General features: G+C 48.7%; 4 protein-coding genes and 1 long non-coding RNA gene across 9 annotated transcripts in view; 2 read left to right on the plus strand and 3 right to left on the minus strand.

Annotated features, from left to right (window-relative positions):
• Positions 1 to 125, minus strand: part of DRC2 (dynein regulatory complex subunit 2) — a 7,453-nt gene extending 7,328 nt beyond the window's left edge. Inside the window, exon 1 of the mRNA XM_006202926.2 lies at positions 1 to 125. This exon is cut by the window's left edge and continues 204 nt beyond it. The gene's annotated coding sequence lies outside the window, so the exon portion shown is untranslated.
• Positions 126 to 21,551: 21,426 nt separating this feature from the next.
• On the plus strand, positions 21,552 to 28,213 carry RND1 (Rho family GTPase 1). Its single transcript, XM_006202924.3, has 5 exons — positions 21,552 to 21,791; positions 22,547 to 22,634; positions 25,298 to 25,407; positions 26,285 to 26,419; positions 27,112 to 28,213. The coding sequence occupies exons 1-5, from the start codon at positions 21,672 to 21,674 to the stop codon at positions 27,355 to 27,357; spliced, it is 699 nt and encodes a 232-aa protein (XP_006202986.1). The 5' UTR covers positions 21,552 to 21,671; the 3' UTR covers positions 27,358 to 28,213.
• LOC140700134 (uncharacterized) lies at positions 26,416 to 31,374 on the minus strand. 2 transcript variants are annotated; one of them, XR_012078377.1, is made up of 3 exons: positions 30,486 to 31,374; positions 27,048 to 27,317; positions 26,416 to 26,673 (listed from the first exon to the last, which is right to left on the minus strand). It is a non-coding gene; the product is annotated as an uncharacterized lncRNA (long non-coding RNA). The 2 variants fall into 2 exon arrangements; XR_012078376.1 differs by lacking the exon at positions 26,416 to 26,673 and having other exon boundaries at positions 26,883 to 27,317.
• On the plus strand, positions 31,128 to 44,613 carry DDX23 (DEAD-box helicase 23). Its single transcript, XM_006202923.4, has 17 exons — positions 31,128 to 31,252; positions 34,550 to 34,758; positions 35,527 to 35,637; positions 37,164 to 37,257; positions 37,372 to 37,437; positions 37,992 to 38,130; positions 38,436 to 38,569; positions 38,685 to 38,797; positions 39,052 to 39,195; positions 39,291 to 39,516; positions 39,824 to 39,969; positions 40,332 to 40,509; positions 41,251 to 41,493; positions 41,931 to 42,082; positions 42,304 to 42,412; positions 43,170 to 43,344; positions 43,710 to 44,613. The coding sequence occupies exons 2-17, from the start codon at positions 34,550 to 34,552 to the stop codon at positions 43,931 to 43,933; spliced, it is 2,463 nt and encodes an 820-aa protein (XP_006202985.1). The 5' UTR covers positions 31,128 to 31,252; the 3' UTR covers positions 43,934 to 44,613.
• Positions 44,614 to 45,521: 908 nt separating this feature from the next.
• Positions 45,522 to 59,144, minus strand: CACNB3 (calcium voltage-gated channel auxiliary subunit beta 3). Of its 4 annotated transcripts, XM_072972876.1 has the most exons (16): positions 57,840 to 58,050; positions 55,984 to 56,128; positions 54,461 to 55,621; positions 52,758 to 52,888; positions 50,646 to 50,768; positions 50,303 to 50,425; positions 49,709 to 49,824; positions 49,370 to 49,434; positions 49,151 to 49,170; positions 48,872 to 48,952; positions 48,611 to 48,669; positions 48,334 to 48,443; positions 47,907 to 48,058; positions 47,615 to 47,710; positions 47,341 to 47,490; positions 45,522 to 46,873 (listed from the first exon to the last, which is right to left on the minus strand). In XM_072972876.1, exons 10-16 carry the CDS (start codon positions 48,914 to 48,916, stop codon positions 46,559 to 46,561), a joined length of 927 nt encoding a protein of 308 aa, XP_072828977.1. In that variant the 5' UTR covers positions 48,917 to 48,952; positions 49,151 to 49,170; positions 49,370 to 49,434; positions 49,709 to 49,824; positions 50,303 to 50,425; positions 50,646 to 50,768; positions 52,758 to 52,888; positions 54,461 to 55,621; positions 55,984 to 56,128; positions 57,840 to 58,050; the 3' UTR covers positions 45,522 to 46,558. The 4 variants fall into 4 exon arrangements, with proteins under 4 accessions (XP_072828977.1, XP_072828976.1, XP_006202983.1 ...); XM_072972875.1 differs by lacking the exon at positions 52,758 to 52,888; XM_006202921.4 differs by lacking the exons at positions 52,758 to 52,888; positions 54,461 to 55,621; positions 55,984 to 56,128; positions 57,840 to 58,050 and adding an exon at positions 59,047 to 59,144.
• Positions 59,145 to 68,829: the final 9,685 nt, after the last annotated feature.

Raw genomic sequence — 68,829 nt, forward strand, 5'->3', positions numbered from 1 at the left:
AAATGTCTCTAGAAGGGAGCCTTCTGGAACTGCCCCTGGAGGGTGATGGACCCTTGTATCCCAGTCCTCAGGCAGGAGGGAGCGTGGGATAGCGGTGAGGCGGGTCTACCAAAGCAAAAGGCGCATCTCCGTCTCCTAGCAACGGGAATCTCACTAAGATGCCACTGTTGGAGCTACGAGGAGAGGCCCTGGCTTGGAGCGCCCTCTGCCGGCTGGAGGACCGCAATCTGTTTTTGAGAAAGGGTCGTTTTCCCTCAAAATCTCTAGCCTCCTCACTGAACGTTTTGAAAAGCTTTTTTGGATTGTTTTTCATAGAATGGCCATATTTAAAAATATAGATAATAAGAAATTTTGGAGAGATATGGAGAAACAGGAACACTTATACGTTGGTCGTGAGAATTAAAAATGATACAGCCACTTTGGAAAACAGTTTGGCAGTTTCTTAAAATGTTAAATATAAATTTACCAAGTGATCCAGCAATTCCACTTTTAGATATCAATCTAAGAGAAATGAGAGCGTATCCAAAGGCTCGCAGAAGAATGTTTTTAGCAGTATTACTTATAATAGCCCAATTGGAAACAACAAGTTTATCCAACAAGTGAATGGTAGACAAAATATGCTCTTTCCATGCAGCGGAATACTATTTAACAGTAAAAAGGAACAGATTATGCATGCATGCTACAACATGAATAAAATACAAAAACTTGTTCAAAGAAGCCAGATATAAGAGACCACATTTTGTAAGGTTCCATTTGCATGAAATACCCAGAAAAGGCAAAGCTAAAGATGGAAAGTAGGCTACAAATTACTTGAGGTGGGGAGGGGAGATTAATATTAAATGCACATGAGAGATCATATTGGGTTGATGAAAATGTCCTAAACTGATTTATGTTAGACAACTTGATGAACAGAATAAAAGGGCTGAGTAAGAGGAAACTCCTCCTGCCTGCCTGACTGCTTGAGTTGAGACAATGGTTTTTTCTGGTCTTTGGACTCAGACCAAACATCAGATGGATGGAGATTTTATATATATATATAATATATATTTTATATATGTAATATATATATATATATAATATATATAAATATATATATATAATATATATATATATGTTCTGTTTCTCTGGAGAACTCCAACACAGGCATTATATCTCACATTTAAAACAACTTCATTGAGGCATATTTTGCATATCATAATTCACCATTTTCAAGTGTATAATTCAATGATTTTTTTTTTTGCCTGAGGACTATTGATGCATTTGCTTAAGCAGAACAAAGGAGTACACAATAAGCATGAAACAAAGAGAGATACTCCCACACAAGGTGATAAGCCCAGCGCATGGGCTATTTACTTCTTGGTAAGAAAGTGTTCCAGGCCCAAGGTCCATTCTTATGGGGCTGAATGGGGGCTGAAAGATTGAGAACATGAGACTGCCTTTCCTAGCAAAAGGTGATCCAGATGCCTGCGAACTGAATGATGACATAAAGCTAAACAGTTGATACACTACTGAGACAGAACCAGGAAGGTGTATTGCTGGCTTCACCAGCTGAAAGCAAACTGCTTTTGGTACGGATGGAGAAAAAGACACTTGCCAGCTCACTAGCTACATACCAAGCACCAAGGAATGTGTTGATCTGGTCAAGCAATGAAACCACATCTGGCAATTGGAGTCACTACCTGGTTAAACTTACAATAATCTGCCCTCATTCTCCAAGATCCATCTGTCTTCAGCACAGGCCAAATAGGTGAGTTGAAAGGTGATGAGGTGGAAACCACGACTCCTGCACCTTTCAAGAACTTGATGATACTAATCTGTATAATCTCTCCAGGAATTTGGTATTTCTCTTGGTTTACAATTTTCCTAGGTAGAGGCAGTAGGCAGTTCTAGTGGCTTCCACTTGGTCTTTCCCACCATAATAGCCCTCAACCCACAGGTCAGGGAACCCATGTGGGTATTCTGGCATCTGCTGAGTGTATTCCAATTATGCATTGCAGAATTGGGAAAACAACCATAGGATGGGTTCAGGGATTCACTGGCCCAGGGTGAGATAGACCTGACTGATCATCTTATGATCTCTAGGAGCCCCTACTGTGACTAGTGGACCACAGTGAAAATTTAGGTCTCCTGGGTTTAGTGTCATTTCAGAGCCAGTGTCCTGTAGTCCCTGAAAAGTTTGACTATTTCCTTTTCCCCAATGCACAGTGACTCTGGTAAAAGGCCATGGATCCTTTTGGGGAGGGCTAGGAGAAAGATGAACAGTCCAAATTTTTGGCAGTGTACTGAGGTCCTTCCTCAAGAAGACCCAAACTCTTCTTCATTCAAAGGGCTCTGGGTCTGTTAAGTGGCTCAACTCTAGGAACTGACTGAGGGGCTATGACTCTCTGCTTTTATGATTCAAGTTAGAATTTTGATCATCTGACCTAGACCTTCTCTGCTTATACAGATCAAGTAAGAATTTAGTAGGCTTCCTATCTAGTTCACTTCTAGGAACACCATGATCGACATCAATCTATGTAATGGGTCTTTGTCAGTCAGACGTCTGATTTCTGCTTTGAATATGCTCTCCATTATGGTAGCCACTCCCACCCGGCCTTTGGTGGTTGAGTGCTGCCACTTGACCCCTGCAGCCCTAGGACCTAATTTCTCCCTTTCATGTATTTTTCCCAATTCAGTGGCTTACCTTTTCACCAAAAAAAAAAATTCATATACCATAATATTCTTCCTTTCCCTTTTCATCTCTTTAAAGTTTTGCTTGTTTTTAATCAACAGAATATTTTAAAAATTTAACATAGTCAAATATACCATTCTTTTCCTTTAGGCTTGCTGTTTCTGTTTTGTATACTGTGTAAGAAGTCGTTCCCTATCCTAAGGTCATGCAGATAGGTTCCTATCTTATTTTCTAAAGGCTTTATTGTTCTACCTTTTACATTTATATCTATAATTCACCTGGAGTTGATTTTTATCTATTGTGCTTTTACATATACCTTGGAAACATTTCCTCACTGCTCCGCACATCCCCTTTGTCATAAATCAAGTGTCCATATATGTGTGGGTTTCTGTTTTGGTTCCTTATTCTATTCCATTGGCCTCTTCCTATATCCTGTACCAATGCCATACTGTCCTAATTATTATAGCTTTATTATAAGTCTTGATATTGGCTGGACCAAGAACTCACATATTATTCTTCTTGAAGAGTCTTGGTTATTCTTGACCCTTTGAGTTTCTGTATAAATTTATAAATCAGCTTGTCAGTTTCCATTAAAAAACCCTGTTAGGATTTTTTTTCCCTGTTAGGATTTTATGGGGCAAATCTCTAGATAAGTTTGGGGAGAAGTGCCGTCTTTACAGTATTGGGTCTCTCAATTCATGGACATGATATAGCCCTCTATTTTGCTCTTCTTTAATTTCTCTTAATATTGTCATATAGTTTTCCTATTAGAGGTCCTGAATATGTTTTATTAGAATTATTTTTAGATATTTGATTTTTTAAATTCAAATGTAAATGGTACCTTTTAGAACTTACTTTTATTGTTTGTTGCTGATACATTGATTTACACGAAATATCGATTTTTGAAGATTGATCTTATATTCGGCAATATTGCTAAACTCATTTCTTAACTCATAATTTATGTGTAGATTTCTCAGGATTTTCTATCTCACATTTATATCATCTGTAAATACTGACAAATTTTTTTCTTCTTTTTCTCAAATTGTTTATTCCTTTTTCTTGCTTTCCTGTACTGCACATTATTCTAGTTCAAACTTTCAGAATAATGTTAAACAATACTGAATAGAAAAATGGTAGGATACCATATGATCCAGCAATCCCACTCCTGGGCATATATCTGGAGGAAAATATAATTTGAAAAGACACATGCACCACAGTGTTTACAGGAGAACTATTTACAATAGCCAAGACATGGAAACAAACTAAATGTCCATTGACAGATGACTGGATAAAGAAGATGTGGTATATATATACAAGGAATACTACTCAGCCACAAAAAATAAAATAATGCCCTTTGCAGCAATATGCATGGACCTGGAGATTGTCATTCTAAGTTAAGTAAATCAGAAAGAGAAAGAAAAATACCATATGATATCACTTATATCACTTATATCTTAAAAAAAAGGTCACAAATGAACTTATCTACAAAACAGAAACAGACTTATAGACATGGAGAACAAATTTATGGTTACCAGGGGGCAAAGGTCATAGGAAGGGATAAACTGAGAATTCAAAATTTGCACCTTCTGGGGAGTGATGGAAATGTTAGCTATCTTTTTTTTTTTTTGAAATGTTAGCTATCTTGATTGTGATGGTGGTTTCATTGGTGTATACATCTATCAAAATTCATCAAATTGTACATCTGAAACATGTGTAGTTTACTGTACAAGAATCATACCACAATAAATGTGTAAAAAAATTTTTTTAATTAAAAAAACAATGGGGACTTTTTTTTGGATCTCAAAGGGAAAGTTTTCAACATTTCACCGCTAAGTATGATATTTGCTTCTAGGGATTTCAAAGTTATTCTTTATCAAATTAAGAAAGTTTTCATTTATTCCTTAGTTAATTAGGTTTGATTGTTTTAAGTCATAAATGGATGTTGAATTTTACCACTTTCCTGCGTTTATCGCTCTGCACTGCCCCCTTTGTCATAAATCAAGCATCCATGTATGTGGACAAAACCATTCAATTTTTCTTGTATGTTGAGTTCATATAGTAAATTACATTGATTTTCAAATGTTAAAATTACTTTCTATTTTTGGAATAAGGTGAACAGAGTCATAATATATTATCCTTTTTATATACAGCTTAATGTTACTTGTTTCTATCTTGCTTAGAAATTTGCATCTGTGATCATGACCTTAATTTCCCTTTTTTATAATGTTTTTATAAAGTTTGGTATCAAGGTTATGCTTGCCTAATAGAATGAATTGGGAAGAGTTTTTCTTTCTATTATTTAGAAGAATTTTTGTCCAGCTGGCTTTATTTCTTCCTTAAATGTTTGGTAGAATTCACTGGTGCCATATCTGAGCCTAGCATTTGATTTGTGGGACTTTTTAAAATGAGAACTTTATTGAGATATAATTCACATACCATACATTCATCCACTTAAAATGTACAGTTCAGTGGTGTTTAGTACATTCACAGAGTTGTGCAACCATCACCACAATCAATTTTAGAATACTTTGCCACTCCAAAAAGAAACCCCAAACCGTTAGCAGTCCCTCCCTTTTTGTGGCAATGTTTTAAATTATAGACTCAATTAAGAGTTTTCTAGGGGGAGAGGGTATATAGCTCAGTGGTAGAAGTGCATGCCTAGCATGCATGAGGTCCTGGGTTCACTTCCCAGTACCTCCATTAAAAAAATAATAAATAAACCTAATAAAAAAAAGTTTTCTGCTTCCTTCATGGTCAAACCCAATGCCCACACTTCAGGATTAGCTTTTCTCAGAGACTCCAGCTCCAGGATCAATGTCAGCAAACAACAAGGCACTGACTGTCTGTGGCACTGTGCAGGGACACAGAAAGGAGATGAGTGAAGAGGGCAATGAACCCAGGCTCTACATAACTCTGTGTTTTAGCACCAGGTTAGAGCTGAGACTTTGAGCGTGTTTACATTCTGAATCTGCATCTTTGTCTACCAAATAGGGAGCGTAATCGCTTCTCTATTTTTCAGGACTAGGGTGGGACAAATGAGAGAATGTGTGTAAAAGCACTTTGGAAATCGTAAAGTATTCAAGTATTATCGAAGGGATGGCGATTTAGCTAAGGAGACATATACTAAATATAGAAACATAAGAGTGTGCAACAATACATTTTTGAGCACTCAGTGTGTGCTAAGCTCTATATTAAGGGCTGTGTATGCATTACCTCATTGGATTCTTACAATTACCCTCTGAAGTGCTGCTCTTATTTTTATTTTAGAGATGAGAAAAGCTATGCTTAGAGGGATTGAGTAACTCACTCAAGGTTATATGGCTACAAAGGACAGCTTGTGGAGAGGAGCTGCTCAGTTTGGACTTACCAGTAGCCCTTGAGAAAACTGCTTTTATGGTCTCTCAACGAAGCTTGACAGGGGAGAAGTTATTCCAGTATCGCTTATAAAGCAATCCCTCCCCAACCCTGACGTCTCTCTCCCTCTCTCCATAATTTTCTGTGAACGTTTTCTCTTTGCCCTTCTTATGCACCCCACCCTGAAATTCAGATTCTTCTCATAGCTTCACAAATCAGTTCTGGGATGGATGCAGAGGCTCTTGTTTCCATGGTGATGCGGGGAGGCTGGTACACCACACGCCAAGTGTAGGCGATGCAGAGAATTGGCTCAGGATCCAAAGGTGTCGGCAGTAGCCAAGCTCCAGGAAAAGAGATCGATGAGAAAGCCAAGTTTGAGTGACTGGACCTCCCTAGAGCTCCAGAAGGACTTCCACCCCCACCACACCCCCTGCCCTCCCCACACTCCTAATTTGGGAGTAGACCGTAGGAGCCCTGGGAAGGGAAGCGGTGGAGGCTTCAAAGCAGAGGCTACCGCCCCTGACTTGTTTGAAGACAAAGCCTAATCTCGTTGGGAAAGTCTACCCAGTTGGGGGGCCGCCCCCTCCCCTAGCCCCTCTGCCTCGCCTCACTCTCCTCTTCCTCGCTCTGACCTCATTCTTTGAGCCCTGGCCGGGTCGCTGAAGGGGAGCCGGGCGGCCAGCAGGGGGCAGAGTCTCCCTCCGTCAGAGCTCCTGTAGGAATCCTTCCTCTGCTCCTGCTACCCCTGTTCTCACCAGGATTATTTTCAGTTGACAGGCTGCAAAGGCGCAGTAGGTGGATTTCGGGACAGGGGAGGGGTTCTGGCAGGGGTTGTGAGCATGTGAAACTTTGGTCTTAGGCTATGAGCCCCACTGGAGAGAGGGGTATTTAGGGCCAAAGAGTCAGGGCACCTCAAATTTACCGACAAAGGTTTCTTCTGAGGTTTTTCTTGATAGGTTGAAAACATTAAAAATGCCCTAACCCTGAGGAGTGGCTTAGTCATCCATTCAGTAACTGTTTATTGAGTATCAACAATTATATTCACAGATGGATGCATCCAGTCAGAGGTGAGTGTTTACGGAATGCCTACACAGTGGTTCTTAACCTTTTTTTGGCGGGGGGGAGGCGTTGCATACCCCTCGAGATTATGATAAAAAAAAAGAGACCCTCTCCTAGAAAGAATGCACTACAGATCTACAAACATTTTTGTATGATTTTGGGACCCTCCTGAACTCCTGGGGGCTTCTCTGTAGACCCCAAGACTTAAATTCCTGGTCTATTATGGGCCCTGTGCTGGACACTGAGGGTATGATACAAATTAGATAAACATGGTCCCTACCCTGTCTGAGCTTGACGGGCTAGTGGGAGACACAGATGACAAAAGGAATTTTCACATATTGAAGTATGGGGAGGTCATTCTGGCTTATACATGTGTTAGCTTGAATTTTATGCTAACTAGAACAGCCTGTTTGGGGCCTTTACATTGCACATCTGCTTTAATTATTAAAGAAAAGGGCATTCTGACCAGAAGTAAAGAATGTCTGTGTTAAAAATAAAGATGAAATGCCTCCTTTCCTGGGACACCAATGCTGGTTCTCCTTTGATAAGACTCCCTCCCCAGGTGCCAAGGCCATATTGACTGACTGTGTATGTGCTGATCTTTTTTTCTTCTTTCTTTTTGAAAACTTGAAGGAACATATCCCTGACTTGTTTGATGTTCTTTGTTCTGACAAGACATAAAACGGTGCTGAAAACCATGCTTTCCCAGAGCAGTTCCCCAGAGTTATCTGAGAAGCTGTCTTCCAGGCTATAGTCCTCAGTTTGGCTCAGATAAAACTCTTCTATTCCTATAAAGATTGTTTATTGATTATTTTCATCAACACAGATAAGTGAAGAAATACTTAAAATACAGTTGGGAAATTCAGGTGCTGGGAGACCCACCTGGACCTAGACCAGGGCTCTTATGGAAGGCTTCCTGGAGGAAGTGTGACAGGTAAGCTGAGAGCCGAAGAAGGAGCAGGAGCTGGTCAATAAGACCACTTGGGGCAGGGAGAGAGCATATGGAAAGGCCCCGAGGAGAGAGAACAGCAAACCTGAGAGGCTGACAGCAGGCCTGTGCGGCTGGCTCAGAGATGCCAGGCGGAGGAGTCATGAGAAATGGGGCTGGAGGGTAAGGGCCATATGTAGGCCCTGGGATGCAACAGAAAACAGGGAGACAGCTGCTCCCCTCAAGGACAGAGACAGGAAAGCCGGTGGCTATGCTGCAGACATGTAAATTGACACTGGGAGTGAGCAGAGGGAGATGTGGGAGCATGTGGACGGAGCTTTAACCCCAGTCTTGGGGATCAGGCCCAGGGCCCAGGAAATGAGGCTCAGTGGTACATTCAGTGTGTCCAGAATTCCCTCAGCCTCTGAAAACAGCTGGGCGACAAAAGGAGGAGTCACGAGGGCACCTTGGGTTGACTGAAGCCTACCATCAGGAACATGTGTTATTCTCGGGGTGATGACGGCTGGGCTGGCATGGGTTCAGCTCTGCCTACTTTTTTAAGTACCCGAGTTGTGGCCAGAAACAGCCTTGGCTAGAAAAGCAGGTGAAGAGAGAGAGCAGCAGGCTTGGCCCCGGCTCCCCACTGTAGGCTTAGGGGTGGGCCTGGAAAGAGACAGGGAAGCAGATGTTGCAATGAGGTATTGCCAGTGATTTGTTTTATTTTGCAAACATTCATATAGTCCTTACCACATGCTAGGCACTGTCCTAAACACTTAGTAAATTCTAATTCTTAACACTCCTAGGAGATAGGCATGATCATCGGTGTCATTTTATACACGGGGAAAATGAGGCAGAGAGCAGTTAAGTAACTTGGCAAGATCAAACAGCAAGTGACAGAGGTGCCATCTGAACCTAGGCAGGCTGGCTCCAGAGTCTGTGCTCTTAGCCACTAAACTATGCTACCTCTGAAAGGAGGGCATTGAAAGGGCTAAGAGTTGTACCTGGGCCTCCCACATAAGACAGGTGAGAATTCTATCATTTCACCTCCTAGGACACTGATACAGTACAGGGAGGCAAGCTATGTGGGAGATCCCAGGGCAGTGGGAGGAGCCATGGGGAATGGTGGGGCCTTGCAACCATGGGCAGCTGCCAGAAACTAAGACTTAGGGTCCAGGATGGAGAGGGGCAGCTAGCTAAGGGGAGGTTAGGGGGCTGGTAAAGTGGCACCTCCTATGTGGCCCCTGAGCTCCAGCCCCTTCCTTGTCATTGTCATTTCTTGCCTCTCCCTCACTCACAATGTTCTTTCCTGCCCCAAGGTCTTCTTATTTTGCTGTTGCCTCTGCCCTGAAACACCCACCCCCTGCACACAGACACACACCCCTTACCTTTCCACAGGCTGATACCTGCTCATTCTTCAGACCTGAGCCTCACTGTGGGGTCTTCAGAGAGGCCCTTTGGGATCCAATCTCTGAATTAGATCCCTTCCATTGTTCTCTCATAGTAGCAGCCTATTATTTTCCTTTATAACTCATAATTTGAAATTATAGATCCAGTTGTGTTTATTCATTTAATGTTTGACTTTCCCATTAGACCATGGGCTCCCTGAGGCTGAGGGCCCCATCCTATTCTCCACTCTAAACCTTGCTCCTGGCGTTATGCTAAGCACTTATAGATACTTCATTACATTTTGATAAATGAATTTAGAGGGCTTTCAGAGGTCTACTGGTCCAGTGCTTCTTTCCCTCTACCATATGCCCAGTAGGCAGTCATCTCCTTCCTCCTCAATTACTCCTAGCGTCAGAGAACTCACTACTTCACCACAAGGCCGAATCCACTTTTGAAGAGATTTCATAGTTAGAAATTTCGTCCTCTTCGAAGAAAAATCTGACTCCCTCTTACTTCTTGGCCCTCGTTTGGCCCTCTGGAGCTATATGCAATCAAGACAGTCTGTTGAACAGTTGCAGACAGCCATCCTGCTCGCCCCCGCCACCCTCAAGCCTTCTCTGTGCTGCCCAGACAGTTCTCTCAGTTGTGGAAGGCTTGGTTTCTCAACTCGTCTCCACCCTGGGCCCCTTTCTCAAGAAACATTCCCTTTGGTCAGCACTCAGAATGTAGCCTGATTTAGGAATTATTACCCCCTCACCCTCAGCCACTCCTGTAACTGGATACAGGTCCGGCAGGATGATGGAGGAGGAGGAGGATGTGAGAAAAGAAAGCTGTTTCTTCCTCTCCAGTGTAACTGGGGATGTGTTTCTCCAGGAAACAATATTATTAATGTTGGCTGGGGCCCCAGGCTAGTTCTGAACCAGATGTACCATTGTCAGCTGCATTCTGGGTCAAGTGGCCTTTCTGGACCCTTTTAATACATTTTCTCTGGGGAAAAAAATGCGTTTTAGTTCCAAACAACCAAGTTATATATAAACCCTTTAGATAACCGGCTTACAAATTGGGAACTGCTCCTAAAGAAGTATTTAGGTAACACCGAGTGGGAGAGTGAAGGGACGAGAACAGAGTGGGCTTGTTCAGAAAAGTTTCCAAGAGGTTTTTGAAGCAAAGGCGGGGAAAGTGAGAAGGCACATGGACTTTAGAGCCAGACGAACCTGGGTTCAAATCCTAGCTTTGCCACTTATTGCCTGGAAGGCCCGCTGGCTCTACCTAACTTCCCCTCTGCTTCCTCTCTCTAGGATACCAAGACGATCATTTCTCCTCACAGAGTCGCCTGGTACATGAGTACTGTTGAATGGTAGGTATGGTAATGTTTTCAAAATATGGGTCTTTTCCCTCCACGTGAGGTTGCAAGATCCATGACCCACGGAAGTCCCTGACCCCGAGATGCAGCTCTCCTGCACGCCGGCCGAGCTGACTACAGAGGGGACTGTCCACTGTCTTCCCTAAAGAGATATTCCAAAGCTGGGGGCGGGGGGCGCTCCAGAAGGGAATTAGGGGGACAAAGGCATTGAGGGCCTGAGTGTCCCCAAAGACGGCTGCTTCAGTACAAAGTGTTTCTGTAGAGGGGTGTGTCTGCGTGGGTCCTGGGTGGCCATAGGACAATATTCTACCTGTCAGTGGGACTCAGGAGATTCCCTAGTCTCTCAGGGTCCATTACTCAGCCCTTTGCGGCCCCGGCCTTATCACTCAGCTGCTGCCCTCTGGCCTCTTCCCTTTGTTTACCAACTTGGCTGGCTTTCTCCTCTGGGAACAAAGGAGGTGTTCAGTTCTGGGCAGTGCCTGGCTCCAGCTACCTGCCCCCACTCCCTACCCCTTTCCAGGAGCGTTGCCCCCCTATCTCAGGCAGACCCCTTGGTTCTGAGAGGCCCCTTCCCACAGTTCCAGGGAGAGGGGAAGCTGGCCTCCTTAGTTGGCTCCCTCTTTTCTCACCCTCTGGCCCCCATTCCTTTTCCCTGAAGCTACACTGGTCTAGGCTGGAGGCAGCTCCTCTCCCCATTGTCTGGCCAGGATTTGGAAGCTCTGGTTTCTATAGCAACCCCTGGGCATTTAATTAAGGGAGGAGGCCTTCATCTCTTCTAGTCCGGGCAGTTCTGAATCTCTACCCGAAAAGGATACCCTGAGGGGGTGAGGGAAAATCATTGTCCTCATATAAAACACCACTCTGGCTTCTCCACAGAACCCATTATAGCTTTCCCAGCCCACCCCCTCCCACCGCCAGCCCTATCCCCACCTCACACCAGAGCAGGCTGGGGAGACCTCAAACCAGTCAGGGCAAACCCCAAGTCCCAGAATAGCAGGGGATGGGTCGTGGGGGACAGGCAATTGCTGTAAGCCCTCCCCCATATACTCTGCTTTGTTTACTGGGCTATCGGGTTGGAGATGAGGTGGGGTGGGAGATAATTCAACACTAGCCTTACTAACCAAATGCTTTACCAAGAATGGGATTAGGGACTCCTCAAACACTCTGAAATTGAACATAAAATTTTGTATATAACTTCATTATAAGCTTTATCCCTGGGTATCAGGTACATAACTTTACATCAGACCCACAAAGGTGAGCTCCAAAAGGTCCCTAGATCTGCCATTTGCCAGCTGTGAGACTTTAGGCAAATTACTTAACCTCTCTGTGCCTCTGAGTACTCATCTGTAAAATGGAGAGCATAATTCTTACTTCACAAGATTGTTGGTATCTGGAGGGCACTTGTTAAGGGGTTATTGTTGTCACAGTTATTATTACTACGAGGGGGGTGCTAACTGGAGGCCCTGCCTCTTATTCATTTCTCACACACAGTCCCTCAAGGTGACCGGTTGACTCTTTCAGTAGGGGGCATTCACCTCCTCCCCCCTCTTTCCCTCTGGCTCCACCCCGGGCTGCTGGAAAGTGCTCCAGACTCTGATCGGAAGCTGGCAGCTGCCAAGAGCCTCGTCATGAGGTGGAATTTCCAAGCTCCCTCCGGTCGGTCACCGAGTTATCCTAGTTCCTGAAATTCCTGACTCCAATTTCTCAGCCGTTGCTGTGATCGCTTTTTCCCATTTCTGGTTAGGTTTGTTTGTATATGTGTGCGTTTTTCCTTTTCACTGTATTTTTAGACTTGGGAAAAAATAAACAGTTCACACACTAGCACCTTCCTGATCTTTTGGTTCTTCACAGGCACGCGGGTGGGGGCATTTCTTTCCATGACTGTCTGTCAAGTTTGCCCCCCACCCATCCTTACCTTTTGTTGAAAATTCCCAGACTTAGCCCACCCTTCTCTCGTCACTCTGCCTTTCCCATCCCCTCAGCACCGACAAAGGTAAACTGAACACAATTCTGAACTGTATGTGTCTCTGGGTCTTTCATCCTTTTAATACTTTTGTCTTGTTTTCCTTCTGGAAACTTCCCCCAATGGTGGCGTTTCCCCCTCCCTTCAGAAGAGGCAGTTCTGTTTCTGCAGTGCTTGGCTTGTCCCACCTGTTGCCACAGGTGATGGCACCGTGATTCAAAAAAGGAGCTGGGGAGTCAGAGGAACTTAGGAAACTGCACCCCACCGCTTACATTTAGGCTTCATCATCTGTAAAATAGCATTTACCTAATAGGGTTGTAGGGAAGTTTAAGTGAAATAATGTGAGGAAAGCCCTAATCACAGTGCCTTGCAGGTGGTAAAGGCCTCGATAATGGAGCTGTTATTCACTAGGCCGGAGGGTTCTCCAGGACGCAGGGCTATTTCTCAGCCCTATTTCCTTCAACTCCATCCACACCCCAGTCAGAGTTCTGAAGCTGGACTGGGCATCACCAGCATCTGAAGACAGAGGCGACAGAGGGAGGTGGCAAAGGAGAGATGTGGGAAGGCTGAGGATTAGATTTGTGAAGGCGAGAGAAAGGGACTTGGATCATTCAATCTGGAGAAAACTGGAAGAGGGGAGGGAAGGCTTTTAATAATAACAGATGTCGGGGCTCTCTGAATCAAATTCTCTTTTCTCCCCTTCAGGGGAGAGGAAATGTTGGGGTTAGAGAGACCATGGCTGGTGATCAGAAAAATGTCCCAGCTGTGGATGAAATGCTGGCTCAGGAAATCCAAAGTCTTTGCGAAGAAAACTGAAGTTCAGAGAGTTTGTCTAAGGTCACAAGGTAGAGAGTGCTGGGCCCTGGATGCAGACCTCAGCCTGTTGAGAGCAGAGCCAAGGCTTTCAATCTGCCTGCTGTGGCCAGACGCCAGGAGCCCCAGGGGGTCAGATGAGCCAGCAAGTCCAGTGGAGACTCCCAGTTTGCTTAAGATTCCCAGTCCCCAGGAAGTGCTGGAAAGAAGATGAGGTAATGCAATTACCAGCGTCGCCATTTGAGACACCAGAAGGCTCAGAGAAAGACTGAGTAATTTACCCAGGGTCACATCACTAGTAACTGCTCGAGCCAGGATTCAAACCTGGGCCACGTGGCTTGAGCCGGGGCTCTCCACCTGTGCTGCCTCTGAATGTGTCGAGTCAGGTTTTGAACCTAGTGGGGCTGACTCCTGGGCAGGAATGAATGAAGTTCTGCACCACCTCTTCAGAGGACTGAGGACTGAGTGAGACAACGCAGGTAGAGCACAGCATGTAGGAAGCACAGCACCGTGGTGGTTCTCATTGTGCCTTGCTGGCTTTCCATTTTTGCTCTGTGCCTGGGTTTATACCTTTGGCCTTCAGCAACCAGGAAACTAGGTCCTGTCTCAGTAACTGTCCTCAGTGGGTAGACAGGATTGCAGGTGAACAGGTGACTGCCTGACCCTCTCTGTCCCACCCACTGCCAGACTTGGTTATCTGGAGCACATCCTCTGGCGTGTTCTGGAAAACTGGGCTGTAGGTAAGCCAGAAGGGCGCTCCAAGAACAAGTCCAGCCCCACGTTTTGTAGATGAGAATGCTGGGGACCAAAGAGAGAGAGAGTTTGGATCAGGGTCGTTCCTTCGGCCTTTCAACATTCACTGAGCACGAGCTGTGTTCTGGGCACCATTCTAGGCACTGGGGATATGGCAGGTGTCAGTACTGGAAAGTCCCCACAAAGTCCACCTTATCAGCATGGGGGAGAAAGACAATTGACGAAAAGATGGATAAACAAAAAACGTAAGGCAGAAAAATATTATAGTGACAAATATCAGAGAATGTGAAAAAGAACAATCAAGTTGCTGTTTCCGTCAAGGTGACCTCTCCAGACAGAAGATACCAAACTCTGAGATCTAAGGGATGAAAGGTGCCAGTCAGGACAAGCAAGAAGGGCATTCCTGGCAGAGGGAAAGCAGCGAGAAGACCTGGAGTAGAACCAGAGTACATTGTACTTAGTAAAGGTAAATGATTTGGGAAACTGTAATTTCAGTATGAATGTGTATGTTATAAATTTATATATATACATATATATATAAAGTGTGAGTGTGTATGTTTTGGGTTGTGGTGTAACATATATTTCTGACTAAGACTTGTGGGCAGAAAAGTCTGAAAGCCATGACGGGAGGACTGAAACGTTCAGCATGGCTGGAGCACAGAGGGGAAGAAGGCAGGAGACCAGGGCCACTGGGAACAAGGCAGGTCAGGTATGGCTTGGAAAGAAATTGAATTTTACTCAAAGTGGACCTGACCCCATAGGAAGACTTAAGCTGAGGATGGACACGATCTGGGTCATTTCTTGGTTTTAATTTTAATCTAGCCATTTAGAAATAGAGAAATCAAGTCTCCTCAGTTATTTTCCCACCAAAACAGATTTGCTTCACTTTTGCAGGCAAGAAATTTAGGGCAGGCAGGGGAGACTTATACTTCTGTCCATCTTTGCCAGATCAAGGAGGACTTCCTGGAGGGGTCCAGGAGGGTGAAAGCACAGAGATCCCCAGGGAGGCTATAAGGAAGGTGAGCAGGAGGACCAGAGAGGGCAGAGGAAGGTGCCGGAGTTGTCATGCAGGAGGATGAGGAAGTGTCTGGATCTGGGAAACTGGAGAAGGGGTAGGTCTGGCTCAGTGTTCACATCATTTCCCATCTCATTCCCACGTTCCTTAAGGTCCTCTCTTCCCTGAGAATTCCCCCGAGCGTGAGAGCTCCCTACCAGTCACCCAGCAGTGGCCACGTTGGTCTCAACCAAGCCCTGGTGGTGGCAAGAGAAGGCAGGAAGCCTCCATGCTGTGTTCTCACCAGTGTCCTGGGCTCTGTGTGGCCTGTTCCACGTATGGCTGCTGCTGAACTCCCACTGGGTACATTCTGCTCCTCTAGTCCCCACGTCCACCCCCCAACTCTGCCTGATCCAGACAGAATGCAGGCTTCTTCAGGGCCACTGCCTTTACTGCATCCCTGTTTCCCCTCTTGCCCCATCCTCAGACATCTTTTTCCTTCTAATTTTCAGTCTAGCTCAGGTAGCCTTTTTCTTTTCTTTCTTTCTTTTTTTTTTTTTTTTTGGTCTTCCTCCTCCTCCTTTATACACCTTTACACACACGTATACACACGCATTCACTCGTCCTCTTCCTACACCTCCATCTCTTGCTTCCACACCACCCCATTCCCCAAGAACATCCCTTACACCCTGGCCTACCTCTCAGCACCATATTCTTGTTTTACTGCATAGCTCAGTGCTACTTCCTCCAAAAAGTTTTCCTGGAACATTTTCCTCTTTCCTTTTGTTTCTCCTTCTGACCTCTCACATAACCACAGCCCGCTCCCAGGAAGAGGAGCCGAAGAGCGCTGGAAGGACAAAAGCCCCAGGAGTGGGCCTGACCTTCAGAGCTGGGCGTTGGTTTTCTGCTGTGGAACATAAACAATTTCACAGAATACCAACATCAAGCAGACTCACTCTGGGAAAGTCACATCTTCTCTGCAGTCACATCCAGAGACGAAGACAAAAATATTACCCAAACCACAAAATGAAGAAACATCCCCCAGCCTAGCTAACGTGAGTGGCTGCTGCTTCTCTACCCATTGCAGCGTCTGCCCTGTTTCATTCTTCCCACCTTCTAGGTAAGAGTGGTTGAGGCACCTGACTGTTGAATCCTCCAGCTTCCTGACTGCCTCTAACCCAGAGCTTCCCTGACCTCTCCCCAAATCAGCAAATATAGGTCCAAACCCTAAGTCCTTTTCCTGGATACCCCACAGTTCCGCCATGGCGTGGACTGTTCTCCTTGCTGAAATGAGTCCACAATCCCAGTTTCATTCAGCTACAACTGTCTGCTGGTGGTCTTTGGCTGAAGGGGACTGACATTCAAGAACAACATACAGGAATACTTGTACGTATTGTTTTAAACTACGAACTCCTATATTTTGGATTTTAGGTGTATTTTACGATATTTTAGTCTCAGATTTCCTTTCCTAATTATGTTCTCAGGCAAACTGCCCCACCCCGCCGACTCATCTGGTCCAGCTGGTTGGATTTATTCTCCAGTCCTTGGATGTACTTAGCATTTTCCTTCAGCCATCCTCTGCCCTCCCCAGTCTTGTATCAGAATTGAGGTCCAGGTGAAATCACCCTCTTCCATAAGTCTTCCAAGGTCACCTAACCAGATCTGACCCCTTTCTCCTCAGCACTCCTACTGCACTTGATTTAATTACCCAAGGGGCTCTGGCTTTACCTCTTCTCATAGCTAGAAACCCCCTGAAGACAGGGACTGAGTCTTAAAAACCTGGTTAGCATTCTAGTGTCTTCTCCAGCTAAAAAGCCCAGTCAAAAGGTCGGGTATTCCCAAGGCCAGCGATGAGAGATCCCTGAGATCATGAGAAGCTGGGGTTTAGAACTGAGAAGTGGAGCACCTGAGTCACATTCGGGGATGGGGAGACTGGGCCCTGCCCTGCCACAGTCCTGGGGGACGCAGGTGGCAGGGTGCCTGGCAGCTCTTTGTAAGGATCCCTAGAGCAGAGAAAGTACTGGGTTTGTGTACCCTCGGTAAGAGTCAGAGTGAATTTGAATTTGCTATCATGCTGAACACCTTTGTGTATTATGTCACTGTCCCAGATAAAGACCTTATCAAAGTAATCAGAGCCAGAAAAAGATAGGGCAGCGCTGAGCTTTGAACATGTGGTACACACACACAGACACACACACACACACACACACACACACACACACACACACACACACACTATCCAGGCTAGTGGATTTTAGACTGTGTTCCCTGGAGTTTGTTCCTTTGAGGTACCCCAGGAGGGGAGAGGATGCTGAGTGAGCCCCCACCTCAAATCCTTTATTCTGATTCAACCAGAGCAGTTTTATTTTTCATCTTTTTTGTGTTTTGGAATTCTGCATAAGATTTAATTTGTAAAGGACTTTACTGCATGATTAACAACACCATGGCGATGCAATCAGCAAAATCCAGAATATGCAAGACACTGTAGAACCTGGTTTCCTTTCTTTTCTTTTTATTGAAATATAGTCAGATTACAATGTTGTGTCAATTTCTGGTGTACAGCATAACAGTTCAGCCATACATATACATACATATATTCGTTTTCATATTCTTTTTCATTATAGGTTACTACAAGATATTGAATATAGTTCCCTGTGCTATAGAGTAGAAACTTGCTATGTATCTATTTTATATATAGTAGTTAGTACCTGCAAATCTCGAACTCCCAGTAGTTTATCCCTTCCCACCCTCTTCCCCCCTGGTAACCATAAGTTTGTTTTCTATTTCTGTGAGTCTGTTTCTGTTTTGGAAATAAGTTCATTTGTATCATTTTTTTAAAGAGAATCCTTTTATTTTACATATGAGTACTGCAATCTCTATGGATTAAATGATATGATGTTTACAATTTGTTTTAAAATCATCCAGTAAGGAGGTTTAGTGGGGAGAAGTGGGTGGGGGTATAGATAAAGCAAGATTGTGTTGAGAATTGTTGAAACTGGGTTGATGGTTACACATGGGTTTATTGTATTATTCTTTCTGCTTTTTAAAATATTTGAACATTTCCACACAAAAGCTTTTCAAAAAAACAAGTTAAAGGAGATTGTATAAAGGAGAATGGGAATAATAAACTTATTTTTTGAAGTAACAGCTTTATCAAGATATAATTCACAAACCAGATAATTCACCAGTTTATACTGCACAATTCAGTGGTTTTTAGTATATTCACAGATTTGTACAACCATCACCACAATAAAATTTAGAAGATTGTGCTGAACACTGGAATTTGACACAACACTGTAAAATGATTATGAATCAATAAAAAATGTAAAAAAAATGTAAAAAAAAAATAAATAAAAGCAAAAAAAAAAATTTAGAAGAGTTTCACCATCCCAAAAAGAAACTCCATAACCATTAGCAGTCAGTCTCCATCCCCCTAGTCCTTACAGCCCTAGGCAACCACTGAGCTACTTTCTGTTTCTTTGGATTTGCTCTGGAAATTTCATACAAATAAAATCATATAATATGTGGTCGTTTATGACTAGCTTCTCCCACCTTAGGAGAATGTTTTCGAGTATAACCTTGTTTTAAACTTTTCTGGTCTTGATAAAAGAACAATCTTGTAAATTTTGTACTCTGCCGATGGAGTTTTAAATAAAGACACTGGGAAGAGGTTTAAACAAACTTGGGGGAGGAAGTCTAACTGCTAATGAAAAAGAAAAGCTAAACCCCCTTCTTTAGTCCAAACCCCTCACATTATGTTCAAGGAAACAGGGGCCCAGAGAGAGAAGTTTACCTAAACACACACAGCTTGTTATGGGCAGAGCTGGCCTAGCACCCAGGCCTACTGAATTTTGGCTGCATCCTCCTTTCATGTTGCTATGCTGCCTTTACACACACTCACACACACACACACATACACACACACACACCACTTTTCCCGCCACAACTCATAAACATGTGACCCACAAAATATGTCAGAGAAACATCTTGCGAATCAGCCTTGATGGGGGTTGCTCTGCCTCACCGCTTGGGCTTTCTGCTGCCCTCTCCTGAAAAAGAGCCACTCAGGGAAGAACCAGTGTTAGTACAGTTTCCAGAATTTCTATCTCAGTGGGGCTCTAGAAATGGCAATCTTGTAAGAAGCCAGAGGAAGCTGTTTGCATAACAAGAACACGTTTTACTTATTTAAACATTTATTTGGAGTGGCTTGGGATGGAGGTGTGTGTATAAGGGGAGGCTGATAAAGAACATAGGGGAGAGAGGGCTAAAGCCTTTAGGGCTGCCACTGGAGGGAACCCAGTTAAGGGATAAGAGGATGTATGGGAACCCCACTGATGCCTCCAGAACTGAATTCAGATGAGACTGAAGGTGGGAGACAGGAGGGAAAGATCTTACAGCTGTTCCTGGAACTCTCCCAAACCATACTTATGGGCAGCTCAGAGGGGCTGTCAGGCTGCTGAAAAAGGGCAAGGAGAGGACAAATTCTATAGACAGAACACTATCTGAGGGCTGAGGATGAGGCCTGGGAAAAGATAGGGGAAAGAAACTTCCAGAGAGCCTGCCTGAGAGAGGAGGGTAACCAGCCAGAGGTAGCACCTGGATAACTGTCTTTCTACCCTGGAGGCTCCCTGAGGTGATTCCTGATCCCTGGAAGGGGGGCCTTAGGAGATGGCCTTAGAGGACAGTGCCGAACTTAGCCCCAGAGCCCTCAGCCGAGCAACTTGGACTTGGACGCCACAGGCTTTGATGGGAGGCACATTGGCCAGGCTCAAAATATCCTCCATTCTACTGTCTATAGAGGGCATTGGAAATCTTACCTTTAGAGATCTGTCCCTTTGAGTCCGGTGAAGATCTTCAAACATCCTTTTTGTTCGTTTTGTTTTATTTTTTGGTGGAGGAGGTAATTAGATTTATTTATTTATTTGTAATGGAGGTATTGGGGATTGAACCCAGGACCTCGTGCATGCTCAGCACGTGCTCTACCACTGAGTTCTACCCTCCCCCTTAAATATCCTTTATAAACGGGGAAAATACCCCTGGGTGGGGCAACAATGATGGCAAAGTAGGGTAAAGCTCAGGTGGAACAGGACCCAGGCCTTGCTCCAGAGGTGCTGGACTTGACAAGGTGAAGGGACCTAAGCATGGACCCTGGAGTGTCTCACTTTTGCCCAAGGTCAGTCTGACTTCAATCCCTGATCCCCAGGAGGCCTTATCTGGGCTGTCCTGGCTCCTGAATAATCAGTGGGTTTTTCAAGCTGCCTGCATACATCTCGTGGGTGTGTCTAGTGGAGAGGCGGTAAGATGAAGGGCTCTGAGGGCCAAGGGCTGGCAGGCAGTTAGCTAGCTCATCTCAACTTCATCTTGCCCTCCAGCTTCCTAATCCCAAAGTCCCAGGCCCAGTCTTCCAGACTGGACTTTAACCAGGTGACACAAGCAGTACGTCAGCATCCGTAGATGTCAGCCTGAAACTGGTCCTGCGCCTGATTCATCCAGGAAGCTAAACCCAAACAGCAGAATAAACACCCCTAAAGCAGCTCCTGCCAGGCCTGGTGTGAGAGGTTGTCTGGCCAAACAGACAGCAACTTTGTTTGCTTTGTACTCCTCTCTCCCATCCCCACTTGCCAGACTCCCTCATTCCTTTCTCTCTGCCCACCTCTGGGTCAGGAGTCCTGTGGGTTTTTTTCCAGATGACGCAAAGAGGCTTATTTATTTATTTATTTATTTATTTATTTATTTATTTATTTATTTATTTATTTATTGGTGAAGGTGATTTCTGAGGAAGAGACTTGGGTGTTGAAAGGGGTCCAGCAGGAGCTTCTGTGAAGGGAAGCCAGAAGTGGGAACGGGTTTGGATGGGGATTAGAGGGAACAAAGGGGTCAGAGATTTCTGGGACCACCTCTTCCTTAGGGGTGCCATCTGTCTGTAGTTTAGGCAGGTCTTGCTCTTCTGGGACAACTCCAGCTTGTCCTCACTTCCTGCATTCATGACTAGTTTATTGTTTTTGACACTCGTTGGTGGACACTCAAGACCATTAAATTTTGCTTCACATCTCCTCCCCCCTCACTAGTACAAATACACAACAGCGTGGGAATCCCCTTTCAGAGGAAGCAACCATGTAGCTTTAAGAGAAAGGGAAGGGAGGGAGAGGGCTCTGACTCAGATCCTCCTGCCATTGGCTGCTGGAGGGGATCCCACCTCAGGGATTGGCTGTTACAGGGTCCGCCTCCTCTTGTCATTGGCTCAACCTAGGAGATATAAAGCGGCTGTGCCGGCCTCTGTCTCAGTTGGAGAGAGGCAGGGAATTCGGCTTCCGTGCGTGCCAAGGCTCTCCTGGCGCAACCCTCTCCTCTCTGAATCCTAGTGCAGGACCTGCGGAGGCTGCAGCCATGAAGGAGAGACGGGCCCCCCAGCCAGTCGTGGCCAGATGTAAGCTCGTTCTGGTGGGGGATGTGCAGTGCGGGAAGACAGCGATGTTACAGGTGTTGGCGAAGGACTGCTATCCCGAGGTGAGTTCCCCGCCCGCCGTTGGCCAGCTCTGCTCCCTGTCTGCCTGCCTGCCTGCCGGGGTAGCTTCCCACCTGCCCACGGGCTCTGTCTCACCTCACCCCACCCCACCCTCAGCCGCTTTCTGGCTGGTGGATCGCTTTCTGGCTGGAGGACCGCCCTGCCTTAGCTTCCCCTGAGACCTGTTCCACTTCTGCCGCCCCGCTGGCTCCTCCTTACCTCTTCACCCATGGGCCTCCGATCAAATCCCCTCCTACCTCCCTTCATCCTGGAGTCAGCTCTTGGGAGAGGGAGGCATTTGAGAGTCTGGGGTTTCTACTTGACGTAATACCTTCCCGTGCCTTCACCCATCCTCAAGGGATCTATGTGCTTGTCCCCAGGCAGGCTTCTGTTGCTCCTTTCTGCTGCCCTGCTGGTCCAAGGGGCTTGTGGGGAGAAGATAAAGAGCTAGAGTTGTCTGTGGCACTGAAACTGGGAGACAGACAAATCTGGGGACAAGAGAAATCTGTGTGTCTCCCCAACCATCTAGGATATGGGGGGGGGGCTTGTCCCTGGCAGGAAGTCATTCACATTTCTTACTTCAATGGAGCAAAGTGTGCCTCTACACTCTCCTCCTCCTGTCCCATGTGTCCCTCCTCTCCTTATCTCCTGCCACTTTAGTGTACTAGGATGGGTGGCTTCTTGTGTAGACAGTACTAATCGGAGGGTTACAAGGGTAGGTGCATCCAAGGTGTGAGTAGTACCTGTCTTTTCACAGACGTATGTGCCTACTGTGTTCGAGAATTACACAGCCTGCTTGGAGACAGAGGAACAGAGAGTGGAGCTCAGTCTCTGGGACACCTCAGGTAAGGCTGTTGGCCCCAAATGTCCTCTTCTCACCCCCACTGCTCTGCTGTAGCTGCTGTCTTTTAGAAATTGTTTCCCTCTTTGATGAGGAGAAGGAGTATACTGCTTGCCAGGAAACTGAAAGAAGGGGACCCGAAGATTCTTTAGTTGGGGATGGGGGTAGAGTTTGGCCAACTCAGTTGGCTGATCCAAGGGTGCAGAGTGGATGAACTCCAGAAGCCACTCACTTCTCCGAATATAGCTCTATCCTTCAGAAGGCTGGGATGGTGAGGTGAATGGACCCCAGAATACTACTGAGGAGGCAGTCAGGGTTTCTCTGTTTCCACTCCCTGCCACTCAGCACACTCATGCAGCCTTTACTGCCAGATAAAAGGCAGGAGGGAGTGTTGCTGGAGGCAGTGATGGTTGAGGCAGGGAGACAAGCCTGCTTTGGGGAAATATTGCTCCTGACTCAGTTTTCTCTCCTGCATTCCATCTCGGGCCACTGCTGCCTGCCTGTCTGCCTGCCTGCCTGCCTGCCGCAGCTCGGCCCCACTGTCATACCTCTGCGGCTCAGGGATGAAGTGATGCATCATCGATGTTTTGGAGGGTGGGGGCTTAATATGGGGCACAGTCACATTCTGGATAGTCAGGGAGGCGGTGGTGTTGGCTCTGACCATTCCCCTCTTCCTCAGGAATGGGCTAAGGTAGAAGATGCTCTTGTCTTTCTGGAATGTAGAAAGCAATATGTTTCCAGCCTCTCATCCCTAAACCTTTAGTGCTAGGCTATCCTCTGCTTTGATTCTGACCCCTTCCCATTATCTCTTTACCCTAGGCCTTTTTAAATAGACTGAGCTCAGAGTCATGATTAAGGACTGAAAACCAGGAATAGGAGAAAGAAAATAAAATCTACTCCTCTCCAAAAATGCATATTCAGGCTGAGTTTTGAGAGGAACTATAAATCACTAGAGGTTTCCTGTTACATATAAATATGCCATCCTACTCCTCCAGAGAGCTGTTGCTCCCATGATCCAATCTTGAGGTCTGGAAAGACTGGAGGTAGGGGATGGGTAAACGGAAAACAAGCCTCTCCTTGCTCCCCACCCCCCCAAAAAAAACGAAACAAAAATTCCTCAACCTGGTTGGTATGCTTTCCTCTGTTGCAGTTCCAGGGGTGGGGAGGCAGGATTCTGGTTATCCTGGACTGTGCTATGCTGGCTGGATTGGACTGGAATGCAGCTTAGCTGCATGATGTATGGTTTTTCATTTGCTGTACTCAGCTCACCTCTCAGTCTTCCTAGAATCTTACTGCAGCTCATCTCTTTTCACTACCACCGCCCCAGAGAGCCCCCTCCCACCACTGCTGCTGCCTCCCCTCTCCTCCCACAGTCAGAATGCAGCCGTTGAATCCCAGTCCAGATAATGGAAAATCGGCAAGGTGGTCTCTGTTCCCTGTGTCGCATCCCCAGCTCGCAAATTCTGAAAGGATGCAGGCTATCAGTCAGCCTCAAACTCCCTCTTTCAAATTAGGTGCCCACAAGGAAGGAGGACTGGCAGGGGTGTGTGGGATGGGGCTTCCCAGCACTGAGGCCAGGGTTGAAGCACTTGCTGGTCTTAGGGAAGGGGGATCGCTTGAGCCAGAATGGAAGCCTCCTCCCCTCCCCCGTCCCCAGTACTGCAGTGCTCCCTTTGCTCAGCACTGCTGAGATAAGACCCCACCTCAGAGAGGCATGGGGACCGAGTGCTGAAGGAGTAGGCAGCCAACCCAACTCCCCTTGACTCCCTTTTGTTTTTACAACCAACCCCCCACCCCCCGCCTCAGCTTGGATTCCCCCCCAGTCTCCATGGCGATTGCGGTGCAGGGAGAGGGGCTGCTTGCTATTCTGAGCACGGATTGTCTGGGTTCCAAATCTGCTACCATTCCTTCCCCAGGGTGGAGGGGGCCAGGCTCAATCCTTAGTTTTCTCCCACATTGGACCACCAGGGTCTGCACTGCCTACTCCCGTCCTAGTGAGGGGCCCTTATTCGAGCCTCTAAATCCCAGCTATAGGTGCTGCTGTCTTTGAGTCAGCCTCCCTGAGATCTCAGGACAGGGGCTACAGCTTTCCTTTTGCCCTTCTCAGGATAAGCTGATTTGGGTGGGAGGAGGAGTGGGACACTGAATCCTTGATGCTCTCCCTCCCCTGCCAGCCTCCAGAACCTCCTAGTTCTGACCCCACGGCAGAGAAGCAGGGCAGCCAGTTATGTAACAGGCAGGTTTGTTTCTTCACTGGGAAGACCCTGGAGCAAAAGAAGGGAGCAGAGGTTGGGCAGCAGGCAGACTCTAGAAAAGAGACCTTAAACAAGCGCTGGTCTTTCTGCAGGGGCTGGGAGCATCTTCCTCTGGGACTCGGAAAACTGGTGGATCTTAAATTAAGCCCACTGTAGGAGACCCAGACAGACAAATTATGCTCCACCACCCTTTTATTTTTCCCCCTTTCCCTTTTTCAGGACAAAACTAGATGATCTTCGTGCACTGCCTTCTGGTCCCAAGCTTCCAGGCGGCAGCACATTCCCCTGGGAGATGGGTGGGGCCAAGGGACCAACCTCAAGAACCAAGCATGGTAGTCCCAGGACTCTCTAGGTTTGGGCCTGCAGGGGAGGGCAAATGCCATGGCTCAGCATCAGCTCTTCCCCCCACCAGGGTCTCCCTACTATGACAACGTCCGTCCACTCTGCTATAGCGACTCGGATGCAGTATTACTCTGCTTTGACATCAGCCGTCCAGAGACAGTGGACAGTGCACTCAAGAAGGTAAGGCTGGCTAAACTCTGTAGTCTCTAGCTCAACCTGAGAACAAAAAGGAATCTTGGGGACCCTGTCATCTAATCTCATCTTGTGTAAAAGGAAGAGACTAAGGCCAGGGAAGGAAGAGATTTGCCTGAGGCCACACCCTTAGCTACAGCTTCGGGACTAGAATCCAGATCTCCAGTCCCCTCTGCATCCCTGCCTTTGCCCCCATCCCGTACTGCTCTGCCAGACGCCCAGCAAGGAAGGTGGTGCTGGTAAATCAGAAAGTGAAGGATGGAGAGTAGAGAACTTCCTGCTGGTATGGTTTGAGGGTCCAGGATAGGGCCTTTTGGCGATCGCTTTTATAGACCTTGATCCCAGGCCTACTGGGACTGGGCAAGCCAGGCGGGCCTGAGCTGAGCTGCTGGTAGGAAATGCCTTAGTCTGGATGGCAAGGTCTGCCCATACTGAGGGGTCCCAGGATACCTTGTGGAACTTGCCCAGTTTCCCAGAAGACTCTGGGATTATCTCCTTCCCTTAGAGAGACTGGTTGCCCTCTTCCTGGATTTCTGGACTTGTGAAGCCCTGTGACTGGGTTGAGGAGGCAAACCCATACCCTGTGTGCTTGGCAGAGAGAAGGAGATTTGCCCTGTGCTCTCTCTGGTGACTGGGCTGTTGAATGAGGGGGCAGACTCTTGGGTCAGCACTCCTGTGGCCCCAAAAGGCCTCATGGGCAGGAAGATGATGTAATTAGTGCAGTGGCGATGCTGTGACTCAGAGGGAGAGCTGGGCTGGTGATAAGCTGGATGGTGTGTTTGATGCTGCCAACTGGGCTTCTCCGGGTGTCCGTCAGCCACTGACTCCCCTTCCTTCCTCCTTCCCATTTTGCATGGCTCTTCAGTGGAGGACGGAAATCCTCGATTATTGTCCCAGCACCCGTGTCTTGCTTATTGGCTGTAAGACAGACCTGCGAACAGACCTGAGCACTCTGATGGAGCTGTCCCACCAGAAGCAGGCACCCATCTCTTATGAGCAGGTGTGTATGTGGGCGCGGGCGCCTGTATGTGTATCGGGGGTGGGTTGGGGAAGGCTACAGGAGAGGGCTTGAAAGGTGGCCCTTGCTCAAACTCTCACTATGGCAAGAGAATTGGTATTCTGTGGGGCCATCTATAGTCAGCAAACTAGTTACCTGGATAGATGTGGTGGGTACCAGATTAATGCTGTAGTCTGGCAGGTGAGCCATTCCTGTGCATGCCAGTGTTTCTCAGGTGGTTGTTCATCGTGGATCACCTGCATTAGAATCACTAGAGTGCTTGTTAGAATTCTTGACTCCTTCCCTATAGAGTCACTCTAGGAGAAATGTTTGGGAACTGCATTTTAAATTAAATCCCTGGATAATTTCTGATGCACATGGGAGAGTAAGAATCATTTCTTTTAAACAATTGTTTCACATTACAATCATCTGGGGAGCTCTTAAAATACTAATGCCTAGATATACCTCCAGGAATTTGGATTTACTTGGTCTGGCATCAGTATGGTTTTAAAAGTGTTCAGATGATCCCAAGGTGCAGTCAGGCATCACCTTCAGAAAATAATCAGCAGAGTGTGGTGGTGGGAGACTGGCAGTTGGGTCCACTGGAGCTTCCCTGGGGAGGACCACTAACCTCAGAAGGAAGTGTTTCAGAGCCATTTTGGGTCATGGCATTGATGACCTTGCTTTCCCTGCAGGGCTGTGCAATAGCCAAGCAGCTGGGTGCAGAAATCTACCTGGAAGGCTCAGCTTTCACCTCCGAAAAGAGTATCCACAGCATCTTCCGGACAGCGTCCATGGTGTGTCTGAACAAGCCCAGCCCAGTGCCCCCGAAGAGCCCTGTCCGAAGCCTCTCCAAGCGACTGCTCCACCTCCCCAGTCGTTCCGAACTCATCTCTTCTACCTTCAAGAAGGAAAAGGCCAAAAGCTGTTCCATTATGTGAAGTGGGGGTTGGAGAGGGGAGACAGCCTCCCACTTCCTCCCTTGGGTTGCAGAGGCACAGGGAGAGGGAGGAGGAGACAATTTAGGACACTGGACACGAGTTTTTCAGACGGCCACGGTGAGGGCTTGGAAGGAGACAGGAATGGGACAAGGAAAGAGCCAGGCCCGGCTTGAGGACCTGACACTGAGAAAGAACCATCACACCCCAAGCCAGGCACTAGGTGGTGGAAGGGGCGGCTGCCCCAGTGCCCTCTGCTCCAGAGGAAGGAAAGGTGTGGGGGTTTGGGGGGCATGCTGGCCTCTAGGCTTTGGTTGGGGGCCTACAGAAGCCTCACCTTCAGCATCATGCCTCTTCCACACAGTGTTTCCATGCAGGCCGGGGGATGGGAGGGGTCCCTGAGCCCTTCCCTTCCCCTTGTAGAAGGCCGCAGAGGAGTGGAGAGTGGGGAAGCCAAGAGGCAGCTCCTTGGGGAGCTGAGCTCAGGTGCTTCGTGACTTAAATCAGAAAGGCAAGGGCTGGTCAGAGCCAATGAGAAGGAAACCTCATCTTTGCATAGCCCATGCCTCATGGAGAGGTGACATCATACATTCACATGCTTCTCACCTAAGTCCCCAGGGTCCAAGGGAGAAGCCCCAGACCCCCTTCTCTTGCAGTGTGGGGGTGGTGGTGCTGCAGGGGGCAGGGCTGGGTGGGGGTCACCAGACTTTCTCTGCCCTTAGGGCAGTATAGCTGGCATTTGTTTTATAGACTCTTGTCTTTGGAATTGGGGGGAGGGGGGAGTGTTTCAATCTGTTATATGTTCTGTGTTTAAAGAAGAAAAACCTATTTATTAATGAAAAATATGACATATAAAGAAGTTGGCTCCATTTTCTTAGTTTCCTTCTGTTTCCTTTGGTCTTTGTTAATGAGGAAAAAGCTGTCCTGGGGCCCTTTCTGTGGGTTGCAGAGTGGCTGCCTCCACTGTTCCCTGGCACCTCTAACAAGGATCTCCTCCCTCTCCCCCGACCTCCTGTCTCATCCCCTTCCCCACCCAAGTCCTGCTAAGCCAACGAAGATCTCCTTAGCCCTAGAGCAGGGTTTCTCAACCTCAGAACTAACAACATTTTAGACTAGATAACACTTTATTGGGGCTACCTTGTACCTTGGAGGATATTTAGCAGCATCCCTGGCCTCTACCTGCTCAGTGTCAGTAGCATTCCTGAGTTGTCACAACCAAAAATGTCTCCAGATATTGCTAAATGTCCCTGGAGCAAAACTGCCCTAGAGAGTCTAGAGTAGAGAGAAAAGGTAGTGAAATCTCAGGAGGGGATCCAAGCTGCTGAGATCCCAGCCCCTGCAGAAGGTGGACAGACTGAAGCCAAGGCTGGGAGGTTACTGGGGTTCTGGTCTCTGAGTTAAAGGAGAGGTGATGCCTTCTGCTTTCTTGACCTTCCAATTCCACAGCCTGTTGATGGCAGCTTAGCAGCTTAGGGGCCTTAACATCCCTTGTCTTCAGCTGCTATTAGGTCTTTTTTCTAAGTTTCACACTGTGCTGGGAATAGTTACTGTGTATTGAGTACTTACTATATGCTCAGCACTGTGTTGAGTGCCTTACCTACAGTATCACATTTAACCACATAAATTAATAGCTAACATTTGTTAAATGTTTACTATGGGTCGGGGTGTGTATGAGTTTTTTGTATGTTACTTATTCTTGTGATAACCCTATGGGGTACCACCGAACTCATTTTAAAAACAAGAAAACTGAGGTTCAGAGAGATTAATGTGCCTGAGGTCACACAGCTAGAAAATGATAAACCCTGGCATATCAAGGCAACTTTCACTGCTCTGCTATCCTAGCGTGTGAGACAAATGGTGTTATTATATCCCTATTTTATAAAGAGGAAATAGAGAAGCCAGAGATGCCTTATAACTAGCACAAGGTCATACTCTGGTAAGTAGTAGAGTTAGGATTCAAACCCAGTCTCAACGTTAACTATAATTCCATGGGCCCCTTACTGCTAGCCATGTTGTACCTGGATATGAGACTCTACCTCGGGTTCTCACTAGAACATAGTCCCTCTGTTTTTACCTCCAAGGATGCATGTTTGCCAAAGAACTGGCAGGGTAGGACAAACCACACAAGTATCCTTTAAGCTTAATGTCTTACATGTGTCATAAAAGGTGTGCACAAATCATAGGGAAACTCTGCCACTGTGAACTTGGACAAGCTTCATCAACTTTCTGGGTCTCGAATTACTCATCTTTAATGGTGATGGAGAATGGTAGCTTGGAAATAGGGAAAGAGCATGGATTCTGAAGTCAAATGAACCTGAAGTCAAATCCTGGCTCCATTCTTTTCTTAACTATGTGGACTTTGAACGCATAATTAATCTTTCTGGGCCACAATCTCCTTATCTGTAAAATGGAGATTAATATCCATCTCATACTGTTACAAGAACAAGTAAAATAAGTAATGTAAGTTAAGTGTGTAGCACAGAGTTGGGCACGTAGAAGCTTCAGCTGCAGCTCTTGAAGATTCCAGTCTACACTTTTGGTCTGTTAGTTCCATTCTGTGAGTGGAGAGCCCTCCAGTGTTCACTGGGTGAATTACACCTAGCAGATCTGAGACATCTCCCTTCAGTTCTCTCTCTGGAGTAGAAGTGGGCAGCTCAAAGGCTGCAGAGTTCTAAGAGGCGAAGTGTGTCTCTCCCAGGGTTACTACGTGCCATTGTAGCGATACTCAGAGCCTTAGTACTATTTGGGTCTATCCCCAGGCTCTGCCTCAGTAGAATTGAACACATATTCTGAGAGAAGAACCAGCCCTAGAACCATGTGGGACTGAAACCAAACGCTGATGATGGTTAAAAGGGAAGGAAGAAGGCATTAGCTACTTCCTGGTAACTGAAACATCCTAGAAGTTGCAAGGGTTTTTGTTTTTGTTTTTGCTTGGGAGTGGATGCGTGTGTAGAATTATGATAAGAACCATAACACCAAAGAGAAATAAAGTGAAGGTACAATTTGGGGTTTAAAAAAAAAAGCTCATTTGAGGACTGAAGAGACGAAACTAGGAAGAAGAAAAAGTATAAAAGCAGCCCAATAACTGGCCAGATTCTAAAGAGCCAAACAGTGAGGAAGCTAGGTCCTACCTGTAATGTTGAGAAAACCAGGTGCCATAGCCCAGGAGATACTATCCTTCCGGGAGGACTTTGGAATCCATTGTGTGGGCTCATTTCGAGTTGTCACAGTAACTAGGGTGTTGCTGGGCGGGGCGAGGGGGTGGGGTGGACAGGTTTGTTAAAATGTCTTCCTAAACCTGGGATCGTCTCGCATAGTGAACTGTCCCATTCTCATTGAGAAATACTAGGCTGCTCCTGTAACTTAACTTTTAGTTTGTCCACCTGTAAAATGGGGCCAATAATCTATCTCACAGATTTTTTTTTTTGGTAGAATCGCTTTTCCACAAATGGTAAAATGTTACTGTAGCTGCAAGTTATAATACGTGCTATTGATATCTAAGGAAGGCCTTAAATTACTCCGTTGTAAGCAATAGGCCATGATAGTCGTTAACTTCAGTATCTAGGAAGGCCAGCATGATCTAGGAGGATTGCACCCGTGGAGAGAAACGCCTTTTGAGGAGAACCGACCCATGAAAAACTCTTCCTCTTGCAGACTCAAATGTTTGGCGAACCACATTGCCCAGCGGCCCCCGCGGCCCGGGGCCGACGCTCGCACCGTGCATTCTGGGATTGGCAGTTCTCCGTCCCCTGTTGTCAGCCTACGCCACCCAGCACCAGGAACTCGCCTTCCCAGCTTGCCGCGCGGCCGGGGGAGCAGCCCGGCGACCAGGAAACGGGAAAGATGGCGACTGCTCGGCGACGTTGAGGCCGCGTTGGGCGGTTCGGACACAAGAGTGGTGAGCCTCGGGCGGTGGAAGCGGTTCCTACTAGCTTGCAGAGAGGGCAAGAGTGAGGGCACGGCGGTGGCCCCTGCCTCCGGGACGAGGCGGGGAAGAATGCCTCAGGGAAGGGGCACGAGCTTGGAAAGCTCTGGCGGGCTGGAGCGAGGGGGCGCGGGCCCCAGGGGGAGTGTTGGCTCCTGGGGGCACAGGGCAGAACCTTGGACAATGTTCCCTGCCAGACCTTTGCCCATGGGTACAATACCTGTGATACCCTAAGTCCGACCTTATTCCTTCATGTTTCAAGTGGCCCTTGCACCAGGCAAATTGGAACTCTGGCTTTTCTCCCAGAACCAGTCATGCTTTCCCGCCTCTGCGCCTCCCGTGTTATTTCTTTTGGCAGGAATGCTTTCTTTCCGGCACCTTCAATTACACATCTTCAAATTCTACCTATACTTAAATGTTCAAGAGTCACTTCCTCTACAGCTCTTTCCAAATTTCCTTTTCCAAAGAAAGGAAAGTTCGTCTTTCAACTCCTGGTATAATTCATCTGAATTTTCATCTTGGTATGTGTCTCATACCCTCTGTTGTTCTCTAAGCTTCCAATGGACAGGATCTTGATTTGCTTTTGTAATGGACACAGCACCTAGCTTGGTGCCTTGCATAAAGTGGATGCTTGATAAGTACAAACTTCATTGAATGAAAAAAAGACTCTGCCCCTGCCCTATGAGAACTGAGGAACTCACAGATCTGGAGCTTTGCAAGGGAGGCTGCTGGGAAGCAGTGGCCAGGCTAGGCCTAGTTATCTGCCCCCTGTGATAACTAGAACCTATAATAAAAGTTGCCTGTATTTGCTGTCTTCCTAGTCTCACTTCTCATTCTCTTCTAAACTTACTCCCCTTAGGCTTCCACTCTCTCTATTCCATTGTAACAGCTGTCAAGGTCACCAACCATTTCCGTTTTTCCAAATGCAAGGGTCACTCCTGTGACTCCTAGTCTTTCTCCACTTGACACAGATAACCACTCCCTCCTTGAAACACATTTTTTGCTTCTGTGATGTCATACTTTACTATTTTTTCCTTCTTTCTCACTGGCTGTTCTTTCTTTCCAGTTTTTAAATCTGGCTCCTCCTGTGTCTGACCTCTAAGTATTATAGTGTTCCAGAGCTCAATCCTGGGTCCTCTTTGATTTTCTTCTTTAACTATAATGGCTACTTAAGTAAAATCATTTAATGTCCCATGACTTTAAAAGCCATCTGTATATTGATAACCCAAGTTTTTGTCTCCAGACTCTCTCCTGGGTTCCAGAATTACATTTTAAACGATCTTCTTGGAATCTCCACTTCGTTTTCTTACTGATATCTTAGCATTCAACATGGCCAAAATGAAACATTTGATTTCTTCCTAAATCTTTCCCTTCCTCAGTCTTCTCTGGCTACGAATGGCACCAAGAACTATTTAGGTTGATCAAACCATAAACTTAGGAACTATCTTTGTGTCTCCTTTTTGTGTCTTCGTTTTGTCAGTAAGGCTTGTCAACTCTGCCTTCAAAATATACCCTGAAGCTATATATCTCCACCACCATTGCCACTTTCCTAGAGCAAGCCACTGTCAGCTCTTGGCTAGACCACCATAATAGCATTTTTAGTCATTCTGTTTCCACTCCTGTCTCCCTACTGTGGATTTCCTTCACATCACCAAAGTAATTCTTTGAAAATTTATAGGATCACACCACTTCCTGCTTAACACCTTTCTAAGGTTCCCACTGCAGTTAGATTAAAATCCATGTTCCTTTATCGTGGCCTAAAACACATTTCCATGATCTGACTCCTGCCTACCTCCCTGAACTCATCTTGAATCACTCTTCCCCCTGGGTCACTGCCACTGAGCCACACAAGTCTCTCTTTAATTGGCAGACATGCTAAGCTAGTTCTTGCCCCAGTGCCTTAGCACTTGCTGTCCCTTTTACCAAATAAGTTCTTTTCCCTGATTTTTACAGGCATTCTTCCCCATCATTCAAGTCTCAGCTCACATGTCATCTAAAAAATTCTTTCCAGAGCCATCTATCTCTTGTTCATACCGCCCCCTGTCACATCAACCTGTTTTATTCTCCTTATTAGCGCTCATTACTGTTTGAAATTCCCTTATCTTTCTGCCTCACTGTTGGCTACTCCACTGGAATTTAAGCATTATGAGGTCAGAGACTTCGTTTGTTTATTCCTGTATCTCTTGTCTAGAACAGTGTCTGGCACCTATGAGGTGCTCACTGAATATTTCTTGAAAAGATGATGATGTCCAGGGTTCTATATAGAGAAGATAAAGTAAGATCTAAGAAATAGATCCTGAGGTTTAGGGATGATAATGGTGATGGTGGTATAGAGGCAGATTCATACTTGCTGTCATTTCAGCTCCTGGATGAAGTATATTTTGTAGTCTGAAGGACAGTTGACTTGTGGCATGGTGTTCAGTGTCTCCCCCAGGCAGGATGGGGACAGAACAGATTCCTGCCCAAACTTTTTATGAGACTGGGTAATGATCAAGGCTACGAAAATCACAGTAGGTAATGTCAGTCAAAATACGTGTGACCTCTAGGTTTTGGTACACTTCTCCTCCCTCCTTCTCTCCCCCCCCTTTTTTCTTTTTTAATTCTAAAATAATTATAAACTCACAGGAAGTTGCATAAACAGAGTGCATGGAGGTCCTGTGTACCCTTCACCAGTTAGAATCACATTTCATTTAATCTGAGTAAAAGGAGTTTGTTTCTCTATTTGAATTTAGATTTTCCTTAGGGTGCTGATTATAAATTCAAACGTCAAAGTTACACTTTGTTTTTCTCTTTTGAGTTTTCTTTATGAGCTCAAGAGAACTTTCCTCCCTTAGATGTATATGTGTTGACTGATGCTGGTGGACTGGCAGACCTAATAGACTCCTAAGATAAACACTACAGGATGTTTTTAGAGATAGCTAGTACACTATCATTCACTAACATTTTTTTCGTACTCTTGCAGTCTAATTATAAAAATAAGGTGTACTCATTGTATATTTTTAGAAATGAATATATACAAAAAAAGAATCCCAGAGAGACAGTATAGTATTAATGAATAAGAATGAGTCTCTGGAGCTGGACTGCCTGAAAATCTGACACTTAACACCCGCATGTCCATAGGCAAGTTACCGGAGCTTCAGTTTGTTCATCTGTAAAGCAGACATACCAGCATAACTACCTCAGAGGGTTGTTTTGAGATTAAGTAAATTACATGTAAATCCTTTAGAGCAGTACCTAGTACATAATAAATACTTCTCTTTCCCATGACAGATGGCAGGAGAGCTGGCTGATAAGAAGGACCGTGATGCATCACCTTCCAAGGAGGAAAGGAAGCGATCTCGGACTCCTGACAGAGAACGGGATAGAGACCGGGACCGGAAGTCTTCCCCATCTAAAGATAGGAAACGGCATCGTTCCAGGGACAGGCGTCGAGGAGGCAGCCGTTCTCGCTCCCGTTCCCGCTCCAAGTCTACAGAAAGGTAAAATGACTTTCTATGTTTGTTACAGTTACATAGGAAGGGAGTGTACATTTCGAACTTCTTCATTCTTGGTTCCTCTGATGCCTCCACTATTAGAACATCAGTCTTTCATACATTTCTCTACACCTGGTGACCCAGTAGCTCTTAAAGGTTAAGGGGAACTTATAAGGGGAGGAGGGGATAGCTCAAGTGGTAGAGCACATGCTTAGCATGCATGAGTTCCTGGGTTCAATCCCCAGTACCTCCTCCAAATATAAATAAATAAATAAACCTAATTATCTCCCCCTCATTAACAAACAAACAAATAAAAGAGGGAACTTGTAAGATGAAGGTCCAGATGAAGGGAAGATGATTGAAAAAGAGAATTTATCTGTTCATGTGGTTTATGACCTGTGATTGCCATTAATACTTAGCAGTACAACTCTGAGCTATAAGACCTTTGTAGAATTCCCTCATAACTTCCCCAGGAAGCAACATTTTCCAATTTGTAAGATATTACTTTGGGGAGAAAAGCGCATTGGAACCTTCTTAGGGTTGCAGTGAAGCCAGGTACTCAGAAAGTATCAAGTAATCTCTTTTTTTTTTTCTTTTTTTTTGGAGGAGATAAACCAATTTTGCTGTCCATCCTTATGTTATACAAAAATCTAGAAACAGGTTTGTAGAAGAATTAAATGAGAGGTAAATAAGGCAGCAGAAATAAGTTAAAATGGAATTATTTTCCATGTTATTGGGATGAAACAAGTGATTCCTTAAATGTCCTGTTTTCAGAGAACGCCGGCACAAAGAGCGAGAACGAGATAAGGAACGTGATCGGAATAAGAAGGACCGGGATCGGGATAAGGATGGGCACAGACGGGACAAGGACCGGAAGCGATCCAGGTACCTGAGGGAGTGGGAATGAGCTTTAGGGCAGCGCTCCCATCTCTTCCTCTCTGCATCTCTGCTGGTTCAGCTTCGTGGCAAAGTAAATTTTCCATATTGAACCCTATTGGCAGTTACTGCAGGGCTGTCTTCTAGAAGACGCTTTAGAAAGTATAACCGGTTAGTGATGTCACAGCTCCCTGAAGGTCAACTTGTTCTTAGAATTTAGAAATTAGTTTGAGGGAGGGAGGGTATAGCTCATTGGCAGAGCGCATGCTTAGCATGCATGAGGTCCTGGGTTCAATCTCCAGTCCCTCTTCTAAGAATAAATAAATAAATAAATAAACCTAATCACCTCCCCACAAAAAGTAAAGGAAAAAAAGTTGAAACTAGTCTGATAAAGGTTGCCAGTCTACAAGACATCCCTTTAGCTCCATCAGACCATTCAGTTTTCTACTCCGAATGTATGACATATATTTGTTGAGATAGCTTAATGGCCTAGTATCTTGATTTCTTTGTTCTGGAAACTCTCTATGCAAAGTTTTTTATTAGGTCCTGAATGTGTAGCTTAGAATTCAGGCCAAAGGATAGAATTCTCATAATAGACACAGTGGGGTTGTTTGAGAGCTCTCGTGGGTTAAGCTTATAGCAGGTGTGGGGAAAAGATTGCTGGGACTGGTAGGAAGGCGAAATGAGGGGACATATATAGTAATACCTGGGAAGGGAGGTGTGGGTGGCCATGTCAGCTAAATTCACTGTGTATTATAAACTAATGCAGATTTTTTTTCTTCTGAAATGTATATGCTGTTTGGAGGATTTTTTTTTTAATTGAAGCATAGTTGATGTACAATATTGTGTTAGTTTCAGGTATACAGCAGAGTGATTCAGTTATATGTATATTTTTTTCCAGATTCTTTTCCATTATAGGCTATTATAAGATTTTGAATATAGCTCTCTGCTACACAGTAAATCCTCGTTGTACCTATTTTATATGTAGTGGTGTGTATCTGTTAATCCCAAACTCCTTATTTATCCCTCCACCTTTCCCCTTTGGTAACCATAAGTTTGTTTTCTATATCTGTGAGTCTGTTTCTGTTTTGTAAGTAAGTTCATTTGTGTTATTTTTTAGATTCCACATATAAGTGATATCATATATTTTTCTTTGTTTGACTTACTTCACTCAGTATGATAATCTCTGGGTTTATCCATGTTCCTGAAAATGGTAATACTTCATTCTTTTTTATAGTTGAGTAATATTTGGAGGAAATATATTTGATATCAGTATTGAAGACCCACTTCCCAGGAGAGATTAGTCTCAGAAAAGGAGATTCAGGTAGAATGGGGCCAAGATAGGGCCCTCATTAGGTTTCAGAGAAGGTGGAGTGACCAGGCCTGCAAAGGGACCTTCAGGACATGTTGGATGACCATGGGCCAGTCTTGTAGAGTCGTGGGGAAACGTCCATCCTCCCTTTGGGGGCTCAGTCTGAACCTCATCCAGGGGCTAGAAGAAGACTGATAAGGAATTTTCTTCCTTTGCTTTCAAGTTTATCTCCTGGCCGAGGAAAAGATTTTAAGTCTCGGAAAGACAGAGACTCTAAGAAAGATGATGAGGATGAACATGGTGATAAGAAGCCTAAGGTAAAAAGAGGAAGGATTTTTTTCCCTCATCTTCCTCTTCAGTTTAAGCCTAATTTTGTTGTTCTTCAAAGGGAGATAGCCTCTATGGACTGAAGTCCTGTGTTTTATCTTCAGGCCCAGCCATTATCGCTGGAGGAACTTCTGGCCAAGAAAAAGGCTGAGGAAGAAGCTGAGGCTAAGGTAAGAGCTTGAGGGGCTGTACTGGTTGGCTAGGGCTGCTATAACAGAACACCACAGACGGAGTGATCTAAGAAACAGAAATTAATTTTTCTCATAGTTCTGGAGGCTAGAAGTCCGAGATCAAGTGAGGTGGTTTCTTCTGAGTCTTTTCTTCTTGGCTTATAGATGGATGTCTTTTCTGTCTTCATAGATCTTTCCTCTGTGTACATTTGCCCCTGGTGTCTCTGTGTGTCCCCATTTTCTCTTCTTATAAGGACACAGTCACATTGGTTTAGGGCCCACCCATAGAGTCTCATGTTACCTCAGTCACCTCTTTAAAGGCTTTTTCTCCAAATACAGTCACATTCTGAGACACTGGGAGTTAGGGCTTCAACATCTGAATTTTGAGGGGAACACAGTTTAGCCCATAACAGGGTCCTAGGTCTATTTGTGTTTTCCTTAACAGGTTTATTGCCTGAGCAATTATTTGTGGGCCCCTTGCCATCTCCTCATCTGTGATGTGATTTATACCCTCCTCCCAGAACCTTTGAATACAGTTGCAATCTATTTTGTAGCCGAAGTTCCTCTCCAAAGCAGAACGAGAGGCCGAAGCCCTAAAGCGACGGCAACAGGAGGTGGAAGAGCGGCAGAGGATGCTTGAAGAAGAGAGGAAGAAAAGGAAACAGTTTCAAGACTTGGGCAGGAAAATGTTGGGTTCGTTTACTTACCCTGTGTAGCCCCTAGATGGGGGGAGGCGGGGGGACACAACTGTGGGATGGGATTGTACTGTCATTCAGGAGAGCTGAAACCTGTTTGCTCTGAATTTGGAAGAGGGAAGGGTGGGGCAAGTGTATGAGAAAATTATCTGTTAGGTCTCCATTTCCCTATCCTAAATCTGCCCCCCTCCTTTTTTCTTTTTATTCTTTCTACTCACCTGGTATCTGTTGTCTGGATTTCCTCCATGCCCTCTCTTTTCTTCCTTTGAGTTCGTCTGCAGCTCTGCTCTCTTTGGTCTGCAGAAGACCCTCAGGAGCGGGAGCGGCGGGAACGCAGGGAGAGGATGGAGCGGGAGACAAATGGAAATGAGGACGAGGAGGGGCGGCAGAAGATCCGGGAGGAGAAGGATAAGAGCAAGGAACTGCATGCCATTAAGGTGCAGGCCTTGGCTGTCCCCCTCCGCACACACGGGTGAGATCTGGCCATTCTAATCTCTGCATGTGAGATCTGGGCCTCCGCCTTGATAGGCTTTGTGTTCTGTCCCTGGGCAGGAGCGTTACCTGGGTGGCATCAAGAAGCGGCGCCGAACAAGGCATCTCAATGACCGCAAGTTTGTCTTTGAGTGGGATGCCTCTGAGGACACATCCATTGACTACAACCCCTTGTGAGTGGCTTCAGGCCTAAGTGCTGGGTCTTTTAAACTAGGCAGTTTAGGAACCAGAGAGAACCAGTGACTACAGAGACAGAAGCACGATACACCGGGATGGGGAGATGGGTGAACTGGTATAGTAGTCAGCCAGCCCTCTGGGTGAGGAAAGACTGGCTGGAAGGGGAACCACTACATGTTGGTTATTTGCCCTTCCATCCTTGTGCCGTAGCAGCCCCTTCCCTTTTCTTCCTCCTCTGTCTTGATCCCAGGTACAAAGAACGGCACCAAGTGCAGTTGTTGGGGCGAGGTTTCATTGCCGGCATCGACCTAAAGCAGCAGAAACGAGAGCAGTCGCGTTTCTATGGTGACCTAATGGAGAAGAGGCGGACGCTTGAAGAAAAGGAGCAGGAGGAGTGAGTGGCCAGGGCTACGGTGGTTGGACAGAGCCAAGTCTACAGAAAGGGGCTGAAGGATATGGACCCCACTTATTCCTCATGTCCTATCCCAGGGCAAGACTCCGCAAACTTCGTAAGAAGGAAGCCAAGCAACGCTGGGACGATCGGCATTGGTCCCAGAAGAAGTTGGATGAGATGACAGACAGGGACTGGCGGATCTTCCGTGAGGACTACAGCATCACCACCAAAGGTGGCAAGATCCCCAATCCCATCCGATCCTGGAAGGACTCTTCCCTGCCCCCACACATCTTGGAGGTCATCGATAAGTGTGGCTATAAGGTAAGAAGGAGCAGATTGGCCCAGAAGACCTGACACGTTCTCCTGTTTTAGGGGATACAAAGTTAATTTGAGAACAGAATACTTTGTTCCTATACTGGTGCCTTCTCTGCCAGTGGGCACCAAAGTTACATTGTTTCTTGATTTCTTGGGTATGTATTGTCAGTTGATTGTGTTTCTTCCCAGGTCCCATTCCTGTGAATTGTGCTTGGTGTCTTCCCATTGTGCTCAACTATGTGCCCACTCTGTCAGCAGTAGCCCGAGTAGTATAATTCTGCCTGTACCCATTACTCTCTCTGGGTCACTGCAGGAACCAACACCTATCCAGCGTCAGGCAATTCCCATTGGGCTACAGAATCGTGACATCATTGGAGTAGCTGAGACGGGCAGCGGCAAGACAGCAGCCTTCCTCATCCCGTTGCTGGTCTGGATAACCACTCTCCCCAAAATTGACAGGTGAGGTCAGCTGACACCAGTTGGAGTGGGTTTGACTGGGTAAGAAAGGTAAAAGTGGCAAATGAGTGCTTGGTTTTCTTTGAAGTCTATAATCTGAAGCCCCCTTCTTTAGTCTGGGTCACATTCTAGGGAATAACTGGATCATAATATCAAAGAAGTGTACGATTTTATTGCTGGCAGGAACCACTCCCTGGAGAACTTGGCTATACCAGAGTCTGATTTTTAAGGGCAATCATTGCATTCTTTTCCCACCACCCCTCCCCCGTTCCCATAGCTGCCCTTAAGAGTGACTCTGTCTTGCTCCTGTTGTGGTTGGATGGGAGCCAAAGCTCATGAAACTGTTGGATGCCCCTTTACCATAGGATCGAAGAGTCAGACCAGGGCCCTTATGCCATCATCCTGGCCCCTACTCGTGAGCTGGCTCAGCAGATTGAGGAAGAGACCATCAAGTTTGGGAAGCCACTGGGCATCCGCACTGTGGCTGTCATTGGCGGCATCTCCAGAGAAGACCAGGGCTTCAGGCTGCGCATGGGTTGTGAGGTTTGTTCACCTAGCCAGCAGCCGGCCTGCCATTTGGGAAGGCTCTCTGTTTTGGGACTTTGTTTCTATTTTCTGCCATAGATCTACAGTAAGTGAAGAGGGCTGGTTTATTTATATACGCTGTTATTTATGGAGGACTTTGCACTGGGGATTATACTCCACGTGTCGTTAATTCTCACAACAACCATATGAGAATAGATAATAGTATCTCCATTTTTATAGATGAAACTGAGGCTCAGGTTAATAACTTGTCCAGAATCACAGCTGGCGATGGGCAGAGCTGAGATTCCTGTGCAAAGGCTGTGCTCTTAATCACTCTGCCAGACCACGTCATTGATTTTGTGTGTTGCCTCCTTCTTAGGGTAGGGGAGGAGAGCTTTTTACAAGAAGTCTGCTGCAGGAGTTGTCTTCTGCAGGCTTCTTAGTGGAATCCGTTTATATAACCCCTTCCATAGTATCCCTTAGTCTCTCTTTCATTTAAGAAAATTCCTGTCAGTTTTGCCTTCCCTATCTAACCCCTGGACCTTACTCAAAGACCCCATTCATTCCTGAAAAAAATCCGAAGTAGCAACAAGTGATTTCATGTCAATTCTCAGGAACTTTCACTGCCCAATGTAACTGGAGGTTGGGGTCCAAGTTCCTTAGCATTGGGGGGGTCTGTTGCCCAAGTGGGTGGATAGTTCACAGGAGGAAGAAAGGAGTACCTGCTGGGGCCACATATGATTCCACTGTACCTCCCAGATAGTGATCGCTACCCCGGGACGTCTGATTGATGTGCTAGAGAACCGCTACCTGGTGCTGAGCCGCTGTACCTACGTGGTTCTGGATGAGGCAGATAGGATGATTGACATGGGCTTTGAACCCGACGTCCAGAAGATCCTGGAGCACATGCCTGTCAGCAACCAGAAGCCGGACACAGATGAGGCTGAGGACCCTGAGAAGATGTTGGCCAACTTTGAGTCAGGAAAACATAAGTACCGCCAAGTAAGGCTGCTTCCCTTGCCTGGGAAAAGTTGGGCAAGTTGCCAAACCTGCTCTAGAGTCCTTCTTGCCCTCAAGCCCAGAGTACATGTTTCCAGAATGGTGAGGCATGGCTAGGTACCATCCTCCCACAGTCCTAGCCGTGTGGCCTCTTAGCTGAGCTCTGGAAAAATGATTCCAAAGTCATGCTGCTGTCCACCACAGGTGCCGGCGAAGGCTCTCAGGCCTTCCTGTTATCATAAGGTACAAAGTACCCTGCTGCACAGGCACTGAGGGAAGAAGTAGGAAGACAAAGGGCAGTTTCCCTAGGCCCTATTTCCTCTCAAAACTTGCACCATGGCTCATTTTCGATTCTTTAGCTTGGGCTGTGCTGCCTGTGCTGATGGTGGGATCTGTAACATGTCTGCCTGGGCCCAGGGCTGAACCTTCTGTTTTCACAGACAGTCATGTTCACGGCCACCATGCCCCCAGCGGTGGAGCGTCTGGCCCGGAGCTATCTTCGGCGGCCTGCTGTGGTGTACATTGGCTCTGCAGGCAAGCCCCATGAACGTGTGGAACAGAAGGTCTTCCTCATGTCAGAGTCAGAAAAGAGGTACGGGGGCAGCTGAGCCAGTGGGATGGAGAAGGGGCTTTTTTTAGAGTGAGCGGTGGCTGGAGGGTGATTGTTCTGCCATGTCAAAGAGTGCTGTTTTCTTGTTCAGAATTCCATGGGCATTGGGGATCCTGGAATTGGTGTTCATAGACCAGGGTTGGGCGTTTCCCTTGGAGTGGAAGGTAGTGTGCGTCTCATTTTTCTCTTCCTCTTCTCCCCAGGAAAAAGCTGCTGGCAATCTTGGAGCAAGGCTTCGATCCACCCATCATCATTTTTGTCAACCAGAAGAAGGGCTGTGATGTTTTGGCCAAATCCCTGGAGAAGATGGGGGTGTGTCTGGCAGGGGAGAGCAGAGCCTGGTCTCTTTGGTGTTGCTTTCTGAAACTGCATGGGCCCCCTAGGCTCCTGCTTTCATCGATCACCCATTCTTGAACCTCTCTAGTATTTAACAAGTCAGGGTCAAGGGGAAAAGGGAGGTTGATGGGGACTGGGTCAGTTGCTACGACTCCCTGTCCATTCCAGCAGTGCCAGCCTCAGCTGCCTTGGGTCTTCCCCTAAGTGGGCTGGGGCCAGGAAGAGGTTTTGAGACATATATCCTGACAGGATCTGAGAATGTGAAATAGAGTGGGTTGAAATTTCTCATGTTTATGTATGTTTGGAGAGTGGGTGGTGTGGTCAAGAGGGAGATGTTAGTGATCATTGTCCTTTGCCCCTGATACTGTGTTTGAGGGGAAGGGTGTGACCTCTCCACTCAATGCTTAAATCTCCTTAAACTTCTTGGTCCCTGCTTTCCACCCTCATCCCTCACCTTCATTCTCTCTCACTACTTCTCATCTGTCTGCTCCACATCTCACTCGATTGCTTTACCTTTGACCTTGCCCTGTCTGTCCCCCATCTCTCCCATCCCTTTCTTCAGCTCATCTGTTCTCTTCTTACCTTCAATTGCCCTCTTTGTGTCTCCTGCCTCCTTCCCCTTCTCCTCCCCTGCTGCTCTCTGCAACCCTCCCTCCCTGTCCCCCTCCCTCTTAACTTCTGTGTCTCTCCGTGATCCCATTGCTCTTTCTTCACCTCACCATTCTTCCAACAGTACAATGCTTGTACACTGCATGGTGGGAAAGGCCAGGAGCAGCGAGAGTTTGCACTATCCAACCTCAAGGCTGGGGCCAAGGATATTTTGGTGGCTACAGACGTGGCGGGTCGTGGTATCGATATCCAAGATGTGTCTATGGTCGTCAACTATGACATGGCCAAAAACATTGAAGGTAAGTGCAGGGGAAAGCAGCTTTGATCCAGGAAAAGGGAGACTTCTTGCCTGTTTCCCCTTGAAGCCAGGGTGTTGTACCAAGGATTGCTTGTCCCAGTGAGAAGAAAATCTCACCTGGTTGTGTCGTCCCAGCACTTAGGATAGCGCTTTGTCTTCAGGGTGGAGGAGAATGGAGCTGGGTCACTCGGTCTTAGTGTGGAGGGATGACCACTGTCAGCAGGGCTAGTGGGGAGAGCACCAGCTGTGTTTACTGCCCTCAGAGGTGTGGTGGGAAGGACGATGCCTTGAGAAGTGGAGGTTTCAGACAGTGCTCACCAGGGCGTCTGGTCTGGCACTCTGAGTGACATTCGTCTCCCTCCCCAGATTATATCCACCGCATTGGCCGCACGGGACGAGCAGGCAAGAGTGGTGTGGCCATCACCTTCCTCACCAAAGAGGACTCTGCTGTGTTCTATGAGCTGAAGCAAGCTATCCTGGAGAGCCCAGTGTCGTCCTGCCCCCCAGAGCTAGCCAACCACCCAGATGCCCAGCACAAGCCAGGCACCATCCTCACCAAGAAGCGCCGGGAAGAGACCATCTTTGCCTGACACAGCACCCTTCCCGTGGTTTCAGGCCATGCTCTGGAGCCTGTTCTTCAGGACCCTCACATCTCTTTCCAGGTCCTCACTCTTTTGGGGGCTTAGGAAACACTCAGACTCCCTGGCCCAGACCCTCAGGTCTGAAGGCCTGGCGTGGGCTGTAAAAGGAGAGGAGACTGCTCTGGGAGGTGAGAGAACAGATCACCATGGCTTGTGGCCCAGCTCTGCCCCTCTGGCGTGCTCTGGGATTGCATTGGGCCATTAGCTCTTGCCAGTTACAGGGGCAGCCAGTTGGCATTGCCTCCCAGACTGAACAAAAACCTGGCTGCCAGGCTGGGACTTCTTCGGCACAGACTTGACTGCGTGATCTACAGCACTGTCGTTGCCCTAGATGACCCAGGGGATCTGGCACTGAGGATTATGGACCTTGGACTCTGACTGTCACTTTGACAGCTGTTTGCCCTTTTGGATTATAAAACAAGTTGAGAGCCTTGTTTAGAGATGTGCACGGTCCCTGTGCCAAGGGGTGCTGTGCACTCTAGGCATCCCTCACCCAGGGAATTTTTTTAGTCAATGTGGGGACAGGGTGAGCTGGCTTGAGTCCATCTTGAAGTCAGAGTGAAATTTCTGTTTTCTATTCTCTGAGAAGATGAGTTTGTATGTTCTGAGAATAAATACATGAATATTAAGGCTTTGTCTAGTTCTAGCTAAACTCATCTTCCAGGTTCTCCCTGGCACCACAGAGGGCAGGAGCCCAGCATTGGGCACGATAGGTTGACTTGGGAGATGAAAGAAAACCACATCTGGAGAAGAGCCTGGGGTCTAAGCTGATAGTCTGAGCCTATAGGAGGCACTTGAAGAGAGATGGAAAAGCCACTGACAGCAGGATCGGAGTGCATCTTCCCTCCCCAGCTCTGGCCTCACAGAACTTGCAGCTCTGGCCTGGGCACCCTCTAGGGAACTTTGCACAAGGGTGAGGAAGGAAAGCAGCTGTGAAACTTTGGCAGGGGAGGCAGTCAGAACTCTCCCGCCCTGTTGCTGTGTGGTTGACATCAAGTCTTCAGTCCCTTGCCTGTGGCTCCCTAAATGCTGAGCCCACTGCTCTGCTCATGGAGGGGTGTGGAGACGGGCACCAGAGGCACCAAGGAGTGATGAGCTGGGCCCGGCTGAGTTTAGGTTGCGGGGAGAGGGCTAGAGAGCTGCCCAGCCTGGGTCCTCCCCCAGTACTTTTATTCACGCACTCTTCCTTAACCCTTAGAGAGCTGGGCAAGTATATGGAGTTCAAATTGCAACAAATTCTGGACCTTTTGGGCCTGAGGCAGGGACGGTATAAGGCTGTGACTAAGCCTCTTCTCCACCTCCCTAAACAGGTCCCTTCTGTGCTGCTGAAAGTTTCCCTCCAGGCCCTGGGCATGAGGGGGTGGGTGAAGGGGTGCCTGGAAGTGTGGTGCCTCCCCCAACTCTGTCCTTTTCCCTTCCCACTCAGTGGGTCCTTTGTGACAGAAAGGAGGCCAGGATACTTCTTTACCTCCTCCAGACTCGGGCCATCCAGTGAGGAGTTTGGCTGCTTAAGCCAACAGAGAACAGGAGCCTGAGGGACTGTGGATGGTGTTTATTAGTGATGACAGTGAGGTGGGGCAGGGTCTTGGGGAGCATGCTCTGTAGGTCACACACTAGAGCCGTAAGTCAAGGGTAGCCGGGTAGACGGGCCTCTGGGGGCTGTCCACGGGATCCTATCTCTCCCCATCTAACCCTAACTTAACAAGCAGCAGCTATGGATCAGGGAATAAAGTCAGGCCCATATTCCCCAGGAGGCATGAGAGCCAAGAACAGAAATGACAGGATGCAAGAGCAAAAGAATGAGGGGGGCAAAGAGGCCCCCGAAGCTGTCCATACATTCTCCGCTACACACACCTTCCCTTCCCAAACCCCCAATCCAGGCTGGCTCCCTTCCGCCATTTGGCTTGACCCTGTTCCTGGTCCCTGGTCCTTTCAGGTGTTAAGAAGCTTCCTGGCAGGTGAGGAGAGCCCTTCCCTTCAAGAGCTGCAGCTGCAAGGCCTTTGGCCCTAGCCTGGCCTGCCTGTGCTCCAGCCTGTGTGGATGCCCACCCCAGCTGATGGATGGGAGTGCCACCCTGTTGGGCTTTGATTGTCTCATTTCTAATGTGTGGCAGTGAGGTGAGTGGAGGCCCTCAGACCCCAAAGCACAACCCCTGAGTCTCTTGACTGTTAGGATTACACCTGCTCAGGGACCTTGTTTCTTCCTCAGGCCATGCTGCCCACACCCCCACCCTCTAGTCACTTTGAGGGGGCATCCCTTCCCTGAGTCTGGGAGGAAGGCCCCTGCTAAGGGGATCCTGGCCTAAGGGCACTGCCCAGTGGGGCAGCTTCTTGTGCAGGAGGAGAGGAAGGTGCCAGGGGTGCAGCACACACAGCTAGTACCTGGAATGGGAGGCTGGGGTGGGGGGTCACTGCTTCTCCCAGACTGCAGGCAGACCTGGAGCTGGGGCCGGGCAGGGGGTTTTAGGGGCTGAGCCTAGTGCCAGCCTAATGCCAGTCTAACTCCAACCTGCCTGGAGCGGGCGCCCCAGCCAGCTGTGCCTGTGCCTGCCAGGGTAGGGCAGCCGGAGGCTGTCAGTAGCTATCCTTGGGCCAGGGCCGGTTGCGCTGCCAGTTCCGGTCACTGAGGTTGTGCTCCGAGTCCTGGGCGAGGAGCCGGTCTTGGGGGTCATGCCCATTTGCACTAGGCAGCCCCGAGGTGTGCTGGCGGTGAGGCTGGTACAGGTCCTGGTAGGCATCTGCATAGTCCTCCTCCAGGTGGCGGGAGCTACGCTGTGAAGATCCTGTCCAGGCTTGGCGGGAGCTCTCGCTGGCCTCATCTGAGGGCATCAAGCTGTCCCGCTCAAGGGGTGAGTGCTCCTCACCACGCTCCCCTAGCAGCTGCTGGTTCTGGGGGCAACAACAGCTTGAAGTGAGGCAGTGCAGACCTCGCCCTGGCCTCCCTTCCATCTCTAATAGGGTGGGGGATACTCCCCCTCAACTCAGTCCCTGGGTACAGCAAATAGTGCAAGGAAGGAGAAGCATACAGGAGCATTCTTCCACCTCAGACGTGGAAAACTGGTGCTTTTGACTCTTGTAAAATTCAGGCTCTGACTTCAAGACAGGCTAGGAGAACGGTTTGGAGAGTGTGTCTCTTTTGAGTCCTAGAAAGGTGGCCTCTGATGACCCATCTCATTGCTTTATTCCCACTCTCATCAGGAAGTGCCTTCACCCATCTGCCCTAGCTCTGCACAGCAGAGCTGAGTTCTCTGATCCTTTGCCCTTCAAACTGGAGGCCAAGGATGATGCTCTGGGCAGGGAGGGGCGCTGCCTTGGCTGGCTTAGCCTGAGCATCTGTGCCTATTGAAAGTGGTTACCTGAAGTCCAGGTATGGCACTGGGAGGGCCCAGAAGTCCAGGGCTGGGGGCTGGGTGGTGGGTAGCCCTCCAGTAAACCTCCAGGTACTCAGCCAGGTGCTCACAGGCATCCTCCAGCTGGTTCTCATCCAGAATTACATCGAATGACTCCTGCAGGGAAGGGAAAGGGGGAATGTTGGCTTTTTCTCAGCAGCAGTCCCCCACCTATCTCCGTCACTTCCCCAACCCTGGGAGACCAAGAGTTGGGCACAGGAGTAGCTGCCCAGGCACTCACCGGTGGGCACTGAACAAGTTTATCATATGCCATCATCTGTACAGTCAGGTGCTTCATCTGTGACTTCCCCCGGGAGCGGATGAGACGCTGGAGTACCTGAGGGAAAAGGGCAGAGCTGGGCCTAGAAAGAACTGTGCTTGTGGTACAGCATGAGGAGCAGGCGACGATGACTCAGAGTTGTGCTAAGTAAGGGGTAGGCAGGGAAAGGGAATCGGTCCCTGTGGGCAGGGACCAAGCAGAGTTGTACTGCATTCTAGGAGGGTAGCCTTCTCCATCACCGCTGCTGACTTACCTTCGGTGACGATACTTTGACAAAGACGATGATGGGGGCCAGTGAGGTCTTGGCCAGCTGTGCTGGGTGGTTGATGGTGTCAGCATCCAACACTACTAGCTGCAGGGATTTGGCCAGCTCGAAAATGCGCTCGATCTCACTCTGTACTTCAGCTATGGAGGGAGCCAGCGAGCCGCAATGCTCACCAGTGGCTCCTCCCACTTCTTACTCTGACAGGGTTTGGGGGCCTCCCAAATGTGGATGGGAAGGAACTGGAGGGAGAGGGTGTTCATCAGGGCCTGGGCAGGCAGAGGGAATTGAGGAGACTGGGGTGGGTTCTTGCCAATCCTGGGGCAAGTGGTAGGGGTTGGGCAGGAATGCAGGTTGTTGGAGGATGGTCTCACTAATGCTCGAGTAGGCAGAGGAGAAGAAGATGGGGGCTCCTCACCAATGCTGGAGCGGGCAGAGGAACGCTCAATGATGGTCCTCTTGCCAGGATTATTGAGCACAGATCTCTTTGCCAGTGAGAGGTCGGCTGTGACTCGGGTGATGGAGATCCTGGGTCGGGGTGGAGGAGCACAGCCCACCTCTAAATTTCAAGCCTAGCCCCCTCCTTACCCAGGTCCTGCCAACTTTCACTTTAGAGAAGACTTTGCTACAGGCATCTGGAAGAAGGCAATGATTTCTCCTTGGTTCTCATGCCACCCCAGGTCAGGGCAGCTTACCTGCCATCAAACCTATGTTTGAGGAAGTCGAAGAGGGCCTTCTGCATCATGTCTGTGACCTAGGTGGGAGGAGTGAGAGGAAAGGCGTGGAACTGACTGAGGCCCCTCTTGGAGGGAAGCAGCATCCTGTGGAGCCCACCCGCTCCACATGAAGACCTTGACGAGGGGGCCTGTGGGAGGGACATCCCCTCCCACTGTTCCCGGGCCCCTCCTGTGGTGGGCTTGATGGAGGTGACTCTGGGGTCAGGGACTTCCTCTTACCTCATAACCTTTGAGAGAGGGTCCCACCAGCACCACAGGCCGCATGGAGGGCACCACATCATATGGGGGAACATGTTCTGCCTGCAGAATTGACCTGAGGTCAGGCAAAGTCATGGCCGTGTGTCCTGCCCTTTGCCTGACTGGGGGTGGGGCAGATTCAGAAGTTCTAGGCTCCCTCCCCTCTGTGTTCTCCTGCCCCTCCAACAATGACTGCCCAGAAACCTGTCCCCAAGGCCAGAGCCATGAGCCCCCCAAGCCCAGGCCCCTTCCTTGACTCACCTGCTTTTGCTTCTGCTTGGCTTTTTGGAAAAGGAAATAAAAGATTAAAGTTGGTGAAGAGGGGAAAGGCCCTGGGGGCACGGTATTCCCTTCCCCAGAGGAGACCCTGGGCTTCTCCCAGCTCCAACCCCTTCCCACACTGTTCACCTGGGAGACTCTCCCTTCCCCTGTGTCTCAGTTTCCCACCTACCCAAGACGGGTGGGTTGAGGGGAGGCTACCTAGAGATGGAGGAGGGGAGCGTCGGTTGCCAATGTCACTCAGGCTGGAGGGGTTCCCAGATCTCCTGAGAGCAGAAGGGGAGGTCAGTAAGTGTCTGTGTGTCTGTGCTACACATCATTTAATAGCTGGATACATTTCCTTATCTTTTAGCTAGTGAGGGAAGTATGTGTGACATATGAGCATTTGCGTGTATGCATTTGTATCTGTGCGGTGAAAATGTGCACACTGAGTGTATTTGTGGGGGGATAACGTGTTGCCTGTGTGGTGATGTGGACCATGGGTAAAGTGCATGCACACCTCTGGGGTGTGTGTTTCTTGAGTCACAGCCCTGTGCTTACCTGGCCTTCTGCTCCTGCTTGAGCCGGATGCTCTCCAGGCGTTGGGGGCTGGGGATGAAGGCGATGTCTCCGCCCTCTTTCACCAGCCGCCCGATCCACCAGTCATTACTGTACTTCTAGGGGTGGGGTGGAGCAAAAGAGGTGGTGAGAGGAGGCCGCCCAGGCCCAGGCCTCAGTCCCCGCTTTTTGGTGTGAAGGAGTCAGGGAGCCATTCAGAGAGCTGATCTGAGGAAGGCAGCACAAGCAGCAGAGTCGGGGTCGGGGGCAGTAGGTGCCCGAAGGCAGAGCAGCCAGGTTTGAGGCCCCCAAGATTTCAGTGTGAGGCATCATGGCTGTCACAAGGAACCTAAGAGGCAACTAATCTCACTGCTTCCTTTACAGATCTGGAGATTGAGGCCCAAGCCAGGCCTCAGGAAGATGGAGACCCTGGGGATTAGGTCTTGCATGTGAGGGGTGTGCCGGGTGTGTTAAGAATTAGAGTTGAGGAATTTGGGGAACTGTTTATAACTGAGGACTGAAGCAAGAGGCATGGGAACTGGGTCAAGAGTGGAGAAATAGAAATTAAATGCTTTCTGTTTGGAGGGAATTGCTCACCTCTTTAATGTGAAGAAAATCTTTGGCCTCAAAGTTAACTCCAGAGCCCTGGACTGGGCACTCCTCGTCCAGTACGCCACAGTAGCTGACATTGGTCCTCACAGCAAATGCCACGGGTTTGTGCTAGAGAAGTTGACCATAGGTGCAAATGAGGGGTGCTTCAGAGTTCCCCTTCCAGTGCCCCATCAGCAGAGGGCGGAGGCCCCATCAGTCTGCCCATCACACACATGCTCTTGCACACTCATGCACATCCTGCCCACTGACCCCTTGAGACTTAGGACCTAGCACAAGTTTCCACCCAGCCTGGCCTGGCCTGGCCTGCCCCCAGCCCGCAAGATGATACCTTGGCCCTTTCAAGCTGCTGCTGAGCCTGGCTCTCCACTTCACGCCGGGCACTCTCCCGGTCCTCCTCCAGGGAGACGTCTGAGTCCAGCGATGGGCGGCTGGTATAGGAGTCAGCTGAACCCTGGCATGGGGGAGACGCTGTGACCCCTGGGCTCAGGTGTGAAGGGCACTACAGAGGTACCTCCAAACACTACAGTGGTGTCTCCACTAACCTTGGCCTCTCCATCTCCACGGGGGCAGCTGACCCCACCAGTTCCTCCTATCTCCCCAAGAACCATCCCAGTGCCTCTGGGGCTGCAGAAAAGCCAGCCTAACCCATGTGTGCTACGATCTGGACCCCTCCTCCCTAAACCTATTAATACTGCACCTTTGAACACAGCCTTCACTTCCCCCCTTCCTCCTTTTTCTCCCCTTGACCATGTCCTCCAAGACAGAGGGAAGGGAGATGTATTGAAGATGAATATATTGGAGATGATTTGGAATCTTGTGAGTCCAGAAGACCTAGCCCTCTTGTTCACACCAGCCTGCAAAGCAGCCTGGATGTTATCCCTTTAAAATGCCTGACAGGAGCACAGCCAGCCAGGTACGGTCAAGAAACATTGGTTGGCATGACACTAGCCCTGAGTGTCAGGATATAGCTACCCACCCTCTTCGATCCCATCTCCCCCAGGCCCTACCCTTCCAGGGTGAAGAGGAGGACACAGGGCTCCCAACTCCTGAAAGTTACTTCCTCCCTACTCTCCCCGCCTCCCCCCACTTCTTTCCTCTCACACCTGCTGGAACAACTAGCAAACAAGACAGACTGAGAAGGCAACACAAAGCTATCTCCCTGGGCCCAGGTGAGGCTGGACCTCGCCTACCACCTGGCCTATGTCTCCCCACCCCTTGCCCAAGGGGATATCAGCCCTGGAGGAAGGCCATGTGGGTCCCTGGCAACCCAGCCAGGAGCAACCCTGGGGATGTTGGGGCGGGTCTTTGGTAACCTTAGCCAGGAGAGTGAGTCCGCTCACAGCAAGGATCTTTGGGCAATGAGGGTACATTTGGAGGGTCACAGAGCTCACCTTTAAGGCCATGAGGGAGATGCGAAACTGAACAAGGGAAGCTGGACCTTAGGACAGGAGGACAGAAGGCAGGATATCTGGGTTTCCCCCTCAGTCTAGGGAAAAGGGAGTCTTTTGTTTCCTGCTTTAGTTTCCCCTCTTTATGGGCAGAAGCCAGAAGTGATCCTTCCAGCAATTCTGAGATGCAGGTGGCACAGGTAAGGCAGGAGCCTAGATATAGGGTCCACTTGGTAATGTGTGCATGTGTGTTTAGGAAAGGGAGTTTAGTAGAATGTTCTCTGAGGAACATGCCTTCAAGCCCACTGTGCATGACCACCTACAGAAGGCAGCAGGGGCCAGGCTCCAGGTGGGGAAGACAAACTCACACACCTGCTGTTGGCCACGCCCTCTGGCCCAGCCCCACCATGGGCTAGAGGGCTGGTCAGCCTGATGGCAGCCCATGTCCTAGAGCGTAAGTGCAACACAATTGTCTGTGGGAGACCAGAGGCATGAAGATAGCACAAGGTGGGGGGGGTGTCTTCCATTATTATATAGAGAGTGTTCCCCGTCTCTCTTGAGAAATTGAGGCTAGCTTGGCAGCAGGATAATGAGCGACTGAACCCCAGGAAGAACCTCTGCACCATCAGTAGAGTGGGGTCCTCCTTCCAGGGTCTTGGGCACAAGAGACACCTCTGTGGCAAATGGCTGGCTGAAGTGAATAGGGGCCAACAGGCTGGGAGGCAGGAGGCCAGGTAGGATGACCACTCACTTTAATACGTAATATCAGATGCTTCCTAGATGCCCAGACCCGTACTGGGAGAGGAGTCTGACCTTTACTCTCTGTTCTCCAGGCTCTCAGGCTAATTTAGTAACCTTCATGTCCTTGCCTGGGACACCTGGGTTACCTGGCCTCTCCCCCTAGGATGTGAATGACGGGATCTCTTCCTAAATGTCTAATGAGTGTGCTCGGAATGGAATCCCTTCTTCATTACGCCGGAGTCTTTCAAGCTCTGGTATCACTCAGGGAAGCCAGTCAGTGCTGCCCTGCCAAACGTACTCTGGGGTCTCACCTCTCCCACCTCCTGTTATGCCAAAACAGCTAGAGGCTCAGTACTCTGGAGCTGCCAGGAGTTGGCACCGTGCCCTGGTGGTGCCCCCCTCGCCTGGTGAGTGTGTGGGCAGGCTGCAGCTCCACTCTTGCCTGGCACGGGGGAAGGAGAGGAGGGAGATGAGCCGTTGGATTTATTTAGAGCCTGATTTCCCTCCTACTGCTTCAGAGGGGGCCTGGGGAGAGCAAGGAGCCAGTTGAGAGAAGGGGAAGTGGGGGAGGGTAATCCAGGAACCAGAGGGGATGGGGAGTGAGTGATGGGTCAGCAGGCTGCCCCCTCACACCATCCACATGTCAATCTTTACCTTGCAACAACCCCTGCTTTCTCAACTAAGGACAGGAAGAACCTTCTAGGGCCCTCCAGCCCCACAGAGAGGTTCATTTTCCAGCTCACCTTGGCACCCTGGGCTGTGCCAGCTGTCCCTTCAACTGTCAGAAAGCGGTGTCCACCAGAGCCTTGAAAATCATCTGCTCTAGCAGCAATGTAATTAGCCCCAGAGGCCCAGTGGGGAACTGGGCCCAGCAGGAGCCCAGTCCGGAGAAGGACTGACAGCAGCCTATTCTAAGCCAGAGAACTCATCTATCCTGGGCTTGGCAGCAGGAGAGGGGAGAAGACTCAAACACTCCCCTCTAGGCCCTGGAGTGCTCCTCCTTCCTTACCTATCAGGGACCCCTCCAAGCCATCTCCTTGCTCTCATAAGGAGACGTTCTTGCCTCCTTAAATATTTGAGAGAAGGGACTAAGAAGCTGCTGCCCATCCTTGCCCCATCTTTCCAGGCACTCTCCCTGCTCTCTGAGCTCCGGGAATCACTGCCTAATGAGCTGATTTGTCTCAGTGGGTCAGGAGATAAAAGCAAAGAGGAGAATTAAATATTTATCAGTTGCCTGGTTCTCTGAGCAAAGAGCTTCCTCTCCATCCCCAGGCCCTCAGTTCCTCTGGCCTCACCTCCAGGTCCTCCATGCTGAGCAGGAGCTCAGGATGCCTGCTGCTCTGAAGATGCCTCAGCAGGAGGAGTGGAATGGATGGGGCTCAGTCAGCTGGCCCACCCATGTGCAGGGTGCCCAGTTTTCAGCCTAGGGGAGAAGCCGGGCTAAAGGCAGGGTGAGGAGATAAGGCAATGCTCAGATGGACAGCAGAAGGGGATAATGGAGGTCCTCAAGTTTTATGATCCTTCTCTCCGAAGAGGCTGGGATCGGATTTTCTGCTGTAATCCAGGCTCCCTAATTTGTCCTTTACTTGAGGCACAGGTCTGGATTGGCTCCCTCTGCAAGAGCCCCAGCTTCTGCTATAGCTACCGTGTTCAGACCCCACAAATCCTCCCTTGGGAACTCCGGGCATTGAGGGAGGCCTCTCTAAAGCCTCTGTGCCCTCAGCCTCGAGCCCCTCCTCCCTCTACCCTTCTGTCCTGGGCTGTGGAGCCACCTGCTCCGAGCTCTTTCGCTACGCTAGCCCCTCTTTACACACCCGAAGCCCCCTGCTTTAGGACTGGGGCGATGGGGACCCTCTAGCATGAAAAACCCATCTCCCCACTTTCCTGGAGCGCCCCCCTACACGCCTGCCCCGTCACAGAGGCGTTTTTCAAAGTCCTGAACTGGGGGAAGGGTCCGAGGGAGAGGAGGTGTCACCCCAACTTCCCCACCCCCACCCTCCCCGTGGGCACTCACCGCCTCCGAGTCCTCAAACCCGGGCACGTAGGAGTCGTCATACATGGGGGAGTCCGGGTGGGGGTAAGCGAGCGGCGCCGGGGGCGGGAGCGGCCCGGAGGCAGAGGCGAGGACAGCGGGCCGCGCCCGGGAGATGCCACTGAGCCCCGCAGCCCTGCGGGCGGCGGCGGAGAGCGAGAGAGCGCGAAGGAGCGAGCGAGCCGCGAAGACCAGCTGCTCCGAGCTCAAATCACCGCTCCCCCCCACCCCCCAAACCCTGCCGGTCCCACCCCGAGCGCGGCTCAAGAATCTGGCGCCGGCTCCTACAACAATAGTGCCCGCCCACCTGACCCCCCCCCTCCCTGCGAGCGGGCGGGGGCGGCGGCGGGGGGCGCCGGCCACTGGGGGAGCCGGAGACCCGGCCCGGAGAGGGTGGCCGACAGGCGCTGGGTAGAAGGTGGGTCCCCAGGCACCTATAGGGCAGAGGGGCGGCGGGAAGGAAGGGGAGGAGAGACTGCGGGCGGGGCGGATCCAGGCTTGAAGGAGGCGGGGCGAGGAGAGATGCGGAGACAGAGACGCTCGGCAACCCAGGAAATACTCCGCCGGGAAACAAAGGGCTGGAGCGGGGGAGGGGAGGGGGCGCCGCGGAGACGAGACCCAGCGGAGGAAGAAGAGGGCGCAGGTTACGCGAAGGCAGGGGCCAGAGAAAGGAGGGACGGAGACAGAGGGAGGAAGGGGGGAGGCAGGAAAGTGGGGAGATTGGGGGAGACCGAGGAGGCGGGGCAGGGGCGAGCGGCAGACGGGGGAGGGGCGGCAGGTGAGAGGGCGGCGTGTCTGGGCCCTGGCCGCCCGGGAGACTCCAAAATCAAACTCCGCTGTGGTAATGGGGAGAAATGGGTTTAGGGATCCCAGGCCAATGCCAAGAAAGTAGCCCCTGCTGCCCCCTCTCCCGGCTCTCGGTCCCCTCACTCCTGGGACCCTTGCAGCAAAGGGCCTTGTTGCCCAACCCGTGCGAAGGGTGAGGTTTTGGGTCCGGCCACCCCACACCTGTTGCGCGGGCAGATTTCATCCTAGTCTGGCCAGGATGGGGGTTCCCTTCCTCACTTCTTTGCCAAGGACTGTGCCAGGCATTGCCAAGGCATCCGTGGGAACCGGCGGAGGGAGGGGCTGTTTTAGGCAAGCCTAAAAGGAGGAGGAAAGGAACCAGAGAGCGGAGGTAAGGGGATTGTTGTGTCTGGGACAGAAGGTGGGATCCTGGCCACACTGGGGTTGGGAGAGGAAGAGCAAGCCTCCGCAGAGTCACTAATGTAAGGCAAGATGCCCTCTTTAGCAAAAGGATGGGGGTGGGGTGGGATGGCCGGGATCCCGATTGGAGCCACCTGTACCAATCAGCCTCTTTCAAAGGGGCACTAACGTTTGAGATTAGAGACGGAGAAGCAGTCCTTATCTTAAGGAAACTTTCTCAGAGAACCACCTATCTGAGCTCCCTCCTTTTTTCATGTCCTGAGCAAAATTATTCCTTTGAATTTTGATTGCCTACCTACCTTCCTTCCCTCTCACCCCCAGGGGGATGTGAGATACACAGAGGGTTACACTCGAAGAGCTTCGGAGCTCAGTCCTTCGCCGTTCCCAGTGTCTCACACTCAGGAGGGTGAATCAGAAATTTGCTCATCCCCTTACCTTCCTGGGCTACAAGGGAATTAGAAAACCAAAACTTTGACAGGGTTTGATGAGATCTATAGTAGGGAAGCACTCTGTACGGGAGAGAGGAAGACCACCCAAACCAACTGGCTCCCACTTCTGCCACTGGTTCGTGTTCCCTTGGTAAGAAAAAGAGAAGGGGCCTCATCTTAAGACCGTCTTTAGTCTGCCTTTAGTCTGCCACCACCCTGTTTGAGTGGTGCAGTCCAGCCCTGCCCAGCATCTTCCTCCTGCTGAATTTGGCAAACAACTTTGTTGGAGCCCTGTGGCTCACTATTGAGGGAGACAGTCCTTTTTCACAGTTCCCACTCCTGAGTCCAACACCATTTGGGAGCTGGTTATATGTTGGATTCCTCTGTATTGGAAGATCCCAGACACTCTGTCCTCTCACTTTGTGCCCTCTCCCAGTCTCTCAGTATTCCTTATACCATATTATTCTGTCTCTTTGTCCTATTCAGTCATTCTGTCTCTTATGCTATTCAGTTCCTTCTGTCCTTCCAGAGAAGCAGAAAGAAGGCAGGAAATGTGAAAGAATAAGACCCTCAGGGTACTCTCTCTTGGGAGATGATTCTAAACAAGACAGCTGCTGGGGCATCTACTTCTCTCCCCATCTCTGAATTTACTCCCCTGGCCTCTCCTTTTGGGACTCCCTCCACCATCAGGGTGTCCTGGGGACTGTAGGTAACAGTGGATCTGCCATCAACCTCACTCATTAGTCACACACCTTGTTCTCTTCATCCCCATCTGGGATGGTAGTGCCTAAGTCTGCTCATGAAGCAAGCATTGCCATGCCAACCACCCCCAGGAGACGTGTACAAGTTTCTCATACCTGGGCCCATCCCCTGGGTCTTTCAGAAGCTTCACAGCCTCTCTCCCTCATTCCCTTATCTCTGCCCCCTTCCATTTCCTGCCTCACCCACACCTGCCCGCTCCAGTTCTCATGCCAACCTATTGACTTCCTGTCCTGTAACAAGACGTGTGCCTGTCAATCTACACATGGTCCCTAACCCTTTGTTTTTCCCAGGAGGAGCATAGAGAGCTGAGGGCGGGGCGCGGGGGAGAGGGGGATAAAGATTGGAGGAGAGGATTCCTCCTGTTCTCTTTCTAGGAGAGAGCAGTTAGACTGGCAGCTGGCAGATACCCAAGGCATGGAAGCAGGACATGTGGTGGGGGGCGAGCCTGAATAACCAGGTTTGGGAGTTGGAATTCTTGGGAGCTTCTGGAATACATTCTAGCTTCTCCTAAAAGTGCACTTAGGAAGCTAGGAAGATCTCAATCTCTGAGCATCAAATGGGGAAACTGAAGCAGGAACTAGGATCTCTGGGAAGTCCTCCCCAGCAGTATTTAAGATCTGGATAAAACCAAAGCCCCAAGCATCCTAGCTGCTGGGCTGCCCCAGGGAGTGGCATCAGGGGGGGTTGGCAGAGCACCCCCCCCCATATCTAGCCTCTTTTCTGGTTCCTCAGACAGCCCTCCCCTCCCATTTCCCAGTCCCAGTGCTTAGAAGCTGCTAGCTCTGGCTGCTCCCTCCTTTCCTACCTGCCTCATCTACCCTTAGCCTCACCTCCTTGGCCTGCCTCCCTCCCTATCACTGCAGTCTCCCCCAAATGCCAGCCCTCTTCCTAGCTCTCCTCCAACCCACTGGGGTGGGTTAACGGGATTTTCTCCCACCCACTGGGGAGGGGGCCCCCGCGTTTACCTCATTCAGCAGGAAGGTTGCACTGGAGTCAGAAAAAGACATAGACCGGGCTGGCGGCCTCTCCCCCTTCCCCGGGCCAGGGGCTCCGAGGCGGGAGCAGGACCCAGCCGCTGCTCTGCACACTGGCTCCCGCCTGCACGCCTGGCCTCGCCCCACGCCCGCCGGGCTCCAACGTCTGGTCCCTTCCCTCTCTCCGGGTTCCCTCCCCCTTCCTCCCTCCCTCTCTCCCTTCCTCCCTCCCTCCCTCCCTCTCTCTCTCTCCCTTTCTCGCCGCCTCTGTCATTCTCTCCCTCCTCTGTCGCCTTTCAATCCTGTTCTCTACGTTTCCATCTCTGCCTCCTCTCTACGGTTCCTTTTCCCTGTTTATCTGGGTGCCTTCCACTGTCCTTCCATCCCCATATCTTGCCTACCTTCTCCGACACCCCCCGCCTCGCTTCCTCCTCAACCCGCTCCCCAGAAAAGGGACTCTGGAGCTCCCACCGCCTCAGGCAGAAGGCGGGAGTAGCTCAAGGGCTGCCCAGGCTCCAGAGCTTTAAGGCGGAAGGTTCCGCTCCCTCCTGGCCCCAGCTCTGTGCGCCCGGCGCCCATCCTCCAGCGCCCGAGGAAGAAAGGCGCTGCGGTCCCAGCGACGGCTTCGACCCGTCCTCAGCAGAGGAAAGGATCGAAAAGGACTATTGCTCGTGTACGCCTCGCTTGCCCCAGCGTCAAGCCCTCCTTCTGGGTTCCGGGGAAACCACGTCCACCCACCCGCCCCAGGCCCAGACCCGGTGGCTCCTACGGGATCCAACTGGAGAGAACCCAGCCGGGATGCGCCCGGCGCCTGGGGAGCCTCTTCTGTAATTCCTCTCTTCTGGGTTCTGGGGCCGCGGGACTCCGCCCGCGAAGGCGAAGGGCGAGGTGAAGTGAGGTGGCTCCCCCACCCGCTGCAGCGCCCCCTGGGCTCACTCGCCGGCGGCCGCACACGCCCTCCAGGAGGCGGCACCCGTCCCGGGGTCCCGTCTGTTGACCAGCAGGGGTCCGGCCCTGCCAGCAGGAGGCGCTGTCTTGGTCAGAGTAGAGGCGGCGCAACCCAGACCCCCGCCGAAGCCCAAGACAAATCTCTCTCCCTATCCTCTTCGTGGTCCCACCTCCATACCCCTAGTATGGGACTCCCCACCGGGGCTCCTTTGAGATCTTTGGCCCTTCTGGAGCCTTTGGCCGCTCCTACCTCCATCCTGGTTTCCAGGGGCGCCCCCGCCGAGCCCGGCAGCGTCCTGGCCCGGCCTAGGCAGCGGGGAGTACGGAGTCGCGGGGCTGTTCCTCGGGTCAGTACCCTCTCCCGTTCCCTTCGGCAGGCACGTCAAATAGGACAAGCCCAAGTTCTGGCGGGGGAAGGGGGGTGCGGGGGTGTAGCCCCAGCCAGCTCTCTCCCTGCACCTTTCTGAGCGGATCAGCTTCTCATTGGTCCCTCCACACCCCCAATTTCCTCAGTCTGGACTCTTCGCTAAAGACGGAGGCTGGAGGGGAGGGAGGGGGTGGCTGACCCCCTTGCGGAGACAGACACACCCTGAGGCGAGACGACCGGAGTCCCCAACTTCCCCCTCGGCATCACTTTAGAACTCTTCCCTTTCAAATCAAGGGCATTCCACCGTCCCCCAAGGCCCTTCTTTTAATTCCCTTCCCCTGGGGGTTCCCAGAACCCCTCCCCTCAATCCTCAATCCCTAAGGATCTTGGAAGACTTCCCTCCCTCTCTGTTCAGCTGACCCTGCTCTTGCCCCTATTCCAGAGGGAGCTAAATTGGGGGAGAATCAGTTCTCCTCTCTCCACCCCCAGCTCCTCCTCAGGCTTAACCTGGAAAGTGCTTTGGAAGGGCGCCTCCTCCACTCCATCTGTGGTCTAGTCCAGTGGGCCCTGGATCCTCTACCACCCACTTACCCCCAAGTTACTCAGAGGAGATAAAGAGGCCGTGTGTGTGTGTGTGTGTGTGTGTGTGTGTGTGTGTGTGTGTTTAAAATGTGCATAGAGGTTTTTATGTTTTTTGTTTTGTTTTGGCTCTAATAGAGGGAGCAGAAGCTTTGCTTTTCATTTGGCCATAAGACCTGGAGGGTGAGAGGCCCCTCCCTACACCCCCGCTGACCACAGCTAATGGACTAGCTCCTCTGGGCCTTGGGGCAGCTTAAGTTTCCATAGGAGAAGGGTAGTGGGGGGGGGGTTGCTGGCCAAGGCAAGCAATTGTCCCTGGCTTCCCTGTCCCTCCCTCCCTTCTTCCCTCCCTCCCTTCTTCCCTCCCTCCTACCCAAGAACCTATAGCCTAGAACACCGCCTCTCTCTCCATCCCTTACTTTAAAATAGAAATATCAATGACTTCTCTCTGAGCCTATCAGAGGGAACCTAGGTGCACAGGGGCAGCTCAGCACCCTTCACTTTTTCTCATTTCCACTCCAGCTGCTGGAGCATGCAGCCCTTTCTTCTGTCACAAAGAGAAGGTAGAATCTCAGAGCTAGAGCTGGAAAGCCTAGACCCCAGGTCCCCAGAGCTGTCCTCTCCCAGCTGCCTCGGTGTGAGGTGACTGGCAGGATTATCCCTCTTGGGCCCTGTCCGGGACCCACGCAGTCTTCCTCCCCGCTTTACCCCTGGGTACCCCATCTATGATTCTGACCTCACCGTATCTGGCACCCTGTTAAGAGGGGCTAGCCTGGGTGCATTCCTGTGAGCCATGCTTAGCTTGGCCCCTTCAGGTCCTCAGCTGCAGCCTTCATCCCTGCTCCCTGGAGTCAACTGACCCTCTTCTCTGACCTCCAGGTTGTCAGGACCTCAAGATATTTGGCAGGGTCTCGGGCTGGCTCTTTTGACTAGCCTTGTGCAGATACAGCTCTGCACAGGAGGTTGCCCTACTAATCTGGAGTTGGATTTCAGTCCCCGCTTGCCTCCCCAGCAAGGCATACCCCACACAACTGTACTTGGTGGTCCTGGCATTGGAAAATCTGTGACCACAAAAGACAGAGAACAAAGATCACCGTGTCCATCCCTTTGTATCTACTGTACTGAGAGCTTCTGAGAAAGCTCTGTGGAAGTGGTTTCCACAGGGAATCCCCATTGCCAAGTCCAGATATTCCTCTGAGGAAGTTCCTCTAACATCAAACCTCAGTCCCTACTGCTGCAAATTCTGTCTTCTCTTTCTGGGCTCTGCCTTTGGGCCCATGGTGATATTTGATGCTTTGAGGCACTTTCACGCTCCATCCCCTGACGCAGCATTTGCTATAAATATGTCTGAAGAGTTTCTTGCTGACAGTGCCCGGCAAGACTGCACCTTCCTTCCCACATCAGGCCTCTCTAGAGGGACTGGGCTCTCAGCTGTGGGCTTCAAGACCCAGCTCTCGCCTGCTCTGGGGCCGACAGTGTGACTGCTCTGTGGACTTGGGGATGCCTTTTCATACCTGAGAAAGAGGGAAGGAAAGAAGGCTGAGCTTCTTCACCCTCTTTCTCTTGCTGCCTAGAGTCTGGCTCAGCCTGGCACATAGTAGGTGCTTGATATATGTTTATTTTAGTCTTAGGTCTCAGTTTCCATTGCATGTGATTGGTGATTCCAATTCCACAAAATAAACTAGGGAGAGGAACAAGGCTGGGACAGGAGCAGAACTCTAGGGCTGTCCTGGGTGGAGGAAGGGGTGTGAGAGGCAGGCTCCCAGGATGGCCTAGGGAATGGGGTGCTGGTCTAGACTTGACCACCTTCTCTCCTTGCTCCTCCCAAACTCTTAACACTTTAGGACTCTGAATCACAGCACTGCCCGAGGGGTCAAATCCTTCCTCCACTCCCACACATTTACAAGCTTTGAAAACATCAGAGGTTTGCCAGAGAAGCTGAGGTTGAAAAGAGATGGGGTGGGGTGGGGAATCCCTGGGAAAAGTCCAGAGACTCAGATTCCAGGCAGGGTGGGAAAAGAGTTCCTCCGGTGGGAGCAGTGGAAGCATCCCAGGGCTTCCAAAAGTTGAAACAGAAGGCCTGGGACATCCTAATTTAGGGGGTGGGGATGCTGACAAGAGACTGGGGGTGGCCACAAGAAGGCTCAGGGCAATGAGGGGTAAGGCTGACCCTGATATACAGCTGGAGTGAGTGGGATGTTTGGATGCTTCCTCTCTGCCCCTCTGGCTCAATGTCATTCCTGGGCTCCTTTATCTCTCATGGGACCCCTGACTCAGCCCACATCAGAGCCCCTCTCTAACAAGAAGTAAGGGGGAGAGGTACCAGTGATGGGCCAGAGGCTGGGTACTCTCCTACTTGCTTGCAGTAGCCCTCTGGCCCACCCCCAGCTCCCACCCCTCTCAATGTAAGGATATGAACTGTGGTAGTCATCTCCAGCTCAGAATGAGGGCACGGTGCCTACAGCCTCCCCAGGAATGAATTATTGAAGAGAACATAGTGCTGGCTGCTGACGGCGGCTGCCCCTGGGGTCCACTGTTGCCTCTCACTCTGCTTCTCAGGCTCCTTCACCAGCTCCAAGGGGGATGCGGGCTGGGAGCCTGGGAAGGGAGAAAAAGGACTGGTGGGGAGTTGCGGCCCCTTGTTATGGACCATGAGGGTGGAGTGGGCTGGTAGCTACCCCGGAGCCAGGTTGGGCAGTGAGCCTGGAAGACCCTTGACAGAGGGACTGCCCAGCGTTGGAGGTGTGGACTCCTACATGGAGTAACACAGAGCCAGGAGCCGGATCCTTCTTTGACCTGGAGTCAGCACCAGTAAGGATCATTAGGTCATTCAGGGATGCTCTGTGCAGAGCCCTCTGTCCCTCCCTGGGGAACAAGGCTCTGCTGGGAAGACAGGAGATCCGCAGAGCTGGAAACATGTGTCAGCTGACAGGGGTACAGTTAAGTGTCAGGGTCCTAGGTAGGCCACCCGGCCTGGTGGAAAGAAATACAGGATTTGGAGTCTGAAAACCAGACGGCAAGTTCTTGCAGGCTGGTGACTTAGAAATAGTTTCCTTACCTTTAAAATGGGGAAAGAATAGTGCTTGCTTAAGAGGTTCTGTGAGAATTTAACAGGAACCTTTGTATTTCATAAACTGTAAATTCCTGTGTAGAAGTTGGTTGTCATTATAAACACAGCACATAGTGGAGAGAATCTGTATGGAGTCCTGATCTGGGTTGCAGTCTATGCCCTTTGATGAACCCTTAGTCCATCCACTTCTGTGATTTAATGACTTTTCAGAGGCCACTATCAATGGTTGGATCTGGATTCAGACCGAGATCTTCAGATTCTACCACCTGGGTTCTTTCCATTACACCATGTGGGCTGGATACTCTGGTCCACTCTGACCTTCCATGGCCCACTCAGCACTGGGGACCTCCCTGAAAAGTCCCCCACACCCGGATGCCACAGTGATTAGGACTTCATTCCTTTGCATTATGTGTGGCTACACCCCTCTCTCCTGCAGGAATAACGTGGCAAGTACATTTCTTGACTTTCCCCTGAGGCAGCAGAAATGATATTATTGGGTATTAGAATGAAGTTTAAAACATGACTTCTTATTATTACAGAAGCAGAGTATTTATATATTGTAGAAAATTAGAAAATACAGACAAGCAACGGGAGAAAGCAAATCAAAACAGACAATTCCCACAACCCAGAAATGACCATGCTTAATGCTTTTGGTGTAATCCTTCTGGGTTTTTTCCCTTAAAATTAAAAAAAAAATTGAGATAACTCAATTGTATAAAATGCACAAATGTTAAATGTGCAGTTTGATAAATTTTTGCATGTATATATATCAATATATCTGTATAAACACATCCAAGTCAAAGTTTATATTATCCTCACTCCAGAATATTCCTCATGCCCTTGCACAGTCAGTATCCAGCCTCTTGTGGTAATGGTTATTTAAACTCTTATCACCATAGATTAGATTTGCTTCTTTCTTTGTGTAAAAATTTTTTTCCCATTTATGGTATGTTTATTTATTTAAACATTTTTTATTGATGTATAATCAGTTTACAATGTTGTGTTAATTGATTTGCTTATTCTTGAACTTCATATAAAAAGGATCATACAGCATGTACTCTTTTGTATTGGGTATCTTTCCCACAGCATTATATATATTTTTCTTTTTTCTGGTGGGAGGTGACGTAAATCAGGTTTATTTATTTAGTGAAGGTACTGGGGCTTGAACCCAGGATCTCATGCATGCTAGGCATGCACTCTACCACTGAACTACACCCTCCCCCTCAGCATTGTATTTTTGAGATTCATCCTTGTTGCATTTATTAGCAGTTTGCTCTTTTTTTTTGTGGTGTAGTATTCCACTGTTAGAATATACCAAAACTTATTTATCATTTCTCCTGTTGATGAACATTTAGGATGATTCTAATTTTGTCTATAATGAACAAAATTGCTATGAACATTCTATATTCATTACTATGAACATGTGTCTTTGATAGACTATGAACTCATTTCTCTTGGATATGTATATACCAAGAAATGGAATTACTGAGATACAGGGTAGACTGTATCCTTTTTTATTCACAAATGCGTGCGCACACACACACACACACACACAAATGAATGCTTTTTTATAACCTATTTTTTTCAGTCAATGTTCTCCACTTTTCCATTTCTTTAATTTTCATTCTATCTAATCCCAGTCAATATTCAGATCTCTCCCACTGGCCCGCCAAATGTTTTCTATAGCTGATATGCTGTGTTCAGTATGCAATCAAGGACCACACATTATATCCTGTAAGACCTCGCGGTAGGCTCTTGCTGGCTGTTGGCTGGGTACGTGAATCAGTTCCTTGCCATGTGGCCCTCTACCTAGGTCTACACACAACATGGCAGCTTACTTCTAAGAGACAGACAGAGAAGAGAGAGAGAGACTAGAAATTGCAGTCTTTTTGTACCTTAATTTTGGAAATGACTTTGCATCATTCTTGCTGCATTTTATTGCTTAAAAGCAAGTCACTAGAACCAGCCTACACTCAGAGGGTGGGGTTCCACAAGGACTTGAACACCAGAAGGCAGGGATTATTGGGAGCCATTTCAGAGCTGCCTACCAATACATTATAACTGGGAAAATGTGTAGTAATTTAAAGGGCACTGTGTATATATATATATATATATATATATATATATATGCAAATACTTCCATCTCCATTTTATGGATGAGGAAACTGAGTCTAAGAGAAAGCTTCCTTTTTTATCCTAACGCAGATCCCTCCAGTTACCTTTTATTGCATGTTAATTTCCCATAACACACTTTAAAAAAGAACTTCATTTGTAGAGCAGTTTTCAGTTCACAGCAAAACTGAGCAGAAAGTACAGATTTCCCATATACACCCTGCCCCTACACATGCATGGCCTCTCCCACAATTAACATCCTACACCAGAGGAGTACGCTTGAAATCAATGGAGTCTGATTCTGATGCATCATTATCACTCAAAGTCCATAGTTTACACTAGGGTTCACTCTTGGTATAGCACATTCTTTGGGTTTTGACAAACGTGTAATGACATATATCCACCATTGTCGCATCCTACAGAAGAGTTTCACTATCCAAAAATCCTCTGTGCTTTGAATGTCTGTTCATTCATCTCTCCCTGCAAGCTTTGGAAACCACTGATCTTTTCACTGTCTCTATGGTTTTACCTTTTCCAGATGGTCATCTAGTTGGATTCATACAGTATGCAGCTAGATTCTGCAGTACACCTTTCACGATATCTAATTTTCTTATTCATTTGTCTTCTTATTTACGCTCTGCCTGCCTGGACTCGAAGGCAGGTTGCATGAGGGCAGGAACCTTGTCTGTCCTCTTTGCTTTATCCCACGACTGACCTAGAATTTTTCCTGCTACCTAGTAGGCATTCGCGAATATTTGTTAAAAGGAAAAGTACATTTTGAGATTTGTCTGTATCACATTTTAACTGATTGGAATTCAAGTCTCCCTGACTTCACAACCCAAATGGATTTGTTCATGACACCACATTGGGAAGGGAAGAAGGTGATGGTGTGTGGGATAGGAAAGAGGAAGAGCAGGGGAGGAAAGAGAGGAGGAGGCTAGGGGACAAATAGCTTTTCTACAAAACGCACTTAGCCGAGGAGGCAGCTCAGGAGCTTTCCCCAGAGAGCTCTGCCCCAGCAAGAACCTTTGTCCTGGTTCTTCTCGACATGGTTGACAGAAGCTCACATTTGTTTTAAGCAAACAAAAAATTTTACCTAATATTAAGGAAGGCCAAAAAGAAAACAAACAATGAAAACGCATGAGCTGTGACATACTCCAGGAGAGACTGAAGTAGAAAGTTTCCATTCTCACTACAGCTTGCTTTAACCTTGGACTCCCAGACGTGGGCTCTTTGTGTATCTTGCCCCCCCAGAAACTGCTACCCAATTCCAAAGATTTTTTATTTTTATTTGTTTTTTTTATGGTTCCGCAGTCCCCTTGTATGCCTTCTAGGTTTCCCTGCCTTCCAGCTCCCAGCCTTTTTGTGTCTGTGGGTGTGAGGACACACTAAGATGCCCTGGGCAATAAAAAGATGATGATGATTCCTGTGCAGTGAAAAACAATTCAGCTGAAAAAAAAAATCAGTTTAACAAAATTCTGAAAATTTCCATGATAAATTTGATGTTTAGGGGAAAAAGTCAGCTATCAAATTATTTCTAAATAAATCTTCTTTCAGTGCTCTTGTTTTGCTGGCACCTAGCATTCAGCACGCCTATTGAGTGAACAGTCAACTGTTACACCCCTGAAACCCCACCTCTGGGGGAAATGTGAAATTCAGGGGAATCACAGTATATTGTCAACTTTCCTCATATGAAGTATATTCCTGTTGGCATTAAAACTCTGAATGGACCTTTCCCCTAATTTTTATTTTGAAAAAAAAATTTAAACCTTTCTGTAGCTTTAAAGTTGGAAGAATAATATAACTATATATCCTTTTCACCTAAATTCACTGGTTGGTAGTGTTTCCCCACATTTACTATGTAGATGTGTGTTTTTACTGAACCATTTGAGAGTCAGTTCCAGACATCAACTGCATTCCTGAATACTTGATCACGTGTTTACCAAGAACAGAGACATTTCTCCATGACCACAAAACATTATCACACTCAGGAAATTTAACTTTGTTACAGTGTTATCTAACATATAGTCTGTTTCCAATTTCCCCAACTGTCCCAACAATGTCCTTAGGACTAGAAAACAAAAACAAAATCTGAGATCCAATCAAGCACCATAGATTACATTAGTTATGTCTCTTTATTTATTTATTTATTTATTTGTTTGTTTGTTTGTTTGTTTGTTGGAGGTACTGAGGATTGAACCCATGACCGTGCATTCTAAGCACATACTCTACCACTGAGCTGTACCCTCTCCCCTAGTTATAACTTTTCCATAAAACTATAATATTTCCTCAGCTGTTTTCTTTTTCTTCCATAACATTGTTAATTTTGAATTGTTCAAGCCCCTTGTTTTAGAAATATACCTCAATTTGTCTCCTTGGGATCAGATTCCGTTGAAAGATTTTTGGTAGGAAGACGAGAGAGGTGACATGGTGTCCTCAGTGCATCCCATGGGAGATGTATGATGTCAGTCTGTCCCATTTTTGGTGATGTTAAGTTTGGTCACCTGGTTAAGGTGGAGTTCATGGCATTTTTCTTCATTGGGGATGATGTTACCTTAAGAGGAGAGAAATGAGAGCTGGAAGGAAGAGTGAGGACCAAAGAGAAGAGGCCCAGAAAGGAAGGGCTATGGATGTTCATCATTTTTCCTGGGGCCAAGACTGTACAAAGTGACGAGGTGCTTCCTGTTCTCTGCTGCACAGCCTTGGAGCCAGCCTGAGCCAAGCCAGCAGCGACTGAAGTATCTTTCTCCCCTCACCTCCTCTTCCCTTGAGCCCAAGTCCTGAACTAACTAAGGGCTGAAATCCACCTGGGTCAAAATCCAGATAGAAAGGACTCCTTGTCTTGCGTGTCTGCTACCCACATCTGTGTGATGGTGCCGGCAAGGAGCAGGGTAATAACTAATTCCTGGGAGCTGGTTCTCCACCCCAGGCTGTCTCTAGGATCCTTTCTCTTGATCATGATCTTCTGTGAAGGATCAATCAAGAACACTACGGAAGGGGAAACGCTATATGCTGAACACCACTTTTTTTTTTTATTAACGACAATATCTATAAGTCAATGACAACCATCTCCATCCCTCATCCTTCTGTTCAGGGTTGATGGAAGAGTTTTAGTGAATTTGTGTGAATATATTTACTGCCCTAAAATGGGAGCCCTCTGAGACTTATGGGATGAGGAAGTTTGATATTTATTAAATATTATTCCTTTTAGTCCTGCTCACCTCCTACACACACACACACACACACACACACACACACACACACACAGACACAAAGCTGGCTTCCTGGACATTTTTGGCAAAAGCAAATGCAACTTTTTGCCAGGGAGATTGGGAAACAATGGGAGGATGGCTTCATGACTCTCTCCTTGCTACTCTAAAGTATTTTAAAGAAAAGTGTGGGCATCATGCTATTCTACCACTAGAAACTTCAACAGTATTTCTCAAAAAGAATATTTTCTTAGAACACTGAGATAACACTATTCCCTTCAATGCAATTAAAAATAATTCCATCTAATACTCAGTACATCAAGCTTCTCATTTCCAAGAAGGGTTGATTTCGAGGAGTGGGTTGAGGAGGGACTTGAAAAGCCCTTAAGAAGGAGGTGGGATACTGAACAAGGTCTTGAATGATAACTAACAGCTACCTCATTGTGGCGGGCTGACTCCAAACTGGCCCCAAATGATCCATGTCTTCTGGTATTCATGCCCTTGGATAATCCACTTCTCCAACATGTGGGCTGGCCTAGTGACTTGCTTCTCATTCCTAGAACACAAGTGATGAGATGGCACTTCTACCATTAGGCTACTGGAGACAGTGACTTCCATCTTGCTAGCAGACTTTCTCCCTCAGGCTTTGATGAAGCAAGCGGCCATATGGCAAGGCGCTGAGACCCTCAGTCGGAC

Source organism: Vicugna pacos, chromosome 12 (genome assembly GCF_048564905.1).
Source record: "Vicugna pacos chromosome 12, VicPac4, whole genome shotgun sequence".
NCBI lineage: Eukaryota > Metazoa > Chordata > Mammalia > Artiodactyla > Camelidae > Vicugna > Vicugna pacos.

Bases quoted from the DNA above. Each gene is read 5' to 3' on its own strand.
- RND1 (XM_006202924.3), top strand. From the start codon at position 21,672: ATGAAGGAGAGACGGGCCCCCCAGCCAGTCGTGGCCAGATGTAAGCTC. The intron at 25,408-26,284 runs GTAAGGCTGGCT...ATGGCTCTTCAG, and splicing joins TGGACAGTGCACTCAAGAAG to TGGAGGACGGAAATCCTCGA. The intron at 26,420-27,111 runs GTGTGTATGTGG...CTTTCCCTGCAG, and splicing joins CACCCATCTCTTATGAGCAG to GGCTGTGCAATAGCCAAGCA.
- DDX23 (XM_006202923.4), top strand. From the start codon at position 34,550: ATGGCAGGAGAGCTGGCTGATAAGAAGGACCGTGATGCATCACCTTCC. The intron at 39,970-40,331 runs GTGAGGTCAGCT...CCTTTACCATAG, and splicing joins ACTCTCCCCAAAATTGACAG to GATCGAAGAGTCAGACCAGG. The intron at 41,494-41,930 runs GTAAGGCTGCTT...CTGTTTTCACAG, and splicing joins GAAAACATAAGTACCGCCAA to ACAGTCATGTTCACGGCCAC.
- CACNB3 (XM_072972875.1), bottom strand. From the start codon at position 54,505: ATGTATGACGACTCCTACGTGCCCGGGTTTGAGGACTCGGAGGCG. The intron at 49,171-49,369 runs GTAGCCTCCCCT...TTTTCCAAAAAG, and splicing joins CTCCCCTCCTCCATCTCTAG to CCAAGCAGAAGCAAAAGCAG. The intron at 46,874-47,340 runs GTAACCACTTTC...TGTTGCCCCCAG, and splicing joins GTGCCATACCTGGACTTCAG to AACCAGCAGCTGCTAGGGGA.